The following is a 60,948-nucleotide window of genomic DNA, read 5'->3' as shown; positions in this document are numbered from 1 at the left end:
GTTTTTTTCGAGACAGACAGGGTTTTTCTGCGTATCCCTGGCTGTCCCGGGGACTCGCTTATGTAGATCAGGCTGGCCTTGAATTCAAGACATCCATAAAGACATGCGCCACCACCTTCCGGCTCTCGCTAATTCCTCCTACTATTGCCTATTAAACCGTAATAGAACGTAATAAACGTATTATACATTTATCTCAAGGATCACACGTGCTCGATCTGCGGCTTTCGAAGTAAAAGCAGCCATGTATGTGCACAGCAAACTGTGCTTGCAGGAAACCGAAGCCTGAAGCAGGAGCGTTAACCCTAAGGGAGGGCGGGGCGACGGGCGGGAGGGAGGCGGGGCGACGGGGGCGGGAGGCGGGGCGGAAGGCGGGGCCGATGGGCGGAAGTCGTAAGCGGGAGGCGGGAAGACGGGCGAGAGGCGGGGCGGAAGGCGGTGAGACAGGCGGGAGGGAGAGACGCTCTGCCGGTCGGCAAGGCGCTGGGTGGGAGGGCGGGGGGAACCTGCGAAAGGCGGGCTGATAGGTGGAGTGACGGGCTAGGGGGCGGGATGAAGGGCGGGACTCGAAATAACGCAAATAACGGCCAATGGGCCATTGGCTGCGCGGTGCGTTCTGCGCACGCGCAGCAGTTTTGAATCCTCCTTCGCCTCTGCTGTTTATTTAGCGCCGAGTCTGCGGTGCGGATCCGGCGGCTCCTGGGCCGCCTCCGGCCGCCGTTTGCCTCTCGGCCTGCGGGGTTTATTCTTTTTCCGACCCTCCTGGAACCTCGGCCTGCGGGGGCTTCCCTCTCAGGCCTCAGTCGGGCATCGTGGGCCGGAAACATGGCCTCCTTCCATCTGGTAAGTGCCGGTCTGGGCCCGGGCTGCGAGCTGAAGCGGCGGTCCTGGGGTGGAGCGGTGCGGACGCGGGGCCTGTGCTGTGAGCGGCTGGTCAGGGGTGGTCGGGATGGGTGCTGTGAGCTGCTTGTCAGGGATGGGTCAGGATGGGTGCTGTGAGCTGCTGGTCAGGGGTGGGTCAGGATGGGTGCTGTGAGCTGCTGCTCAGGGGTGGGTCAGGATGGGTGCTGTGAGCTGCTTGTCAGGGGTGGGTCAGGATGGGTGCTGTGAGCTGCTTGTCAGGGGTGGGTCAGGATGGGTGCTGTGAGCTGCTGCTCAGGGGTGGGTTGGGCTGAGTACTGTGAGCTGCTTGTCATGGGTGGGTTGGGATGGGTGCTGTGAGCTGCTTGTCAGGGATGGGTCGGGATGGGTGCTGTGAGCGGCTGGTCAGGGGTGGGTCGGGATGGGTGCTGTGTGCAGCTGGTCAGGGGTGGGTCGGGATGGGTGCTGTGAGCTGCTTGTCAGGGATGGGTCAGGATGGGTGCTGTGAGCTGCTTGTCATGGGTGGGTTGGGATGGGTGCTGTGAGCTGCTTGTCAGGGGTGGGTCAGGATGGGTGCTGTGAGCTGCTGGTCAGGGATGGGTCGGGATGGGTGCTGTGAGCTGCTGGTCAGGGATGGGTCAGGATGGGTGCTGTGAGCTGCTGGTCAGGGATGGGTCGGGATGGGTGCTGTGAGCTGCTGGTCAGGGATGGGTCAGGATGGGTGCTGTGAGCTGCTGGTCAGGGGTGGGTCAGGATGGGTGCTGTGAGCTGCTGGTCAGGGATGGGTCAGGATGGGTGCTGTGAGCTGCTGCTCAGGGGTGGGTTGGGCTGAGTACTGTGAGCTGCTTGTCATGGGTGGGTTGGGATGGGTGCTGTGACCTGCTGCTCAGGGGTGGGTTGGGCTGAGTACTGTGAGCTGCTTGTCATGGGTGGGTTGGGATGGGTGCTGTGAGCTGCTGCTCAGGGATGGGTCAGGATGGGTGCTGTGAGCGGCTGGTCAGGGGTGGGTTGAAAGCAACACAGGTAACAAACCAGGTGTGATTGTGTACCAGCAATCGGAGTAACTGGACTGTCTGTCAGTCTCAAGGTTTCACATCGTAGCTTCATCTATGCCTGCTTTTTTCTCTCAACAAACAAAAAACCCTGAAATTATACTTTTTGTCAAAGTACTATTTTGTGTGAAGTTTCTAATATTAACGGGACAATTGCTGTTGATAGAACTTTTAAAAGGTGCCAACTTTGAATGTCTGATGTGGACCAGAACTTGCCACTTTATGTTTCTTGACACATTGATATTCATTAGTCTTTCAAATTTCGTGTGATTACTATGCTCTCACCTAGCAGTTCTATTTATCTTTTTAAGAAAATCTTCATTGATGATCTCCTATTGTGCAGTTGTGTGTGTATGCCTGAACATATATGAAAAGACAGTATAGTGTGTATTCTGCAAAATCGTATGTAATTTACATTGCATTTGATCAGGGGGAAAATCATTAAAGCCACAAAAAACAACACTTAACAAATGCTTGCTGTACATTATCAAATACCTGTTATAACCCTACAACTATTTTGAGCTTATTAGTTCTGATGTCTATGTGTGGTCTGTTTAGAAGATAAGGGCAGAGAAGAGTTAGGGGTTATTCTCAGGTATTCTTATATACTCAGTGTTTTCAAGGGGATTTCCTACCTTAGACATATTTGGTTATAACCAAAGAAACTTTGGTTTTTCCCAGGGTAGGCTTGGGGTTGGGATGGGAAGGATGAGGGCATATCTAACAGGTAACCCTAACAGGGTACTTAGTGGGTAGAAGCCAAGGATTCTGCTAAGCATCCTATAACAAAAAGTCATTCACTCTAGTAGAGTTTGGCAAATCCAATTGTGTTGTACATTTTTTTTTTTTTTTTTTTTTTGAGAACTGTAGTCCTGGTGGAAGAAACTCAAGTTGAGATCAACTGAAGGATAAATTGAAGTTGACAGGTTATACTTTCAAATAAATATTTTCTAGATTTTATCTCAGAATTAAGGAACCTTATTTGTCTTGGTTACTACCTGCTTTTGAGTGTGCCTAAAACTCACTGACATTCTAGGAGATGCTCAGTATTCATGAGCAGGTGACCTAGCCTGTCATAAAAATGTTCCTACTTAGCAGAGGAAGAGGTAGCATTGTACAGGTGTTTATGTTTAAAAACATGTTTCAGTGTGCAGATCTGTGATCCTTCAGTTTACTGAAATGAGAAGAAATTTCATAAATTCAGGTCCAGAAGCTTGTGTAATTTCCATTCTCAGGATTGGCTTTTATTTCAGTGCCTCACAGTGCTGAATACTGGAAAGAGGCCGACATGTCTGCTTTAAACGTTTCCATCAGATGAGTAATAGTGGGGCTGTTTTAAAAATACCGCAGCTGCGGGTTTGAGGTTGTAACATAGTGGTATAGAGTGTTTTCCCTGCATTGATGGGTCTTGGGTTTAATCTTGACACTAAAAGAAAATTGATAGTAAAGCCAAATTGTTAGACATTTTTTCTTTAGTTTGCTGCCTATAAAATGGATTCTTTTTGCTTTTAAGATTATGGGTTCTCACCTTTTTTAAAAAAGATTTTTATTTAATTTTTTGTTTTTATTTATTTGGCATATCTTTTTTTGTTGTTGTTTGGTTTTGGGACAATGTCTCATGTAACCAAGGATGGCCTTGAACAGGAACTTACTATATAGGCAAGGATGACTTTGAACTCCTGTATACATCTCCTGAGTAATTTGGATTATAGGTCTACAATACCATCATGCCCAACTTTTGGCAAGCATTTTTGATTCTTTGAGACAGGGTCTCATGTTTCCCGGGTTGACCTCGAACTCTCCTACTCTTCATAAATGCTGGGATTACAGGTTAACTACTTCCTCATGTTTATAGGTTCTGGGGATTTGACTCAGAGATTCCTGAATGCTAAGAAAGCATTCTATCAACTGCACTCCATTCCTGGCACAGATTTTTTTTTTTTGTATGTTAATATGGCATATAGTTTAGTAGAAAAGTTTTAGTAGAAAAGTTCTGGAAAGAAGATAAATTATCTCAAGACAAAATCTTTACCCCAAGTTTCTTTATGTTTTTTGAAAAATATTTGATTGTGTGTGTGGGAGGGAGTGGGGGCGTGGATCTGTGTTTGTTGGTTGGAAGGTTTCCACCTTTACATGGATTCTGGGAATCCAACTCAGGTTGACAGGCTTCACAACAGTGTTTTTACTCATTGGCCCATCTCCATGGCCCTTTCATGTTTCTTTATATCTATTTTGTTTTTGCCTTTTCTTCCCTTCCTAAGCAACACAGTCTGAATAATATTAGGTAGAACTAAACGACGTGGCTATCCCTATGAATCGGAAACTGTAGTGACTCAAGAGCTAGTGTGTAGGAGCAAGCATGAATCGGGTTGACACAATAGCCCAGTTTACAATGCCAGGGCATTGGATGTCGAGAAGGTAGTATCCATGTGCTTATGGACACGGGGACAGCTTCTGTAGTCAGTGAGATCAAATATGGTCGTAGGAGTGATTCACTTAGGCTTTTTGGTAAGGGGTGAATCCCAGCTAGGGAGCAGCGAGTGTTTCAGTGAGAAGTAATCCGGTGTGGTATGAAGAGGACATCCATACTGGACTGTTTTTATAGTGAGTTAGAATCCTGGTGGTCTCATGGGACATCTTCACAGGACAGTGGCTTAGAACTAGGTGAGAGAGCCTGAGCAGAGGTAGGGAGATAACATGTGGAAGGTGTGGCTGAGACCCATATGGGAGAGCTTCCTTAGCAGATAGGCCTCTGGGAGGTTTGATCAGACAGAGTGAGGTCAGTAGAGTAATCGATTAATACAAGCTACGTTAATCAGCTTGAGGATGATCACATATATTCTTTCATACTTTGGAGAAGAAAAAACATAGAATGGGTCCTGTGATTTTAGATTGTAATTGTAGGGATCTGAACTCAGATACAGAGAAATAGAGGTGCACACATATTCTCTCCGTTGTCTTACAGGCTGGAGAACAGATAGCAGCTTCCCGAAAACAATGAGTATGCATGACATTCAGTTCATTCCTGCTTTCTAAACTAAAAGTAAAGGGAACTAAAGATCTCTTTAAAAATTGTGGCTTTCAGAGCTGGTGCAGCCAGCATAAAAGTTAGCCTAGAACAAGTAGAATATTTTGTATTTTTATATACCACTGGGTGTAATAAAAGTGGGGTGAAGTAAACAACTGGTGTTGATAGTGCTCTCATTTTTAAGAGTGTGCTGGTCATCATCTTACCATGGAATCCAACTTGAAGCTTGTCCTTTATCGTTCCGTAATTAACAGATATGGTCCGAAGGGCGCAACACCTTTGTACTCTGCTTTGTCTTTCCTTTGTTCCCCATTCCTGCCTTTCTGTGGTGGGGTACATTTTAAAAATTAGTTTCAATTTTAAAATTATCATAGTTTTAGGTAATTCTGCTCTTCATTGTTAAGAATTTTTGCTCTTTGCTTATTGTTGATAATATACAATCTTAGATTTTTATTTTTTGTTATTTATTTTAGAGAGGATTTTGTTATGTGGCCCAGGCGACCTCAAACTTAAAATCCTCTTGTACAGGCCACCACAGCAAGCTCCATTTTAGTTTTAAGAGTTCTGTATTTCAGATATCTTTTAAAATTATTAGTTTTCTTATTTTTAGGTTTTCTCCATTTTTGTCTTTGGCATTAACTTTCTCTTGGGACATTTTACATTTTAAAAATTCATCTCTTGATTTTCCTTTTCTGTTTTAGAGACTTAAATGTCCAGTAATCTACAGGTGTTGGTCATATTTGAGACTTGGACAACAGAATACTTGTGAGATACGCCACTTTAGGTTGGCTGTTCCATAAATATGCTTGTTAGGTCCAAAGGAAACTCCCAATTCCTCAAACTCCAAAAGCAGTTCACATTTCCAGAAATGTGATTTCTGGCATTTAGAGAAAAGCCAGCATTCCTCAGGAACTTGTGAAGCTGGTTCCCCTCTACTAAAAGTAGTCATTTCCCTTATTGCAGAAGGGCAAATGGATACCCATGGTACCTATCAGCATATCAAAGCTCATGCTGACCTCCAGGCTCCCTCAGTAACACAAGCACCTGTTACACATTTCAAAGTCCATGCTAGCATCCCAGCCCTTCTCACCTCCTTTTCTATCCTAAACTCCCTCCATCTCATAAGCTTCCCTCCCCACAGATACTCATTCTCCTTAGAACCCTGCTATTCTTTTTTTTTTTTTTTTTTTGTTTTTTTGTTTTTTTTTTTTTGTTTTTTCAAGACAGGGTTTCTCTGTGTAGCTTTGCGCCTTTCCTGGAACTCACTTGGTAGCGCAGGCTGGCCTCGAACTCACAGAGATCCGCCTGGCTCTGCCTCCCGAGTGCTGGGATTAAAGGCGTGCGCCACCATGCCCGGCAACCCTGCTATTCTTAATGTTTTTCTTTATCTCTGCTCTGCTCCTGCTTCTCTCACTATGTTTTCTCTATTATCTATCCCTTGCTGGTCTCACTGTCTTCCATATAGCTTTGGACAGGTCCAGTCTGTTGACCATGTGTAGTCTACTTCTTTCTTTCTCTGCTCTGTGCTCTTCCAGAGGCTTCTAGCTGTTCTAACTCATACCTATAATAGAAATTTTCCTCTTAACCATTTCATGTCATGCTGTCAGTTTATACAATGCTTTCTTTTAATCTCTCCTACCCACCTTTAGTAAGACATAGTCTCACTATTTAGCACAGCCCAGGTTGATATCAAAGTTGAAATCCTCCGGTTTTAGCCTCCTCAAGTTCTGGGACTACAGTTGAGCACCCGCTGTGCCTGGGAACTGCTGTATTGCTGTTTGCTTGTCTTATTCCTTCTGTTTTATCTCAAGTTCCTTTTCTGTGTCTCTGTGGCTTTCTCTATGGCAGATTAGTCTCCTTGAAGGAATTAATATATTAATATATCCAATGGAGGATATTATATATTATATATCATATATATATAATAAGGATATCATAAATAGCCAATGAAGAATATTAATATATAATATTTGTTCTTACTTTAGGTTGCTATGGTTTTTGTCATGTTTCATTATTTATCATGCTTCATCTCATTTCCATCTTTCAGAAAATTGGGTTTTTTTTTGCATATGGCTTTCTATTCCATTTCCATTGTTAATTTATTTCTTGCTATTTCATCTAGTGTGTGTGTATACTCATGTGACATGTGGATATCTGGGGATAATTTCATGGAGTCAGTTCTTTTTTTCTAACTTAACTTGGATTCTTGGGATCAAACATGTCATCTAGGTTGTATTGTGAGTAGAAAGCTCCTAACTAACCATCTTGCCTGTCTCTAGAATTCTTTATAGTACTATATTGGAAAATTAATAGATACTTGTTAAATGAATAAATGGAAAAATATGTTCTTTTGTTAATCCTGTATTGTACTGGAATTATTTTGAAGATAAGTTGTATTTGATTATAGTTTAAAAAAAATTAATAGTTAACTTTTCTTTCAGGATCATCTAAAAAATTACCACAGAAGATTTTGCCGGCCTTCCAGGTGACATGCTTATACTTAAGCTTTTAAGACGACTTATTTTCATCTTCAGAAAGTGGGTTTTTTAATTTAAGATAGAAAAATCTATTACTTTTGGCTGATTGATGTCTATCCACACTGATTGGTCTTTTAATTATTTTATATAAGAGAGAAATATTAACACAAATCATCTAATGACTTAGTGGAAGTAAGAAAAACATACTTATAGAATCGTGGACAAGATGAATTAAACAGTGAATTATTAGCACTCAATAGTAATATTAGTGAAATATACTTATTTCAATAAGTTTTTGGACCATAAAAAGCTTGCATTTTGTTTGAAAGATTTTTTTTCTGTACTATCAGTAAAATTATATAATTGACAAAAATATTACTTATAATAGGATAATAAAGTAACAGTTTATGTCATAAAAGGTTTTTATATAATTTAGCTATTAATTTGAAGTATACCCATCCATGTAAAAAAATTATATGGAATTTGTGTGAATTTAATGAAATATTAAAGGTTTAGTGTAATTTTAAGCAAAAGTTTATTAACTCTCTTTAGACCTACATATCTAAATTATGCTGACCAAAATCCAGATGTCATTCATTAGGTAAATGCTTAAACTCTATGATATATTCATAGCATAGAGCATTATTCAGCAATAATTGGAATGAATAGTTCATTCTTGCAATAACTTGGATTATTCTCTAAAGAATTATAGTGAGTAAAAAAAAGTCATTGCAAAATATTGCATACTATACAGTCTCATTTTTATGGATGATTATTTTTTAAATGACAGAAATTTAGAAATGGACAGGTAGTTAGTGGACAGGGATTAGGAATGATAGGATGAGGTGAGGACAGAAGGAAGTTAGAGGGAAATAGATCTATTACTGAAAGGGCGATACAGGGATCCTTATGGTAACCAAACCAGTATCTTGTCTCTGGTTGTGATATTGAACCTACAGAGGTAATACATTGGGTAGAATAATACACACACACACACACACACACACACACACACACACACACACTCACATACACACACACACACACCCATAGAAATTGAAATGATCTATGTGAGATAGTTAGTTACTGATAACCACACAGATTAAACCGGTTAAAAGTTTTGAGTCCTTTTAATGGCCAAAGAGCAGACTCGTGCCTCTGAAAAGACTCTTAGTGACCAAGCTCAGGGGTACAGTGTTTTTAAAAACAAAAACCACAGTTACATCAGTGCTGGCGGTTGGTGGAGGGGGGGCGTCATTCACATTAGTGAGGGATTTTTCCAGACACTACATGATAATTATTTTTGATTTATATTTCTCTTAGTTACTTTAGTTTTATTTTTAAACTTCCACAAAGATCAGTTATTTCAGTTAAAATATCTGGATCACAATCAGGGTCATGACAGTTCCCAAAGTGATGCCAAGATAGATGTGGCTATTGGAGGTTTGGAAGGCTGAGAAGAGTCTAGGCAGACAAAATAAAGTTGAGACAAAATTGTATTACATTAGTCATTTCATAACATAAAAACATGAGTGAGTACATATTGAACCAGAAAAAACTGAATGAATATATTATAACTATATGGCAATGTAAAATCAATACAATATTTAATTTAAACTATTTCTATCCATCCATAATTGCTGATTAATTAAAAATTAATGCTATTGAATCCAAAGTGCACTTGAAAGCTCGCAGAGAAGACAATGTTACTTGGAGATGTCGAGACTGGTGTCCATAAAGTCTTCATTAAAGAAGCATTTAGTGCTTGAAATAGAATTCAATGGTAGACAAGTTAGCCTGGAATGCCAAAAGCCCTGGGTTTAGTTCGCAAAACAAAAGCAAAACATTTCGGAACCAGTTTAGTTCTTCAAAAATTGGAATTGCTATTGAAATATAGCAGTTGTCTGAACCAATTTTAGATACAGATATTCAACTTTGAGTAGATATATGTAGATAATAAGATAACTTCTCTTAATATTATATACAAATAGAATGTTTGTTGGACTCAGACTACCAAGTTTTCAAATAGTAGAGATATTTTTTCCTCTTTACAGTTAACATTTTATATGGGATTTTCAAGCAGACAACAAGTAACAAAGTAACACATATCTTACAGAAATTACATATTTACTTTTTCTTTTTTATTAGAGCGCCCAACATTCAAGCAAAGCAAGGCCAGAATGTGCTGGATATCTTACAAGACTGTTTTGAAGAACAAAGTAAGGCTTCATTTCTAGACGGACTTTCAGAGTTGGTATAGATGAAAATAGAAATTTATCACTAATGTCAAATGTAGCAGATATGTTCTAGCATTTAAATATGTAGGGCAGTTTCTTCATAACTTTGAATATACATAATCAATCCTTCTTAAATCTTTTGGTATATTGAGAAGAATATAGAATACTGTAATGTGCCATCTTTAACTCACAGTAGATCCCTATAAACTGGAACTCCATAGATCACTACTTTCCACAAAAGAAAATATTTCTTTAATGTGAAAATCTAAAATCATATATGCTTGGAAATACAGAAGTTTGGATATGAATATCATGCCACAAATGGAATATTCTATGAAATTTTATTTTATGTACAAAATTATACTCAGTCTTTGTATATAAAGTGTATGTGAAATGTAAGTAAATTTTGTGTTTAGACTCAAGAAAAATCTTAAGATGCATATGTAAATATTCCAAAATCTGCATAAAACACGAGATTAGGTACTTATAGATCTAAGCATTTCTGTAAGGGAGAAAGCATAAGGGATCATTTGAATTTGAAGTAATTTTGGCAATTTACATTTGTTTATTTCAAAGTGATGAATTAACACAAAAAGCGTTCTGAGGCTGAGCATGAGTAGGCGAGTGGAGAGAAGAATGGTAGATGCTGCTCTTGAATGTCAGCTCCCCAAGCCTGGGCTGGAACATTGACTTCCAGTGCAACTGTTGAGAGATGAGACTTGAGGTGTGGTTAGATCATAAGGTTTCTTCTGTCCTCATGAATGAATTTGAGCCAACCATAAAGGCCTTGGGAGCTTTGTTGGTTCTGTATCTTGCTTGGGATAAAATAAAAACTCTTGCTAGATACAAAATCTCTGAAATCTCTGAGCCTTTTAAATCATTCAGTTTCCTGTATTTATTTTGCAGATCTCTGGGTATGAAGCCCAGGGCGTTGTGGTTGTTAGGCAAGCACTCTATCACCGAGCTACATCCCTAATTCAGTCTCAGGTATTCTGTTACACAAAAGTAAGACAGCAGAAAAAGTATCTTCATTACAGACAGAAAGAACTGAATTTTTTTTTTTTTTTTTTTTTTTTTTAGGAATTTTGTTTGTTTTTATATTTCTGATGTTCTGTAGGAACATTTGACATCTCTGTTTCTTTTGGTTGATTGTATTTTGGAGAGTCAACTGACAGTTCTTCACGGATCATATAGAGTAGTGGTTCTCAGTCTTCCTAAGACTGACACTTTATACAGTTCCTCACGTTGTGATCCCCCAGTCATAAAATTATTTTCATTGCTACTTCATAACTAATTTTTCTACTGTTATGAATCACAATGTAAATATCTGTGTTTTCCAATGATCTTAGGCAACCTCCATGAGAGGGTCATTTGACCCACAAGGTCTCATGACTCACAGGTTGAGAGCCATTGATATAGAGTCCCTTTAATTGTTCAATTAGAATTTTTCTTTCGAGACAGGGTTTCAGTATATAGATTAGGCTAGTCTTAAATTCACAGTGATCTGCCTGCCTCTTCTGCCTGAGTGCCGAGATTTAAAAGTTGTATTCCACCTTTTTCAGCTTTTTTTTTTTTTTTAAGTCTTGTCAATGGTTTTTATTACAGATTCTCCAGAGTCCTTGCGTTGTTCCACACCTAAAGTGAAAGATAATCATAATCAATCAGCAGGCAAAGAGGTAAGTCTAATAGAACTGATGTGGGTTTGGTACTTTAATGAATGATATTTAAACAGTGTTCTTACGTACATTTTAGTTGTCTTATTCTTTAAAGAGAATCCTATGGTTCCATTGCATTTCATAAAATTTGGAGATATTATAAAATTTTGGTTTGCTATTTCTAGTGTTTGAAATTGGGAAAAAAAATACAAAATTATAGCAATCCTTTTTGTTCTAAACTAATACTTAAGAGTTTTAGGGAAATGGGTAGCTTTAAAGTTCCTGATTAGACTGACAAGTGTGGTTGTTTTCTGAAGACTGATGGGACTGGTTGCTGTCCACAAAAACTGCTTTTGGTTGATTATGTGCCTTAAAGGGGTAGGTTGATTTAGTATCCAAAAGTAGTGCAGCTTTAGTTAGAATTTTTTTTTCAAGTGCCATGTTTGAACCCAGGGCCTTGCACATGCCAAACACAAGGCTGGATCACTGAGCCACACTCCTAGTGATAAAGTTTTTGAAGGTAGTAACCTAAGAGATTATTTGGAAGCATAGTACTAATTGGAAAGATCATAGAAGTAAAAACTGATAAACAGTTTACCACAAGCTGACCTGGAACTTAGCTATACTACCTAGGCTGGCCTTGAGTTCAAGATCCCGATTACTGTACCTGTATAGATTGCCTTTGGTTTAAGGAAAGTACACAACATATCTTCCAGAATTTGGGAGACCTTTTATAATATGAGAAATTACATTGATCTTTGAAAGTTAAAATCAACTTTAAATTTCTTGGCAACTTGACTTGATCATTAAATTCTTAAGAGGTAAGTCTGTACTTTGACAGTTTTATACATGTGTATAACAAATTGTCTTTTTTTTGCTTAAATTTAGTTTAATATTTGAAATGTTTGCATCCATATTCATGAATATTCTTCTCCTGTCTTTCCCCTTAAAATGTTTTTATAGGTCTTAACTTTTGAGGTTCCTTTTCTAGGTAGAATAAAGTATGTTATAGCAGTCCAGGAACACCCTATTGTGATAGCTAATTAAGTATAAAATGTAAACAAATTATAGTTTTAAAGCTCAGAGATAAGGTAGACAGGCTTAGCAGTATATAAGCTGTAGCCAATTTTCTTCATTTCTGAGGGGGAAAACGGTTCTTATGTATCTTTTGACTTAGGAAGGTTTTCCTTTCTAGCTGGTAGGTACAGGCATTAATCTAGCTTCTGTTTGGCTCAAATGTTTGTGTGTTTTGTTTTTTTTTCTGGCCTTGGTATATATGTATATATGTATTTATTTAATTATTAACTTACCCTGTCTCACTTGAGATTGAACTCATGAGCTTCTTGCACAGTTTCCTGAGTACCAGGACCACAGATGTATACCATCGTGCTGGCTTTAAAAAAATTTCCGAGACAAGGTCTCATGTAACTTAGTCTGACTTTGAACTTGCTGTGTATCCAAGGATGGTCTTGAACTTCTGATCCTTCTCTATCTCCTAAGTATTGTGATTATAGTTGTACACTAGCTTGCCTGATTTAAATGCATATTTGATGAATTTTTATAATCATGATCTAGATCAAGGTATACAATATGAAGGGCTGAGATTCTATTATAGGTAGTCATGGTAGACAATGGAGGTTTTCTTTTTTTTGTCATTTTCAAATTATTAACATAAATTTGGTAATAATTTTCTAAAACTTTGATGTTTTTAGGATCTATAATGATGTCCTCTTTTATATTCTTGACATTGGTATTTTTCTTTAGCATTTTTCTTCATTAGTGTGGCAGGGCTACTAGTTTTGGTCTTTTGGCAAAAGGAAGTTTAGTTTTGTTGATTCTTTTTTACATTTGTTATTAGTCTCGTTATTTTCTCCTTATATAGTTGCTTCTGTGTTATTTTTATTCATATATATGTTGCATAGTTTTTCTCCTGTAAAAGGTATTTCAAAACAGTAGAGATTTTGTATGTATTAAGTTCTTTTACCCAAATTGGGACTTTATAAGCTGCAAAGTTAGTGTGACCTTCACATAAGAAATGTAATTTGGGGGATTTGACAAATGGCTCAGTGGCTTAAGATCACTGTTGCTCTCCCCAGAGGATCTAAATTCAATCCCAGCACTCATGTTTTTGGCTCACAGCTGCCTAACTCAAGCTCCAGGGAGTCTCTTTGACTTCCATACTGTCAGCATGCATGTAGCATACACAGTCACACTGATAAACATGTAAATAAGATAAAAATCTTTAAAAAAATTTTTTGTTACTTTTAATTAAGTGTATGTATGTATGTGAGTACAGGTACCTGAAGAGTCCAGAGGTGTCGGTTCCTCCTGGAGCTAGAGTTACAGGTGGTTGTGAGTCACTTGATATAGATGCTGAGACTCAAAGTTGGGTCTTTGGAAAGCAGTATGTGCTCTTAACTGCTGAGCCATCTCTCCAGCCCAATAAAATAAACCTAAAAAAAAAAAAGTAATTGGTTCATTTGAACTGAAAATTGAGTTTTATTACTGTCATACAGGTAGGACAGGTAGCCAGGTTGATAAGGGGAGAGGACATCAAGTCTAGACATCCATGTGCAGGCTCCTGTGTTATCCTAGGAACCGTGAATATTAGATCTGAAGAGTAATAACACATACACACTCGGATACCCATCACTTAGTATACTATCAGTGAAAGGCAATCATGCATATGCTATTTCTCCCTGGGAAAGCTTTTTGACACCAAGTCCATTTTTATTGGGTTCTGGACCCCTGGACATTCCCTGTCTATCAAATATAATCCCAGAAGGAAACAAAACAAGTGTTCATCATAATCATATTTTGTAAAATAGTTAAGGCAGGTTGCCACAACAGGTTCAACCTTGCCACTTGTTAAAGAAGAAGCATTATGAAACCCAATCTGTAGATTCCTGGCAATGGCTTGTAGCTGAAGTTTTTCTGTTTTCTGAAGTTATATTCTTTATAACTGTATGACCATTAGCTCAGGCTTATTACTGACTAGCTCTTACACATTAATTAACCCATAATTCTTATTTATGTTTAGCCACGTGGCTTGGTACCTTTTCTTAGTTCTGTCTTCACATCTTGTTTCATCTATCTCTGGCTGGTTACTCCTGGTTCAGCCTTCCTCTTCCCAGAATTCTCCTTGTCTGTTTATCCCACATATACTTCCTGCCTGACTACTGGCCAATCAGTGTTTTATTAAATCAGTATACAAGAGCATTATCCCATGGCAATGGCTAGCCCATTAAGATTAATTAAGATTTAAATGATTCCTAAATATTGTCTTGTTTCATACTTCCTTTTATCTATTTTGCAATTTAATCTTAAAGACATCACTATGTATTTCATGAACTTGCCTTTTTTTGTTGTTAATATAATCGTTTGTGGTTTGTGTTAACTCTGGTGTTTGAACCGTTAGAGATATATAATGTTCCATAGTTTGCTTATGCCCTCTCTGTTCAGTAGTTCTTCAGTGTAGATGTAACCAACCATCTTATTGAATAAGAAACACAGAGCCAATGCAGAGATGAAAGCCCAAGAGGTCAGAGCTAAGAGCCTTACCCTTCACTGCTGCAGCTATCCTCTTCAGCCAAGAGAGCTACTTCCTGTGTGTTTGTCTTTATGTAGACTTTCTGTTCTGCCTGCTCATTGGTTGTAAACCCAACCACATGACCACCTCGTCACTACCTGTCTGTACAGACCTCCAGGTCTTCTGTGGTTGGTATTGAGATTAAAGGCGTGTGTCTCTATGCTGGCTATATCCTTGAACACACAGAGATCCGTCTAGCTCTGCCTCCCAAGAGCTGGGATTAAAGGCATGCACCACCACCACCACCACCACCACCACCACCACCACCACCACCCAGCTTCTGCAATGACTTGCTATTAGCTCTGACCCCCAAGCAACTTTATTTATTAACATACAAATAAAATCACATTTCAGTACAAATAAAATATCACCATATTTCCCCTTTTCTATTTTAATAAAAAGAAAAAAGGAAAAAGGTTATAACTAACATAAGGAAAACTATATACAAAAGTACAATAACTATATACCATATATACAAGTAATAAATACCTAAACAATGTCTAGTCCATTTGTAGTTGACAAATGCAGAGAAAATAATTCCATTATCTATTCTATTTTGGTAAGTCCAAAATGTACCTAATTCACTTTCCATCCTAAGTAATCTTCAACTGTAACTAACTAATCTTCAACTCCCTCAGAGACCCAAGAAGGAAATAATATTGCCTAACAAAAATAAAAACAGGAAGTGCATAATTCGATCAACATTAATCTTCTCATAGAGTTGTTCCATTGTCAGACTGCCTAAAATTTCAAACAAAGCCCAATTTTCTTCCAATGTACACATAAAACCCATTTTTTTTAATGTGGGAAAAAAATTTCTTTTAAATAGTTTCCTTTAAAATATCTGATATCTTAATTGACTTACCAAGTCTGCTTAGAACAGTAGAAATCCGAGGGAATTTCAAAACAGCCACCTAGTGTCCGAGGCATGAATCCAGAGAGAGAGGGGGGGGAGAGAGAGAGAGAGAGAGAGAGAGAGAGAGAGAGAGAGAGAGAGAGAGAGAGAGAGAGAGCGAGAGCGAGAGCGCGCGAGATCCGAGTCAAGCCTCGCCTCTGGCTTCCTTAAGATCCGACCACGTGTGTTGGCTTTACAGGGGCCCTGTTTGGCAGTGCAGTCCTGAGTTGTTTGTAGCACTGGCTTTAAGCAAGTAGCAACAGTTGCGTGTAACTGCTTGGGGCTACAGTCAGTCCGGCCTGAGACCAAGCCGACCTGGGCCCGAGCTAGGGAGTAGGGCTGCCCAGGCCAGAAACCAGACCTGCCGCCAAGCCAAGCGAAGCGATTTTTAATGGATTCTTGCCACGTTGGGCGCCAAATGTAGATGTAACCAACCGTCTTATTAAATAAGAAACACAGAGCCAATGCAGAGATGAAAGTCCAATAGGTCAGAGCTAAGAGCCTTACCCTTCACTGCTGCAGCTATCCTCTAGGGTTTGAATTTGAATTGAATTATCTTTTTTTTTTTTTTTTGAGAGACAGGGTTTCTCTGTGTAGCTTTGCGCCTTTCCTGGAACTCACTCTGTAGCCCAGGCTGGCCTGGAACTCACAGAGATCCGCCTGGCTCTGCCTCCCGAGTGCTGGGATTAAAGGCGTGTGCCAACACTGCCCAGCTTTTGCGATGGCTTGCTATTAGCTCTGACCTCCAGGCAACTTTATTTATTAACATACAAATAAAATCACATTTCAGTACAAATAAAATATCACCATACTTCAGTATATAGGACCAGCTGCTTTGTTGTTTAACTGACTCCCCCCATTTTAAAAGCATGCATCTAATCAGAATTGACAATTAATAAAAGCAGATCAATGTATTTCTTTGTGCTCAGTGCCAGGCATCATGTTCAAAATCAGTTCCGGGTTCTTCAAGGAGCAAAGAAGCTTTTCTGCAAGTTGCTGCAGAACTGAGTGAAGCTGCTCATGGATCAGGTTGGTAGCATACTCATGACAATTAAAAAGCTGCCGTGACAAAGGTCGTGACACCTTGTGTCAGGTGACAAGATCAGGGTCTGACAAGGTCTGGTTGATTGTGGTCAGGTTGATTTTCTTCCCCCTTTTCCTTTTGCTTTATTCTGTGATAGGTGCTGCTGGGTTTTTTTTGTTTGTTTGTTTTTGTTTTTTATTTTTACATTTTCTTTATCTTTGTTCCAAATTAGAAGACTACTATTCTGTTTGAGCTCATAGACTCAAAGATCGAAAAGAAAAATCTAATCACTGTTTCCATCATTTTGTTTCGGGAACTCTTGAATTCTTCCACAGCTCCATTGGTGCTCATAAATTTAAAAGAAATAAGCTTGTGTGTGACATGGTTGCCCTGTGTAGCATATATGCTTCTAACTGACTATGGGCTTAAAAGTATAAATATATACATTTAAAAATTGTTGTTATTATTTGCATGTGCACGTGTGCACTGTGATTGGCATGCCATGGCATGTGTGCACTCTGATTCACATGTCATGGCATGTGTGAGGAGGGCAGAGGATTACTTTGGAGCTGGTTCTCTCCTTCCATGTTCACACAGGTTCCTGTAATTGAACTCAGTTGTCAGGCTTGCTTAGTAAGCAGCTCTACTCACCGAAACATCAGGCTAGACCTGAAATAATAATAATAATAGTAATTATTATTATTATTTTTATTTTTTGAGACAGGATCTTACTATGTAGCTCTGGAACTTACTGTGGCTATCAGGCTGGCTTCTAACTCAGAGATCAGTCTGCTCTCTTCTTCCAGAGGATTGTACCACAATGACAGCTGAAATTATATTTTTAACTATGTAACTTAACACTCTTTATTTTAACTGTAGAATGTGTGACTTTTAGCTGTAAGCCTAGTTTCCTATTCTGATTAAACAACAGTCCTTTTCCCCCAGTAGTTCATATCCATAATAAGATATTAATTTTATTATGAGTGATATAATATTTTATGTTTGTTTTGTCAGATACATTCATTCATTAATCTATGCTCTTCTGAATTTATTACTTTTTTGTATTGAATTTCAATCTAATTTAACATACTTTTGAACTTGGACCTCATTTGTTTTTTACTGTGTCAATATAGTGTTATATTCCAGGTTTGGAGTATGTATGATTCAAAACTATTTTCATTTCTTCACCTACCATTCACAAAATGTTTCTCTGAACTTTCAGTTTTATTCGGTTCCTGATAACTTTGTTAAAACTCTAACTAGAATGGGCTTGATGTTGTAATTTTTGACAATTTTTATTTCTTTCTTCTTCAACAACATATATATGCCCTTCAAAATGCTAAAGCTTGAAGGGCACTATAAACTGTGTAAACGGATAACTAAGGTGTAATAGAAAGTGTACATACGAATTATCTGATAAGGACTTTTCCTCCATAATACTTACCCCTGTCCCATAGTACAACCTGGCGCTTTGCCTCTCTGCCACTACAGGCAGAAGAGAGCCCCATGGCCCATGTTCTAGAGCAAGGGTTGGAGTTTCCCTCTACTCTGTATGCTCTTACCTTATTGAGAGAATGTGGGCTGTTTCCTTTCCCTTTGCTTAGTGTCGGTTCTGGGTTGCAGACATCTCAGACGCCTAGTCGAGGGACAAGTGGGAAGTGACCAGGAAACCCAAAGACCACATTGTGAATTGTTCCTTATTCTTCCGTTTTCTACGTCGATACCCTAGTTCCTCTCACGGTTCAGAGCCCCGTTTTTTTGGTTGATGGGTGATTTCTAAGGAATTTAGTTTCATTAAGAGGTAGAAGTAGAGAAATAACATCTTACTACTGAACCACAAGCCCTTTTTTGTTGTATTTAATTTTTAAATCTGTGCATTTAAGAGCAATAAGTTAGTATGAATACTGTCTAGGCATTTTTCTTTGACTGAAGTGATTTTATGTAAGTATGTTTGTATATTCTCTGTATATATATGTAGATACATGTATGCATGTTATGTGTATGCCTGTTATATTTGTAGGTATGTTCATCTAGCCACATTAGCTTACTTGCTCTTAGCCTGTCCATAGCAGAATTTCATAATTTCTCTGTTCTGAATTTAGCTGTGTACAAACTGTACATCTCAAGACTTTGGGCATACATTTTGGAGTTTCTGTGTTTGAGGACTTCTGTGTTTTCATAACCTCAGATGGTGTAGACATGTATATGCTTCAGTTCATTAATTTGGTATCAGAACTCTTAAAATACTTAGGTATTTTAATTATAGGCCTTTGGTTCTAAACTTAATGAAATATGTGTCTTCTGAAAGCTTCTTATTCTAACTATGGTTAATTTTTTAAAGTACACTTGATTTAAGTACTGTTTTTAACTACTGAGAACTGTCATCATTTGACTTTCTTTTAGTTCAGGCTAATGAAGTTCATCCGAAAATTCCAGCTACTGATGTTTCTAAAAGTACAGCGGACTCAAACAACATGTCAAGTAAAAAAACAAATGGTCACCACAGTGCCACCAGTGATGACTTTGTCTTACCTGGTGGCTCCCCTGTGGTTCTTTTGGGTGCAAAAACGTCTGAATTGCAGAATGTTATTTCATCTCTTGGCCAAAATAGAGTGGCTTCCGTCTTAAGAAATTCAGGAGATACAAAATCTTCAAATACAGACATTTCTCTTAAAACCAGGAAAAGGTAATTTTTGAGTAACAATTCTTAATTTTTATCCTTATATCGCAAATGCTAACTTAGCCTCTTATGTAGGTTTGAAGAAAGGGGTTGAGGGGTAACATGAGAAGAAAACAAATGCTTTTGCTTAGCTCTAGTTTTTAATTAGTCGTAAGAAAGGCATTAAAGTATACTTCAGAGAAATTGGGAGGTCAACGTTTCTAGAGTCTGTGGGAAAATGTTTTCTTTGTGGGGCTGGTGAGATGGCTCAGCAAATTAAGCCTCCTGATGTGCAAGTCTGGTAACTAGAGTTCAATCTCTGGAAACCAAATAAATCTGGAAAGAGAAATCTGATTCCACAAAGTTGACCTCAGTGTCCATGTGTATGCTGTGGCATGTGCATCCTTATACATCATACAAAGTTGTCCTCAGTGTCCATGTGCTTGTGTAGCATGTGCATCCTTATACATCATACATGTAGATACACAATAAATAAGACAGTTTTCTTTGTGATAGTAAGTTTTCTGTAATGTCTTGTTTATTTAACATTTTTTAGTTATCTTACAAAATAATAATTTTCACTGACATTTTTATATACCATTGTACATTGCTTACATTCATTCTACCCCATTATCTTTAACTTCTTGAAAGAAACAGTTTATATTTCCTGCATATTATTTGTGATTGCAAGGTTGAGTATTAGGTTCTTTCTAGAACAACAGAGTACAGATGAGTTATAAACCTAGTTCCATTTCTTGGAGCTTTCCTTTTTGCTTTTAGGATACAAACGATAGGTTATTTAAGATACTTTGTTATTTGGAGACCTTTGTTATAAGTGTAATTTACCTTATGGAGAATTTGCTTACCTTTTCAACCTTTCAGGTTAAACTTTGAAGATAAAAGTATTTTGAACAAAGCAGAAATAGAGAACAATGTATTAGAAGAAGATAGCACATCAGAAGTACAAGAAGGAATAGCATCAGAAACGTCTCAGAGAAGACAAGATTTGAGCTATGAAATCCAACCACGATCTAAGAAGAGTTTTTCAGCATTGTATTTAGAAACTGTCAAGAGGAAAAGTGAATCTAGGTAAAGTTATTATAAAACTGTCCTTTTGGACATTTCTTCTGATTCATTCTCTGAACCATATCTGGGTGTTCTTTGTTATTTAATATAGAAATCTTATTTTCTTTTCTAGACTTATAACATTTTCATTAGAATTTTGTACAATGTGTTTTGATCATTCATACTCCTCCCCATTTATACAGTTCCCCAAACTCTTCCCAGATCTGGGCTCCTCCCTTCCCTACCCGCACAGCTTTGTGGCCTTTTCTTTTTTAACATGCTAAGTCCATTTTGTGCTGCGCATATATTCTGGAATGTGTGACCTTCCCACTGGAGCGTGGCTTACTTACTAGGGCTACATTCTTGAAGAAAACCAAGTATCTCTCTGCCAACAGCTCTCAGTTGCCAGTATCCTTGGTTAGGGGTGCGACTTTGTGCCCACCTTGACTGGCATGAGTTTGCACAGGTCGTATGTATACTGTTACCACCACGGTGAGTTCCTATGTTCAGCTGCCCTGTTATGTCTGGAAGATACTGTTCCTTTGAAGTCACCTGCTGTCTTTGGTGCTTATATTCTTCTCACTTCTCTCCCACAGATCATCCTTGATCATTTGATCCCTTGAGAGAAGGGAGTGTGATATAGATATCCCATTTAGGATAATCCACGGTCTCTAATTTTCTGTAGGTCTCTTTTTTTTTTCTACTATAAATAGTAGCTTCTTTGTGAGGGTTGAGAGATGCCTTTATGTATGGGCATAACAAAAAGCCAATAGCACTTAGTTTAATACTATGTCCATTTAGACAATAATAGTAGCAGGTTGTCCCTTAGGGCCTATGACCCATGTAGCCACAGGTGCTTGACCCCAATAGTGCTGCCTGGTATGGGTTTCATCTTGTGTAGTGGGAGCTAAATCCAGTCAGAAAGTGTTTGGTTACTTCTGGTATTCGTGCCATTATTGTACCAGTGAGTCTGTTAAGAGACCAGTCATTATTGTAATTCAGGAGTCATAGCTGGGTAAATAAGATTGGCCATGGAATATTGCTGCTAACTAGCTTGCTCCCTGGTGGCTTGCTCAGCCTGCTTCTTAGACCATCCAGAACCACCTGCCTACGGGTGGTACTGCTCACAAGGGGCTGGGCCCTCCCACATCAATCACTTGGTAAAGGGATGCTCCATAGGCTTGCCAATATTATGGAGACATTTTTCTATTGTGTTTCCCTATTAGAGAACAGTAGCTTGTGTCAAGTTGATAAAAACCAAACCAAACAACAACAAAACCCATAAAACAAACAAACACAACCAGGGCAATTACTAAATGTGTGAATTGCCTAAGATGTACAAATGTGTTCTTTTATGAATATTTTAGTAAATTTATAAGTCTTTTATAACTGAGTATATGCAAGTATGATAATGCTTCCTTAGTAAAATAAATTCAGGGTTAGCTATGTGGGGATAGAGGACTATAGCAGAAGACAATGATTTGTCCTCACGACAACAGATTATGTGGCATTGTCTACTTTATAATAAGAGTCATCTTTCCCTGTTTTTGCAGCACTAGATTTCTCGTGCCTGTGTACCCTAGTCAATTTCATTCTGAACCACTACTATTGTATAGAGATATCTGTGAGAATAATCATGAAATATTATAACTTAAGCTGAAATTTCGTATTATAGTTCATTTATATGAATGATGATTACATTTCTTTCGCTTACATCTGTCAGATATAAAAAGGATAAGAAGGCATTCAAGATCAGTTGTATTATTTTTCTTTTAAAATATTAGATATGATGGCTTATTATATTTAAAATTGTTAATGTTTTAGATGTAAAGAAATGCAGATATCTGTACAAATAGTTTAATCAAACATGGATAAGGCATGCACTCTTTTTTTTGTAAGTAAATATGTTTGGGTTATAATTATACAATTGTAAATTTCAAGGTTTTAGCATGTGTATTGATTGAGGGGCATCAAAGTGGGTGCCCAACTTTAAATTTCTATGATCTTAGTATTATAAAATGAAGAAGATTAAGAGAAAATTGAGGAGACTTGTGATTTTATTTCTGGTAAAGAATATTCAGTAAACAAAGATAAAACTTCAGTTACTTTAACTGTTAAAATAATGTTTGGTTTCAGTTCCATTGTTAGGCATACAACAGTAGTTCGACCTCTTTCATCTCCTCCAAATAACATGAAATTATTAGAAGATGAATTTATTATTGATGAGTCAGATAGAAGTTTTGCAAGTCAACCTTGGGTGACAATACCAAGAAAAGGCAGACCTCTGAGACAGCACTTGCCATCTCCTGAAAACATTGGAACTCCTAAAGATAAGAAGTCAAGAGAAAAACCTCAGAGTGTGTCAGCTAAGACTTCGATAAGTGGCTCCCAGTCTCATAAGGCTCCCCCAAAAGAGAAATCTCAGCCTTCTGTTGAAAACCTCCTGGGGATTAGTTGTACAGATGAATTGGAAAATGACTGTAGATTTACAGAAAATAAAATGCATTCTGAGAATGCTAAAGAGCCATCTGGAATCAAAAGGACTGTAAGACAGCAGCAGAGAAGAGCATCAAAGCCTACAATAGTTGAAGAGCAGGTTAACGTGCAACAGGGTAGAAAGGGGAAGAGGAAAATGCCAAACATTGGCCGGGACAAGTCACATGTAAATTCAGAAAGAAAAATGGAAGACTGTGAAGAGGTGAGAAATGAGCCTGTTCCCAAGAAACAGATGCTGCCTGTTGGTAAGTGTTTATATTAATTCAGAGTGTGAGTATTTATAGTTGTTATATTCGTCCTTAGCTTTCAGAGTTAGGCAAAGGAAAGCTGCCTGCAGATTCACAAGTCTTTGGGGTTCTTTTTGAGAATCTCTCTAGTTTTAGTTTAGTGCACAGTCAGGTTTTATTTATTTATTTATTTATTTAAATAGATCCTAAGGCAGAAACGCCCATGGAGAAGTGAAAGACTATCAACAAACTAATGAAAGGTTTTCACCTGCTAACATTTGTGTGTGTGTGTGTGTGTGTGTGTGTGTGTGTGTGTGATGGGTATGTAGATTGACAGATACACATGTATATAGGATGAAAGTAGAAGAACAGAAAATAAGTCCCTACCCAATATTACCATAGATCTTTATATCTTCACAAAGATTTTTGAGTAAAGAATCAATATAATGTTCTGATATGTTGCTATACTGATTCTGATATTCCATTTTTGTTACAAATTTAGTAGCTTAAACATAACACTTAAAACTTTTTTCCTATCTTATATAATTTTTAGGTCAGAAGTTTCACAAGATGGAAACAAAGATCTTTGTTTAGCTCTGTTTCTGGTGTGTCTGTAAGAGGTCTGCTCCTCACTTTTTCCATTGTGTTTAGGTACCCATAATCCTAGATGGTTCTTCTCCATCATCAAAGCTTAACAGTTTCTTCTGTGGCTCATTTCTCACTTTTCCTGCATCATCCCAAGTTCTGTTTGATCACAAATTTTAAGGCTACATGATTGAGCTAGTAGGGTTAATCCAAAGTAATCTCATTTTAAGGTTTATAATTTAGTTATACTTAATTTCTTCCAAAATTAGATTTCAAAACAATGAAAATGAAAGGCAGTAATTACCTGTTTTATTTTTGTGAAGTGGTAAGTACAAAGAAACGATGTTTTGTTTTTCAAAAGATACTCACACTAGCCCAGTGCCTGTCTTTTAAGCAGAATGACCCGGCTTTGATCCCCCAAACCCAAGCTAGAAAAATACAGCTGTTGTGGTTTCCCACATTTGTAATACCGGGACTAGGGAGGCAAAGATAGGCCAATCCTTGGGGCTTGAGAGCCAGGCAGCACAGCCTAACTGGTGAGTTCTAGGCAGTAGCCCTCTCAATAAAACAAAATAGAAAAAAATAAATAAAGAGAAGAAATGACATGTAAGGTTGTCCTCTGGTTTCCATACATGTGCTCCTGTATGCATGTACCTGCATGCACATACACACATATTTCTCTTTTAGTTTATGACAGGCAGTGTGAAGCATTTACATTTAATTGACAGAAAACCAGAGATTGAAAACACATGGCTTTTTAAAGAAACTGATGTGAAAGTAGCCCATGAGATAAACATGTTTCTGTAATTGAATTTTATTTATATAAAATCTGTTGTGAACTTTTGAAAACTGATATTTTGAATAGTTTTTGTGGTTTTTCTTTACATTAGAAAACAAGAAAAAAAAGCATAGCACCCAAAAAGATAAGGAAAAATCAAAATCCAGAGAGAAATGTGTTTCTGGTGGGTCTAAGGACAAATGTGTGCCTGACGAAGTGTCTCTGAGTGTCAGGAGAAGTTGTAGAATTTCTCACCATCCATCTGAGTGGTGGCTGGTAAAACCAGAGGAAGGTAAGTATTTTTATTTAAACTGTCTTCGTTGGAAGCCCCCTCCAATCATTCTCTACAGGGTTATGTGTGACTTATTCCCATTATATAGAAATCTTTTATAAAGACAAAGTTAAATTGGTTCACCAACAGAAATATTGTCAGTTATAAAGTATAAATTTATACAGTGTTCTGTGTGGAGGCATGGTCTGTTGATAAACATAGCCAAAGTTAGAAGTCCTTGTACTTAAGAAGGTTACATTCTGTGAGGGAAAATAGTATAGATAAAATAATTCATGTAATGATAGATGTTTAAAAATCAGAAGAAAAATAAAGATAAGAAAGAGATGGCAGGGAATCCTAGATAGAATTGAGTACGATTTTAGTACAAGATGCCATGGCTGGCTAGGTTGCTACAAAGAAAGATGACAAACTGAGAAATCTGGAATTACAGGAAACACTCAGATCTTAAGGATGCTATCTTAGCCACTTTTCTGTTAGTGTGATAATACTCTGACAAAAGCAGCTTATGAGAGGAAGGATTTATTTGGCTCACAGTTCTAGAGGGGTCAGATACGGCGGCATCCGGAGGCTAGCTGCTTGTATTGCATCCGCATCCACATATACAGTAGAAAGCAATGGAGCAAGACACCAGATGCCAACCTCTGACCTGACTTGCACTGAATACACAGCTGAGGGCCAGGAAGTACCTTTCTCCACCTGGATCATCCAGGATCCAATATGGCAGCCAAGGAATGGTGCCACTCCTCATGGGTGTGGGTGGGTCTTCTCACCTTAGTTAATACAATCCACATGACCTCCTTATAGGCATACGTAGAGGCCCATCTCCTAGGAGATTTAGATTCTGTTAGGTTGACAACACTTACCATTACAGATGGTCAGGGCAGAGCCAGAGAAAAAATTAAGGAAGTTTGTGATAGATTTAAAAAATCTAGCATGTTGTGTAAATACAATTGAAAAATGTAATAATTTTTTTTTATGTGAAAACAGATTTAGCTTATGAAATTGTTATGTGTATTTATATGTAAATATAATGATGTTGGTATTTCAGTGAGCCAGATCACTTGAACAAACATGCTAATTTCAAATTGTCATTGAATCTTCCAGGTTCTGTTAATAGGAGTTCTTCAAGAGAAAATGAATCGTCAGGGGTGGATCACAATAGAAGAAAACGGGCTAAGAAAAATCAGTTACCTGCGAATCCTGGGAAAAAACCTTTTCCATCAAAAAGACAGAAGACAGAGAGCAGCTCGAGAGTACAGAAGTCTTCCAATGTTAAGGGTTCTAGAGGAAGTGTTAGTCATGATGAAATCTCTGGTTCCCAGAGTGAGCCATTGGAAAACAATGAGGCAGACCCAACTCAGATGAAAAGTCTGGATATTTCTGGGTAATTTCTGTTGTATTTACAATATAGCTGTTGTTTTTCCCTCCCCTGTTGAAACTTAGTTGTTTGTCTGTTACTCAGTCTTCAGAGTGAGAATAAGCACTTGGTCAAAGTTGATATTAAATCCAGGCTCTGCAATCAGCTAGATGACACCTAGGTACATTACCACTCTGAACTTGTTTCCTTGCTGTCAAATTGGGAATGATGGGTATCTGGTTGTGTGGTGCATGTGGTAGACTGTCAATGTCACTCAGCATCACTCTTATTATTCTCAGGCCAGGTTTGTACCATTTCTTTCTTTTCTTTTTCTTTTTTTTTTTTTAACTGGGAGTCATGGTAGACTTCAGATACCTTGTGGACCTAGTTGTAAACCTTAAGGTCTGAACATGATGAATTGATACTCGTTATAGCTAAGTATATATTTCATGTATAAACATTTGTATATTGTTTCTAGAAGAAGAAAGAACTTTTGAAAAATAATTTTAACCTTTTTTTTCCCCTCATAGACCTACACGAGGCTCTAAGTATCAAAACAGTATTATGACTTCACAAAATGTTCGTTTAAAGTCTCATACTGGGAAATATACAAGTAAGACACCAAAAGAGTCTATTTCGGATTCAAGCGAGCCTAAAAATTCGATTTGGGAAGAAAGGTGTGTATATAGTGTAGTGAAAATAGAAGTTACTCACTGTACTGTTTATCCATTTCTATGTTACTCCAAACAGAATTTTATTTTTGCTGTTGGCTTGCAGATGTGTGTTGCTTTATCCTTTCTGTGGGGTCAGAAATCTGGGCAAGGCTTAGCCAGCTGTTTGGGTTTGGAGGTGTCTCTCTGTATCTCTTTAATGACTTGACTACAACTGGAAGGCTCCATTCATGGCTCATGGCTGTTGGTTGAAGGTTGCAGTTCTCCGCTGTCTTTGGTAGTCAGCCTTCACTTCTTGTCATGTGGCAGCTGACTTCCTACAAAGCAAATAATCTGAGAGAAGACAAGGGAAATCAGATCCCTCTTAATTACTTAATCTCAGAGTTCTCTCTCTTTTTTTTTTAAATTAAGGAATTTTTTATTTATTTTACATACCAACCACAGATCCTCCTCTCTTCCCTCCTCCCACCCCTCCAGCCTTCTCCCCCCATAACCCACCCCCTATTTCTTCCAACAAGGTAAGGCCTCCCATGGGGAGTCAGCAGAGCCTGGTACATTTAGTAGAGGCAGGTCCAAGTCTCTCCGCCTGCATCAAGGCTGTGCAAGGTCTACACTCACTTTTATGGTTTCTGTTTATCAGAAACAAGTCATCACAAGTCCACACCACACTCAGGAAAAGGGAAATAAGGCTTTATCTTTTTTGTTTTTTTTTGTTGTTGTTGTTGTTTTTTTTTTTAATTTATTTTACAACACCATTCAGTTCAACATAATAGCCACAGATTCCCCTGTTCTCCCCCTCTCGCCCCCCCTCCCTCTCCCCCCAGCCCACCCCCCATGAGTTGGCTGTTTGAATCCTGGGGCTTATGCAGGGACGCTTGGCTCGGTCTGGGAGGGGGGGACTGGACCTGCCTGGACTGAGTCTACCAGGTCGACCCCGGTCCTCAGGGGAGACCTTGATCTGAAGGCTTTATCTTTTGAAAAGAAGATTGTTTCAGAATTTGTGGATGTATTGTTAAAATATACATACTAACACTGAACAAGTGAGATTAACCTGCTTGTTTTAGCTATGAACTGTTAAAACCTTTAAAAATGCAAGACTAGTAAATTAAGCAAACCTCGGCTTTTGAAGGGAGGATGGGTTCTTTATTGTGATTATAGAACTTGGAGGAGGAAAGGAACCTGGGACTACCATAGCTTGAGTCAACTATGATGATTTTGGGACTGTATGTTTAATTTCATTTTTTTGTAGATAGTTTCTTTTAAAATTAGGATATGCTTGCTGGTTTCTGTTATTTTTGTGAAAGAAGCTTGCTATTGGACTTGACTAAATTCATAACTGATCCATGAATTAATTTAAAATGTTCTAGATGAGCTTAGTAGTGCATGCCTAGAATCCTAATGCTCAGGAGGCTGAGGCAGGAGGATTGCAAATTCTAGACCAGTTTAGGCTACAATAAGGGGGCCCAGTGCCTGAGCTATCTGAGCTCAATCTCTCATTTATATAAATTTGTATTTATCAAATTTGACTCAATTATGGGATCAGATCATAGTCCTTGCTTGATGCTGCATGGAAATACATTCTTGATGTATTCCATCACTTTTAGTTTCATAAGAAAGAAACTGATGGCAATTTTAAGACATGATCATGAAATTTAGGTACAAAGGGTTTTATATTATAAAAGCACAAATTTTATGGTTTATTTTGTTTTTAAGTGGACCTTCCAGGTTCAAGGATCATTTAATGTCTGGAAGCAATAACTCTGACGTGGGTGGTAAAAAGGAGAGTTTGGGTAAGTTATTATTTTTACTGTCTTGGTTTCTATGGCACTGTGAATATAAAGTAAGGTATTCTGTGTTTATTTAAATTTTCAGTAATAGTAAATGTGGATCTACTCCTAAGATTACTGCTTTATAGTTGGAAATTGTTGAAATGATCCAGATGAGTAAAGGCACTTGCTAACAAGCCTGACAACCTGAGTTCAGTTCCCTAGAACCTACCACATAGTAGACAGAGAGAGAACTGATTTCTATAATTGTTCTCTGCTCTTCACACATATGCCCCTCTGCAACAGAATAAATAAACAAATCTGTTAAACTGTAAGGAAATAGTTAAAGAAACAGTAAGTACATGTTGATGGTTACTGAAGGTAGATGGTTGATATATTGGATTCATTATGGTGTTTTCCTTTTTTTTAAATAATTTTGAAACTTTTCATGTCTCAGTAAAGTTTTACACATTTTTTTTTGTGCTTGAATATAAAGTTTTTTGTTCCTAATTCACTAATTCTTTTCCCCCTATCTTTAGAATTGTTTTATATATTTCTTTTTAAATTTACATCTTTCTATATTCTTTTCTTTACTTTTTATTTGGTAAAGAAGCAGTGAATTTGCCTGAGTACAATATTGATGTGATTTATTAGGTTTCCCTAAAATAGTACTGTAATAGATTCTTTTAGAGATACACTTTTTTCAAATATGAAGATTGCTTTAGCTTTATTTATTTTATGTTCATGAGTGTTTTGCTTGCATGTTTGTCTATGCACCACATATATGACTGCTGTCTTTTGAGATCAGTAGAGGGTATCGGATCCCCTGGAAGTGGAGTTGTAGATGGTGTGACCCATGATATGGGTGCTGGGTACCAAGTCCTGGTCCTCTGCAGGAGCAATAAGTGGTCTTAATGCCTGATTTATCACTCCAGCTCCTTGTAATATAGTCTGAATTATAATGATTTTTCTGTTACCCAGGAGTTACTGAAGGAGCACCTAGAGATCTTGCTGTCTAGACCTGGGGGTAAATCTGTCTCTGCTCCTTACTAGCTCTTGAAATTCAATGTTTGTAACTTCAGTTCACTTACATATAAAATTCTGGTATTGATTCCAATTAGTATTAGCTGCTAGTCTAAGAAGTTATGGGTTTTTTTTGTTGTTTGTTTCTTTTACTGATAGTAAATTTTTGAAGGCAGGGTCAAGAGGAGTTCCTGACGACTGGGTTGGATATAAGAAATAAAAGGTGCTGGAAATAACTTTTAAGGTTGTTGGCCTACGCATCTGAGACAATAGCATTGTTATTACTTAAATTGGAGACAAAAGGAGGAGCAGATATTTGGGGGGAGGCAGAGGAAAGAGAATGGTAGATTTGAACATGGTAAGCTTGATATTGTGTTGACCATTTGCATCCTTTCTGACTAGAGACTGTTAATTACTGGTGGAGGTGGAGTGAGTGTTCACTGCAGCTGGATGTGTGTTGGCTTCCCCTGTATTCTGTATAGCCCAGGTTTCATACCTGTCAGTGCTGTTAGCCAGTGTGTAAACCCTGGATGCACTGTAGCCTGCTTTGGCTAAAACTTTCTTGATATAATGAAATGCATTTTATTTACTTATTTTAATTTAACAATGTTATGGATTTTGGTTTGATCCCCTCCCTCCCTCCCTTTCTTTTTTAATGGTACTAAGAAATGAACTCTAAGCCCTGTGCATGCTGGGCAAGCACTTTACCATGGAGCTATATCTTTTACATTCCTCTTCCTTTTTGTTTTGAAACAGGATCCTGCTAAGTTGCCCAGGCAGGCCTTGAGCTAACTCCTTAGTAGTCACCAGCCAAGTTGCCAGACTTGACCTTATTGACCTTGCAGCCTACCTCTGGCTCTGGAGTAGGTGAAATTGCAGGCCTACATCGCTAGAACTGGCAGGCTGTTGTTTCTTTCTTTTTTTTTTTTTTAAATTTTTATTTATTTATGTGTTTTATGTATGTGAGTGTTTTGTGTGTATATACATCTGCACACCAGGTGAGGGCATTAGATTCTATGAGAATTACCTGAGATCACAGTTACAGCTGCCTGTGATCTGCCACATGGGTGCTAGGAATTGAATTCAGTGTCTCAGGAAGAGCAGCCAATGCTTTTAAACACTGAGCATCTCTCCAGCCCCATTTCCTATATTATTAATGTTTTTGTTGTATTTTTATTTCCAAGGGAGTCCTGGGGACTGAATGTAGGATCACGCATCCTAGGCAAAACCTCTTGTCCTCTCCACCTCCTCCTCCCCAACTCTCCTCTTCCCTCCTCTCCTTTCCTCCTTTCCTCCCTTTCTCTCACCCCCTCCATTCTCTTGTGTGTGTGCACTTCTGTATGTGTGATCTCTGCAGCTGTGAATGCACGTGTGCAGATCAGGTTGATGTTAGAGTATCTTCCTCTATTTCTCTCTACCTGTTTTTGAGACAGACTCTTTTTATTAAATTGGAAGCTTGCTGTTTTGGCTACACTGGTTGACTAGCAAGGTCTGGGGATGTGCCTATGCACCATGCCCCACAATGCCTTTGGCCAGCTTTTAGGAGGGTGATGAGAATCCAAACTCATGTCGGTACCAGGAATCTTAAAGAGTCTTATTAATAAAATCAAACCTGAGGCCAGTTATTGGGGTGAATGCTGGAAGATCAGAGAAGCAGAACAAGCCACAGCTACCTCACCTCGACAGTTCCTCAGCTGATCCTGTTTCCTTAGACTGGAAGCCTCTGAGTCCTTATCCAAATGAATCTCAGCTGAACTGCTTCTTGAAAGCCTGAAAGCTTAACCAGCCAAAAGCTTCTAGTTTCTGGTCTTCATGCCTTATATACCTTTCTGCTTTCTGCAATCACTCCCTGGGATTAAAGGCGTGAGTCATCATGCTTGGCTGTATCCTTGAACACAAGACATCCTTGAATCTCTGCCTCTGGAATGCTAGGATTAAAGGCGTGTGCTACCACTGTCTATCCTCTATGTTTAATATTGTGGCTGTTCTTTTCTCTGACCCCAGATAAGTTTATTAGCATGCACAATATTTCGGGAACACAATGCCACCACATATGTCCTTACACTTAAGCAGCTGGTACTTCATCCACAGAGCCATCTTCTCAGCCCCTTACTTAAACTTTGTTAGAGAAGTGAAAAATGTCTTACAAACAGCAGACTGAATTGTTACTTTTTAAACTTAATGGATCATCTTTTAAAAAAAACTTAGTTTTTGCTCTGTGGTATTATAGTAATTAACTATCATTTATTCTTATACTCAAATAGTGATAGATCTCATCATTTGCTGTTATTTTAGCAGGTGCCTTCTTTTGTCATGAATCTATCATTTTTTTAATACTACCTTTTAGGGAATTAGGGGACATAAGTTGCTCCATAAGATGTACTTTTAACTTGAATCGATTATTTCTCTGAAAACACCTGATTCATTTTGGTGGACTATGGCTTTTAGAATCCAAGATCAGTGTTCTTATTACTGACATACCTTTGACTCTAGTTTTTTTCTGGCTAGGATAGGAACACACACACACACACACACACACACACACACACACACACACACACACACGGTGGGAGGCAGAGAGACTGAGACTCTGAGACTGACTGTGTATTTAACAGTTGCCATCTATCTTACTGCTGTGATAAAACACCATGACCAGTAGCAGCTTAGGGAGGAAAAAGTATATTTCAGTTTGTAGTTCCACATCATAGTTCATCCCAGAGGTAAGGTAGGACAGGAACTCAAACAGGACAGAAATCTGGAGGCAGGAGCTGATGCAGAGGCCCTCCTATATTAGTCAAGAAAATGCTCTGCAGACTTGCCTACAAGCCAATCCTCGGCAGGCATTTTCTTGATTCAGATTCCTTCTGCCCAGATGACCTTGACCTGTGTCAAGTTGTCAAAAACTATCGAGCCCAACCGCTATTTATATTTATTTATATCTAGAAACCACAGATTTACATCCACACCTCCAATTCCAACACAGTACGAACTTTCTCTTTTCTGTTTGTATAAGCCCTTTCTCAAATAGTAAGAACCTCATTCCCATTATTCTCAATGCATTCAGTCATCCATTTACTAGATAGTGGGAAATTTTTCGATAAAGACAAGGCATCTACTTATGTGCAGATTACATGGGAAATTGGATTGGAGTGGAGGTGATAACACCTTAATTTTTAAGATAAACTTCACACGTCATAATTAGCTTACAAGTCAATGGTATGTAGTCATCATTGCATTCTCTTCCTCTCAGGCCTGGGCAAACAATCATCTGCTTTTGATCTTCACAGATTTATTTAACAGGGCAGTTCAGTTTTATAGACACAAAAGTTTCTTCCAAATCAACAGTTCTATTTTTGATTTAGTAGTCTCGAAAAACCAAAAAAAAAAAAATATTTTCTGAAAGCTTGGACCAACTTTTCTGTAAGATTCATATATTGCAGTCAACATACGTAATTTATGAACGAGAAGTATTCCAAAACTTACTGCTTCATTGCTACCTCAAAACTTAGTGGCTTACTACAGCCATTGATTTACTTTATGTGGTTCTGGTAGTAGACTTGATTTGTCTAGACAGTTCTTAGGGGGGTACATTTATGATTTGATAGTTAGATATGAGCTATTTAACTGCAATTTCTGTAAGTTTAATTGAACTAGATATTTGAAATGAGTTCCTCACTTCTGTGTTTGGCACCCATCTTGGATAGACAGAACACTGTGAGCTGTCTCAGAATCTTTCCCTCTGTATGACCTTTTCGTGTGGCTGTCTTGGCTTTCCTGAAAGCATGGCAATCTTGAGTAGTTGAAAGCACTATTGTCTTCCCCCAAAGGGGGAAGTTTGACTCCCTAATGAAATTTGCATATCTTAGGATTTTGGATGTAACCACATTAGTCCCAGAAAGTAATTTTTGTGTGTTCAATTAGTATACCAAGTCACTCTGGCTGGCAGAAATTCAAAAAGGAAATAAAAATGTTGCTGAGGCTTTTCTTTTTGTTGCCACTTAAAAAATTTGAAATATAATTACATAATTCCCCCCCTTGTAATTTCAGTAAATCTAGAAATTTTCCATTTCTTTTAGATTTTTCCAACTTAATGGAGTACTTTTTTTTAAAAAACATTCACTTATAATATTGATTTCTTTGGTGTCTATTATAATGTTTCCCTGTTCATTTCTGATTCTGTTAATTCAGGTCCTCTTTCTTTTGGCTAGTTGAGTCAGGGGTCTGCTAATCTTGTTTATCTCCTCAGATCCACCTCCTAGATTTGTTAACTTTTTTTTTAATTAAAAAATTTTTTTTATTCATTTTACATACCACCACAGATCCCCCTCTCATCCCTCCTCCAGTTCCCCCTCCAGATTCCCCCCCCATCCCCCATCCCCTCCTCCAAAAGGATAAGGCCTCCCATGGGGAGTCAGCAAAGCCTGGTACACTCAGTTGAGGCACGTCCAAGCCCCTCCCTCCGGCATGGGCTGGGGAGGCTTCTGATCATAGGTAATGGGATCCAGAAAGCCAGCTCGTGCACCAGGGATGGATCCTAATCACACTGCCAGGGCCCCCTCAAACAGACCAAGCTACACAACTGTCTCCTGTATGCAGAGGGCCTATTCTGGTCCCATGCAGGCTTCACAGCTGTTGTTCTAAAGTTCCTGAGTTCCTATGAGCTTGGTTCAGTTGTCTCTGTAGATTTCCCCATCATGATTTTGACCTCCCTTGCTCATATAATCCCTTTTCCCTATCTTTAGCTAGACTTCCGGAGCTCAGCCTGGTGCTTGGTTATGGATCTCTGCATCTGCTTCCATCAGTTATTGGATGAAGGTTCTATGATAAAAATCTCCCAACTTAAAAAAAAAAAAAGCCCAGGGCCAGATAGTTTCAGTGCAGAATTCTACTAGAATTTCAAAGAAGAGCTAATACCAATACTCACATTGTTCCACACAATAGAAACAAAAGGAACATTGCCAAACTCTTTTTATGAGGCTGCAGTTACCCTGATACCCAAACCACACAAAGATGAAACAAAGAAAGAAAATTACAGACCAATCTCTCTCATGAACATTGATGCAAAAATACTCAATAAAATACTGGTAAACCGAATCCAGGAACTCATCAAAAAAATCATCCATTATGGTCAAGTAGGCTTCATCCCAGAGATGCAGGGATGGTTCAACATACAAAAATCTGTCAATGTAATCCATCATATAAACAAACTGAAAGAAAAAAACCACCTGATCATCTTATTAGACGCTGAAAAAGCCTTTGACAAAATCCAATACCCCTTCATGATAAAGGTGATGGAGAGATCAGGAATACTAGGAACATACCTAAACATAATAAAGGCAATTTACAGTCAACCAGCCTGCCTTCCTTCCTTCCTTCCTTCCTTCCTTCCTTCCTTCCTTCCTTCCTTCCTTCCTTCCTTCCTTCCTTCCTTCCTTCCTTCCTTCCTTCCTTCCTTCCTCCCTTCCTCCCTTCCTCCCTTCCTCCCTTCCTCCCTTCCTCCCTTCCTCCCTTCCTCCCTTCCTCCCTTCCTCTCTTCCTCCCTTCCTCCCTTCCTCCCTTCCTTCCTTCCTCCCTTCCTTCCTTCCTCCCTCTCTTCCTCCCTCCCTCCCTTCCTTTCCTCTTCCTCCTCCTCCTCCTTCTTTTCTTCTTCGTGTTCCTAGTTGTACTTTGTATTTCAGTAATTATAGTTCTTAGTTCTTTTGTTTTCTTTTTTTCCTAAGGTCTCTTAATTATACATATTTCTCTGTTTAGAAATAGAAGTATTCTTTCCAGTATTCTCTTTAGAGCTGGTTTGGTGAACATGAATTCTTTTAGCCTTTTTATATTATGGAACATTTTTTGACTGTGATTGATAGTTTTGTTGGGTTCTGTCATCTAGGTAGTCACCCATGATCTCTTAGAACTTCAAGTGCATTGCTCTAGGATCTTCTGCTGTTCAGTTTCCATTGAGAAATCAGCAGTTACTCTGATGTGTTTTCTATATGTCAAATGTGGTTTGTTTTCCATGTAGCTTTAAATATTCTTTCTTTGTTCTGAATACTTAGTGTTCTAACTATGTATCTGTATGGGTATGTTTTTCCGTAGTTTGGGGATATTTTTTTTTATTATCTTGTTAAAGATCTGGTGTATCCCATTGAATTGGGATTTTATTCCTCATTTATGCCTATAATTTGTCTTTTCATGGTGTCTCACAGTTCTTGCATGTTTCTTTCCTGTGGATTTTTTTTAATTTCTCATATTCTTTGCTTTCTCATACTTCTTCTACTTTGTCTTTGAGTCCTCATATTGTCTTCTTTTTGATTCATTCTACTTATAAAGATTTCTCCTAAATTTTCTTGTTTTTTTTTTTTTTTAATTCACCTTCATTTCATCTTGAGTTCTCGTCAATATACACCCTTTATTGAATTTAGTGTTTGAATCCTGGGATGCCTGGGATGTCTTCATCATTTTCATCAGCTTCATGTCTGTGTAGTTTTTTTTGTTTGTTTGTTTGGGTTTTTTTTTTTTTTTTTTGGTGTCACTTAGGCATTTATATTCTTCAAGTTCATTCAGCTGTTTCTTCTTTAAACTCCTTGAATTCTTTGAAGTTTATAGTAGTTCTTTTACACTAGGTGTCCTAAAGTTCATCTAAATAATTTTACTTTTAGAACTCCTCTGTAGGGCTTGTGGATTTAGAGGGAACATACTGTTTTGATTTTTCATATTTTTATTTTGTGATAAACTGTGGGCATGTAGACTTCTTTCATTGGTTCTATGTTTGATGTGGACACAGTAGGCTGGGACAGAGCGTAGCACGTGGAAGCTGGATATGGTGTGGGTGGGTTAAGTATTAGGGACACAGAGAATGCTGGGGTAGTACATGGGATGTGTGCCCTGGCCCAAGCCTGGTGCTTGAGGAGAGCATGGGGCTGGGGCTGGGCACTGAATGTAGGATTATGGCTGGATCTGAGATTGGGGGTGTGGGTACAGGTTAGACTAAGTGGACTCAACATTTTGGGCACCTGTACAATATTGGGACTCTGCTTCTTAATAAAGATCACTTGTGTATATGATGGGGGGAAAAATCAATGACAAAATCTTTTGATGTTTTAGCACATTGCTAAGTTGAGAACCTGGGAGTGATTTTACTATTAGAACTTTAAGAAGAAAGATGTAGATAGATTATAGGTAACATTATTGCATATTATTCCTAACCATTATGCCATGCATTTTTATTTGCTAGTGGATTAATTACCATTCATGAATAATAGAGGTTTTTTGTTAATTTTAATGGGTGTGCTCTTTAAATATGTTTATTGTATCAAAGTGTAAAGAGATGTTATATTGTTTTTTCCTTAGTTTGTATTGTTTCTCAATGAAAAATGAAAGTATAAATTATATTTTCAGGTTTAAATTTTATTTATAGTACTTAGTGAAAGTTGATCAGATAGTAATTTAAGTCAATATGGTATTAGCAGGCATTGTGGTATTACTATCTTTTGTATTTTGCAGATTTAAGAATAAGAAGTTCTAATGTGCCACCAGACGGGAATATACATCACAAATTCGGTAAAATAATTTATTCTTACAATATTTCCATTGAAGAAAATATTATTATTGAATCTCTCTATAAATATAGCTTAATTTTTTTAAGCCGGGAAAATATATCCCAATTAGTATTACATATTTAGTTCTCAGCATTTCATAGTGTATTATGAAATCTCAAAGTAGTTTTTTTTTTAATAATTTATTTACTTTTATTTTATATGCATTGGTGTGAAGGTGTTAGATCTCCTGGAACTGTAGTTACAGACAATTGTGAGCTGCCATGTGGGTGCTGGGAATTGAACCTGGTTCCCCTGGAAGAGCAGCCAGTATGCTTAACTACTGAGCCATCTCTCCAGCCCCCTCAAAGTAGTTTTAATTTATATTTCCTTGATTGTTAAGGCTGCTAACCTTTTTAAAAGTATTTCTCAGCTATTTGTGTTTCATCTTTTGAGAACTCTGTTTAGTTGTATACCCCATTTTAAAAATTGGGTTAATTTCTTGTTCAGTTTTTTATTTCTTAATATATTCTAAATATGAACCCTATGTCAGATGCATAATTGGTAAAGATTTTCCCCCATTCTATTGACTACTGTTGTGTTCAAATTATGATGTCCTGTACTGTCCAGAAGCTTTTCAGTTTCATGAGAACTCATTTATTATTGGTTTTTGGCTTAGTTATTGTTGTGTTGCTGTGATGAAATACCATGAACAAAGCAACTTATAAAAGGAAGCATTTATTTGGGGGCTTGCTTACAGTGTCAAAGTAATAGTCCATTTCCACTGTGGGGAGCATGGTGGCAGGCAGGCAAGAATGGTGCTGGAGCAGTAGCTGAGAGCTTACATCCTGATCCATGCTCTGTAGGCAGAGAGAGAGCAAGATGACCTGGCATGGGCTTTTGAAACCTAAAGCTCACCCCCAGTGGCATAATTCCTCCAACAAGGTCACATCTCCTAATCCTTTATAAACAGTTCACCGAGAATGAAGCATTCAAATATATGAGCCTTTGAGGGCCATTCTCATTTAAACCACCATAGTCTTAGTCTCTAAGTGTCTTGTTCAGAAAGTCTTTTTGCTGCAAACAAGTTCAAGCTTATTTCCCATGTTCTCTGTTAGATTCAGGGTATCTGGTTTTATACTGAGGTCTTTTTACATTTGGAGTCGAATTTTTGTGCAGGATGAGAGATATAGATCTATTTTCATTGTACGTGTAGCTATCCAATTTGATCAGCACGATTTGCTGAAGATGCTGTCTTTTCTCCATTGCGTTTTTGGCTTGTCAAAATCAGGTGTTCATAGGTGAGTGGCCTTATGGCTGGGTCTTCAGTTTGATTCCATTGATCAATGTGTCTATTTTTATGCCAGTACAATGCTGTATTTATTACTGTAGTTTTGTATAGTACAACTTGAAGTCTGGAATTGTGATAACTCCAGAACTTCTTTTATTATTCAGGATTCTTTTAGCTATCCTGTTTTTTTTTTTTTTTTTTTTTTTTTTTTGTTAGTTTTTGTTTTGTTTTGTTTGTTTTTGTTTTGTTTTGTTTGTTTCCATAGGAAGTTGAAGGGTATTTAATTCTGTCAAGAATTGTGTTGGAATATTGAGGGCGACTGTATTGCTTTTGGTAGGATGGCCCCTTTCACAACATTAATCCTACAGATCCATTAGCTTGGGAGATCTTTCCATCTTCTTGTGTCTTGTTTCTTTCTTCAATGTCTTAAAATTTGCATTGTCTTTGACTGTTAGTTATCCCAATTTTGTTGTTGTTGTTTTGAGGATACTATGGAAAGTACTGTTTTCCTGATTTCTTAGTCTTCTTGTCATTTGTATACAGAAAAGCTACTGATTTTTGTGTGTTACTTTTGCATCCTGCTACTTTGCTGAAGATTGTCAACGGTAGGAATTTCCTGGTGGAATCCTTAGGGTCTCTTATGTATAACATCTTAGCATCTACAAATAAAGATACTTTGACTTCTTCCTGTCCTATTTGTATCCCCTTTGTCTCCTTCAGTTATCTTACTGATATTTCTAAAATTTCAAGTTCTATACTGAATAGGTTTGGGGAGAGTGGACATCCTTGTCTTGTTCCTGATTTTAGTGGAGATGCTTTGAACTTCTCTCCATTTAGTTGATGTTAGCTGTGGGCTTGCTTTTAATTGGCTCTATTATGTTGAGTTATGTCCCTTGGATCTTTAGTGTCTCCCTGATTTTTATCACACACACACACACACACACACACACACACACACACACATACACACACACACATATACATATATACACACATATATACCATGCACATATACACATTTATACACACATACAAACACACACTTATACATACACATATACACATACACACACATACATATACATACACATATATGTTAGATGTTTGTTAAAAGTCTTTTCATGTAATGAGATGATCTTGTGATTTTTGTCTTCCAGTCTGTTTGTGTGGTAGATTACATTTATTGATTTACGTATGTCGAACCATCCCAGCATCTCTGGGCTGAATACCACTTGATCATGGTGGATAATCTTTTTAATGTGTTTTTGAATTTGATTTGCAAGTATTTTGTTGAGAATTTTTGCAACTGTGTTCATAAAAGAGATTGGTCTTTAATTTTCTTTGTTTGTTAAATCTTTGTATAATTTTGGTATCAGGGTAATATATTGACTTTGTATGATGAATTAGGAAATATTCCTTCAGTTTCTATTTTGTGGAATAATTTGAGGAATTTTGGTGGTCATTCTTACAATTTGTGGTAGAATTCTGCATCCATTTGTCCATGGGCTTGTTATTGTTGGTATTTGAATATGAGCCTCTTAATTATTCTTTCTGTTTCACTTGGTGATATGTATCTGTTTAAATTGTTTCATCTCAATTTTACTTTGGTAAGTTGTATATATCAAGAACTTGTTATTTAGGTTTTCTGGTTTGAATTTTTTTTCTGGTCCCACATATTTGGTATTCTGTGTGCTTTGTGTACCTTGATAGGTATTTCTCTCTAGATTGGGGACATTTTCTTCTATGGTTTCATTAAAAATATTTTCTTTGCCTTTGACCTGGGTTTCATCTCTTTCCTTTACACCTATTATTTGTATGTTTGGTCTTTTTGTAGTGTCCCATGTTTCCTGGGTGTTTTGTGCCTGGCTTTTTAAAATTTATCATTTTCTTTAACTGAACTTTTTTTCTTTGTCACCTGAGACTCTCTCTTCCATGTCTTTTTTTGGTGAGGTTTACTTCTGAGGATTCTGTTTGACATCCTAAGCTTTTTATTTACAGTTTCATTTTTGTTTGGGTTTTCTTTAGTGGTTCTTTTTTTTTTTTTTTTTTTTTTTTTTTTTGTTAAATTCTACCTTCATATCTTGAATTGTTTTCATTATTTCATTCAACTGTTTATGTTTTCATGGTCCTAATTAACACATTTATTCATATCCTCTTTAACATCTTTGAACATATTTGTTTGTTGCCATTTTGAAGTCCTTTTCTTGTGCTTCAGCTAAAATGCTTTTCTTGGGGCCTATTACAATAATAGGATTACTGGCTTCTGAAGGAGGCATATACTGTCCTGTATTGTCTTGGTTATTCATATTCTTTTTTTTTTTTTCTTTTGTCCTGGGATCTAACCTCTGAAGTTAATGACTTTTGAAGTGATTCTTGGCATAGCTAACTCTTTTTGTCTTTGTTATGTGGTGGATGTTCTGTTTTGGTTGCTATTGTCCATTCTGGGTCCAAGCCAACCAACCATGGTTTCTTTGGAGTCCCTGATTCCCAGCTAAGTGTGGTGACTGGGGTCCCTGGTAGTTCTGTGGTTCAGTGAGAAGACATAATGCAATGGAGATGGGATAGAAGGAAAGGCTGAGAGATGTGGTAAAGAACTCTGCACCAAGGGGCTTAGTCTGAAGGGCTTGGAAATGGGCTTGGGAGGTGTTACCGAGGTAGGCAAGCTGCAGCAGGCCTAAAAGTTGGCCTAAAGAAACTGGAATGGAGAGCAGGAAGGAAGATAAAGTTTATCCACTTGGGAGCTAGCCATATATTGTGACTGGGGGGTTTGTAGCTGAAGTTTTCCTGTGTCCCAGCCTGCCAGTGGTCAGGAAAAATCTCTCACCCACCAGTCCCACAGCCACTCTGACCCAAGTAAACACACAGAGGCATATATTATTTATGAACTGTATGGCCATTAGCTCAAGCTTATTACTGACTAGCTCTTACACATAAATTAACCCATAATTTTTATTTATGTTTAGCCACATGGCTTGGTACCTTTTCCTAGTTCTTCCTTCACGTCTTGCTTCCTCTGTGTCTGGCTGGTGACTGGCAGCGTCTCCTCATTCAGCCTTCCACTCCCAGCCTTCTCTCTCTTTATCCCACCTATATTTCCTGCCTGGCTACTGGCCAATCAGCATTTTACGAGCAACACATTCAGAGCATACAGAACATCCCATAGCAGGGGTCCCTGGTAGAAGTGGTTCTGTAGGTTAGCGGGAGTCATAAACTAATGGAATCTCAAATTATAAGAACCAATTCTGTTTAATATATGGAGTGTAGCGTTGCTCAGTTAATACCATTAACATTCTCACACGTGGGTATTATCAAACATTTATTTCTTGGGCAATCTAGAGGCTTCATTTTTCATGGACTTTTATTTATTCCCACAAACATCTAAAAATTTGTGGATTTTGTTTCATCATAGAAACATTATGTTCTAAGGATTGGCATGCATCTTTCCTATGTTTACCCAGCCTTTGAATTTTTGTTAACTTTTGGCAGTACTGCCCTCCAGATCACCAAATGTTCGTAGAACAAAGAGAATACGTTTGAAACCTCTGGAATATTGGCGAGGGGAACGGATAGATTACCAAGAAAGGGCATCGGGTAAGACCTAATTTAGATGATAATGTCTTATAAAGGAAGGAATTATTGCTCTAATTAACTTTATTATGTGACAGGCCCTAACCTACACATTATTATACATTACCTCATTTAATCATCACCTCCCACATACAGACATCTGAAAATTGGGTTTTCATTTAGATTTGTCTCATTATTTTAGATGTGTTGACTTTTTTCTTTTTTTGTTACTATCTATTTGACTCTGTGACTTTGTAGATATTGTCACTTAAATATCTGAGGTTTCTGATTGCATAAAGTGAATCATTTTAACTTTAATTATATGTATGTGGGTGGGTGTGAGGATATGTACAGAGGCGAAGAATCATTGGGTCCCCCTGGAGCTGGATTGACGAGGTGGTTGTGAGGCACCCATCATGGGTGCTGGGAACTGAACTCTGGTCCTTTTTAAGAGCAGTATAAACAATCTCTTTACTGGTAAACTGTCTTTCCAGCCTAAAATGAAACATATTAGAGTATATCTGATAAAAATGGTGTCTTTCTCATTCTTAGCATCTATTCTCTTTATAGAGAGTTAACAAGGAACTAAGTGATAAAGTTGTATTAGTATTTAGATGGATGTAGCTATGTTAAAGGACACTTACATGTGGCTTACTCCTTCAAGTTCATTACTTGAACTTTTGTCTTTAACCCTCCATTGACAACTGTTGATTTAGTGTGAGTAAACAGCTCATTGAGTCTTGTCTCATCGGTGCTTCTAGATTTAGTGTTAGAGGCACAAATGAAATTGGTTAATATTTGTGTCACCTTAACAGCTGTAACATGTAGTAATAGTATTTCCCTTGGTACTTTGAAAAGAAATTTATTTAATGTTTTTCTTTTAGCTTTTGACGTCCCCAGGAATGTTATTTTTACCTTTTTTATTAAATTTTAGGAAGATTTGTCATTGGAATAGTATCCCCACCTCCAGTATCACCCAGAAGAAAGTCAAAAAGAAACCTGGCCAAAGTCACCAAAAAAGCTAACAGGAAATGGATCCATCGTGATAACTATGAAAGTATGAACCTGTTCTAATGTAACTTAGATTTTATACCTTTTAAAAACTTGAGACATAGTATTCTCTTCAGTAAAAGTCACTTTATAATGTTGCCCCCCCCTCCAATTTAGAATGTAGAACAATTTTATTCTTATAAAAACAGCCATATAGTATAGTATAAAATATTTCCTTATGAGTGCATTACCGAAGGCTCATATGACCCTTCCCTTTTCCATGCTCAAAATATGGTTACAGTAGACATTTAATGAACTTTTTCAGAACTTGGCCATGATTGCAGCTCTGAGGGAATATGCAAATCATCATTTAGTTTTTTGTTGAAATGAAAGTTTACATAATGGCTCACAGAGGTATTAGTTTTACATTCAATATGTCTTAGAATTTGAAATTTTGTTTCTTAGAGTGCTAACACATGATCAGGAGGAGATTGCTAAATCTTTGTCAGCTTTCTTTACAACTTGTTTCTCATTATATTTTGTACTGATTTTTTTAATAATGGAGATGAATTAATTTTTATTTTAATGGTGTTTGTTTTACAGAGGATAAGTTAGTAGTGAATCTGGATATAACTCTAGGCGATCCCTTTCAGGCAACGTTGGCAAAGGACCCAGAAACAAGAGAGATTGTCCCTATGGGTAAGCTTGGGAATGATACCGAAAATAATTTAACAGAAACTATTGAATGGTTGGTTTGTGTGTGTGTTCTCTCCCTCCCTCCCACCCCCCTCTCTCCCTTTACCTCTTCCCTCCCTTTTTCCCCTCTTCCTCTCTCAGCACTAAAGTCTATTCCAATAAACAGCCTCTGTGAGAATAATCAGGGATGAGCATTTATGTCAAGTACAGTATTATGTGTTTGTGTTCTGAATTCTGGAGTTCAAGTGGAACTATTACTTACCAGGTGTGTTATCTCCTCCAGTAGACCTAGGCTTTCTATATAACTGGGAAGAAATGTGAGGAACTTCCTATGGGAAATTATGGAAAGTTAACTGGTATGTCCCAGGATGTAGTCCATGTGACTAAGCAGAATTTGGGCCAGGGCACACACTATCTTCTGAATCTTTGGACACCAATAATCGTATCTGGGACATGAAACCTTTGAGAAGATGACTGTATAATAGCATCAATCGGCCATACAAACATTAGCATTAATGTTAAGAACCTAGAAGCCTCATGCTGTGTTACATAGATGTTAAACATTTAGTTTCTGTGAGGCCATACACAATTCTAAGGAATAAACTCTAGTGGTATAGGGGTTTAGGGAATACTTGGTTGTTTACCAACTGTCTTAGTTAAGTTTCTATTGTTGTGAAGAGATACTGTGACCATAGCAACTCTTATGAAGGAAAACATTTAGTTGAAGTGGTAGCTCACAGTTTCAGAGGTTTAGTCCATTATCATCATGGTGGGGAGTATGACAACATGCATGCAGACATGGTGCTGGAGAAGGAACTGCTACTTGTTGATATGCAGGCAACTGTCTCACTGGGCGTGGCTTGAGCAAATATGAGACCACAAAGCCTGCTTCCATAGTGACACACATCTTCCAACAAGATCACACCTACTCCAATAAGACCACACCTACTCCAATAAGACCACACGTCCTAATAGTGCCACTCCCTTTGGGGGCCATTTTCTTTCAAACCACCATACCACCCAAGCAGTATTTATATATAGGAAATACTTATATCTTAATAACTATAAGGACTGTGTCTTAGTCACTGTCCTATTACTGTGAAGAGAAACCATTAACCAAGGCAACTCTTATAAAAGAAAGCACTTAGTTGGGGGCTTGCTCACACTTTCATTTATCATTATGGGTTAGTCCATTATCATGGCAGCGAGCATGGCCGAAAGCATGGCAGGCATGGTGCTGGAGAGGTAGTTGAGCTACATCTTGATCTGCAGGCAGAGACACTGGACTTGGCGTTAGCTTTTGAGAGCTAACCTCAGAGCCCACCCCTAGTGACTTACTTCTCCAACAAGGCCACACCTCCTAATCTTTTCAAACCATCCCACTCCCTGGTGACTGCTTAGTCAAATATATGAGCCTATGGGGGCCATTCTTATTCAAACCACCACAGACTGTATCAGAAATAATAACAACTATTCCTCAAGTCAAACAGATTGGTCAAACTAGAAGTCACTAGTGGTATTCCCACTTAAATTTTGTATATGAACAAGTTTACATTTATCATCTTTAGAGTCATTCTGTATTTCAGAGGTTGAAATACAGAAGGCATTGTTTAGTGTGAAAACATAACTTGAGCCCTTCCAAGCTAGAAAAGTTTTTTCAACTTTTATGTTTCAGAAGTCTATGCATTTTCTTTATTGCATTGTATATATTGACCCTTAACATTCTCAAATATCTAGTGATACAGAGCCAGAAGCTATGATTAATGAATGCATTAAGAGGCTTGGAAAGGTTCATAAATGCAAAGGAAACCTGAAATGAGAGAGTGATTATTGAGCTAAGGCTTATATTCTGCTTTCTTGTAGTTTTTGCTTAATTAAATAAAAATGTTTCTGATTAATCATCAAATGAACAAAAACCAATTTATTGTTACTGTGATGACACTTTATTTTGGACTTTGTTCAGCTTTGTAAAGACACGAAGCTCTTTATTGTGTCTCCCCTAATATTATTGTCCTTCTTAGCCTCTATAGAAGTAAAAACAGTTCCAGTATTGTTAAGCTAAGATAAATAACATAGTGCTTAGTTTGAGCCAGTCATTTCTTTTTGTTCTATATTAACTCTTTGTTGTTCATAGAAGCTGTTTAAACATAGGCTGCTGCTCATTTTTACAGAAAGGAAATTGAGGCTTAGAGAGAGAACTTAAGTAGTCCAAAGTCATGTAGTTTATGAGCCAGGCAGAATGTGACCTTTGGCATTCCAGCTCCAGATTCAGTCATCTTCACCCTGTGTAATAGTACTTCCTCTTTGTATGCATAGTCTAAATGACGTGTCTATGAATGTTTCACTGAACATGTATCATTGAACACTACTGTTACAGTAGGGTTTCCCATGCATAGCCCAGATGGACTTCCAATTTGTAACCCTCCTTAGTTCCCTAAGTGCCGAGATGACAGTTACAGGCTCTTACAGCTCGTGATGGCTTCATATTTGTATTATTCCTTTCCTCTTAGATCTTATAAGACCACGAGATACATACCAATTTTTTGTGGAGCAACATGGTTTGAAAGTTTTTAAAACACTGGATACAGCAGTTTTTTCTACTGGAAAATTGGTTTTAGGACCCCATGAAGAAAAAGGAAAGCAACATGTTGGCCAAGATATATTGGTGAGTATATTTTTCCACGTATTTCTGTTTTTCTAGAAGTATGACTGATTTTTTTTCTCTGACGATGCATTAAAATTCTATTTAGTTAGTAGTGAAATTCCATTGTTATGCTGCACAAAGAAATCTTTTCTTTTATTAAATCTATTGTGGTTAGCCAGTCAGTAATTATTTAAAAATACCTGTACTGTGTATAGCACAACCTTGAGCTTCAGTGATTTAAGGTGTGATTGTTTTTTAAGCGAATCTTTGGATACAGATTTGCAAATAAATAGAATTTTAGAGCTGGAGGGGATTATAGAGATTAAGTCTTGTGAATTTCTGTAATCATCTGGTTGAGAATCAAAAGAGTTTAAAAATGACTTAACTGGTTAAGAGTTCCCTGGAGACAAAGGGCTAGCTGCATCAGTCAGTACCATGGCTGTTGTACTTAATAGGGTCTGAGATTTATGATGAGTTATTTAATCTCACTCTCTTCCTCTCTCCCTTCTTCCCTCCTTCCTCTCCCTGTCTCAGTATCTGCTATGCATATGTTCATGAGTTCTGATTTCATTCTAAACATGATAAGTATAGAACCTATGAAGTATATTTTAAAGATATTTAATATTATGCCACCATTTTAGCAACATTATAAAAAAAGGACATTGCAAGAATAATTTATTGTTGCATCATGGTAACTAGAATCAATTAAAATAATTTCAATCTTAATATTCTGTAGCTTTCCAGGTATGAATGGTTGTGTGTGCATGTGTATGCGTGGTGTATGCACACATGGCAGGTGCGGAGACCAGATAGTGGCCTGCTAAATTACTCTCTCCACTCTATTCCCGTGAGACAGGACCTCACTGAACAGGAAGTTAGGTTGACAAACTGCAAGCCCAGCACTTCCCCTGACTGTCCCTCCACCTCCTTCCCTGTATACCTAGGGTACTAGGTACACATCCCACAGCTGGCTTTTGACGTAGGTGCTGCTGTTCATGCTTATATAGCAAGTGTCTTTCCCATTGAGGCATTTCTCTAGCTCCTGTTCCGTGATTCTTAATGACTTATTTAATGCAGTGGATACAACAGTAACTGATGATGAAGACATTTTATGTCATCACAGGCCTAATAGTAGTCACCCGTTCAATTGTAATGCCTTTACATAAAAGGAAATTTAAATAATAAATATTTGAAATATTTAACCTGGTTAGTATTCAAAGGGATCCATGTTTTAAAACAAGTGACAACTATAATTAATTAATAGAATTTATTATATTAGAATACAAAATGATTATTTACACTTACTTGTAATATTGCTTATGATTGGAAAATTTGGAAAAGAAGAACATACTACAGAGAGAAAATGGCTATATTTTTATTTTGGCTTAATAACATAAGTCACTATGTGGCAAAATAAAGTTATATAACTTCAAATGTAATCTAAGAAGTGTCTGTACATTTAAAAACTATCTCAAACATATCTTTAATACTAGCCACATGAGAAATTCTTTGGGCTAAAGTTCTAAAGCAAATTTTTAAGACAAAAATTTATGTATATATTTTAACTTTCTTTCTGTTTGCTTTACTGTGTGTTAGGAATGGAACTTTGGGGTTTGGTATGTGCTAGACAAGTTTCTTCCACTGGGCTGCATTTTTAGCCCCTGATTAGAGTTTGAAAGTGTAAATGGCAAGCAAATATGGAAAAACGTGTTACTATGTGATCGATTATTTGCCTTGAGTATTAATTTTTTGTTTTTGTTTTGTTTTTTTTGAGGCAGGGTTTCTCTGTGTAGCTTTGGGCCTTTCCTGGAACTCGCTTTGGAGACCAGGCTGGCCTCAAATTGAGTACTAATTTTTAACTGAAAATCAGCATTAAGTATTTTCTTAATAATAGGAACATTTTTCTTAATTTTTTAGGTTAGCATATGAAGTATTTTTTGCATATTTTTAAAATTTGAAGCACACGATATGATTTTGAAAAACAAACAGAGACAAGAATAGAGCCCCAGCCTTTGCCTTTAATGCCTTCCTGATACAATGTTAGAGACCCTGTCTGAAGAGGAGGAGGAGACCAAACCCAAAAAAGATTAACAGTGTACTACTAGAGTTGATGATCAATCTTTCCTAATAAACAAAAGAGCACTTAGAAATAGTAAGTGGGGAAGGTAAGGAGGGCCATTAATTGTCGTGCTAGAAACCCCATCGAATGACTGAGGGAACCGGATGCAGAGATCCATGGCCAGGCCCCAGGTGGAACTCCAGGAGTCTAATTAGCGAGAAAGAGGAGGGTTTATATGAGCGAGAATTGTTGAAGCCAAGGTTGGATAAAGCACAGGGACAAATAGCCAAACGAATGAAGACACATGAACTATGAACCAATGGCTGAGGAGCCCCCAACTGGATCAGGCCCTCTGAATAGGTGAGACAGTTGATTAGCTTGATCTGTTTGGGAGGCATCCAGGCAGGGGGACCAGGTCCTGTACTCAGTGCATGTTCTGGCTGTTTGAAACCTGGGGCACTTTGCTCAGCCTGGGAGGAGGGGACTGGACCTGCCTGCCCTGAGTCAACCAGGTTGAACTCAATCCTCAGGAGGAGATGGGAATGGAGGGTGGGTTGGGGGGGAGTAGAAGGGGCGGGAGGGGGGAGAACATGGGGATCCGTGGCTGATATGTAAAATTAAATTAAATTATTAAAAAAAAAAAAAAAGATGATTCACTGAGTGAAGGTGCCTGCCGCCAAGCTTGACACCTTCGGAAAAGAGAGAACTGGTGTCTATAACTCCTAATTGTGGCCTGTGGCTTGTGCCCCCGTCCCCCAAATAAATAAAATAAAATAAATGTTAAATAAAAAATGGTATGAATAACAGAACAAAACATGACAATGTACTCAAATAGTAGGAATGTTAAAGACAGAATTTCTTTTTTTTTAAAAAAAGGGCCTGAAAGTACAGTTTTAAAATTAAATGAAAAATCCAGAACTAAAGCCAAAAAACTTCTCAACACCCTCACATTAACCATTTCTCTATTTCTTGGGGGGAAATGCCTGATTTGGGGCCTTGGGCTCAGCTTTGACTATTTTTATCATGCCATACCTGATGGAAGACTACCACAGATGAGTAGGATTAGGTAATAACATCTCAGCAGCCAGCTTGAAGATGCTCTTCCACTGGCCAAAGATAAAATCTGCACTGCAGCATCAGTAAGAACACCTTAGTGGGCTGATGTACTTCAGTTAAGTCTGAGTCCGTCACTGTTAGCCAGCCTCTGAAAGAAAAATTAATGGGTTAATTCTGAAGGCTTTTTGGAAGCTTCTTATCATGTTCCCAGCTGATAGTTAAGCTGAGGGGAAATCAGTCTTTTATTCTCCCTTTCCCATACAAAGTCTGCAGCTAGGTAGTCAGACAATAGGTGAGAATTTTCTTGTTAGGAATACTTAGGTACTGAATGAACATGGAATGTTACAGTTGAAATATCACCATTTTGCATCTCCTCAATAAACTATTTAATGTGGGCACTGAGCATCAGTGGCTGCTGACATCTGTAAGGAGCATAGTTAGACATGTATTTCCTGATAGAAAAATAGAGTTCTGAGTAATCTTAGTGTCTCTATCTCTTTAAAATACATAGAAACTGCAAGAAGACAACATGGAAGGTCTCTAGATCGAACTACTAGTTTACAGGGAATGAAAGAAAGCTGAAACTGAATATAATGAACAAAGTCCTGCTGTGTGTGTAGGAGAGCAGTAGGAACTGAAAAGAGAGAGAGGACCAGGTAAAACCTCTATGTCAGGGCTTCCCAACATAGCACTGCTGACATTTTGCCCTGGGTGATAGTTTTTATTGAAGCAGGGAGCTATCCTATATATAGAAGGGTATTTAGAAGCTTCCCTAGAGTCTCCCTACTGGTATCACACGAGACAGTGGCAGTTATGTTTTCAGAAACTGTTGTATCCTGAGGAGAACAATCAATCAGCCTTTATTGAAACCACTGCTATTGGCTGAAAGGACTGACCAGTCACTGTGTTCACCTCTAATGTGTATCCTAGTCCAAAAAAAATCTTGCAAATATGTGGTTGACACAATTAGAACTTTGAACATTAATTTTAGCGATGACAATATTGTGGTTATATTTTTATAAAGGACTTAATCTTTTAGTACACAATGAATGCTTATGAACTATTTATGCTAGGCTTTCTTCTCAAATACTAACTAATGAAGGAAATAGACTGTATATTGGACAGGTAGTTTGTTATAGGTATTCATACATGTTTGCCATTTAGTTCTGTTTTTGTCTGTATCAAATTCTTGTGTGTGTGTGTGTGTGTGTGTGTGTGTGTGAATGTGCTTGTGTGTTGGTGGGGCTGCATGTGTATGGGTAGGGTATACATATGCACATGGAAATCGGGTTGATTGCAGTTGCTTTTCTATCTTATTCTTTGAGATAGTCTTTCCTAAACTTGGAGCTCTCCAATTGGCTAGACTGGCTGGGCGATGATACCCTAGGATCTTCCTGTCTTCACCACCCATGCACTGGTATTATAGGCATGTGCTATGTTACCTGTTTGTTTTTTTAACTGCAGTACTGGGATCTGAACTCAGGTCTTCATGCTTGCGTTATTACCTGAACCATCTCCAGCCCCTCATAAAAACGTGTTTTCTAATACATTTGAATCATGCTTTGTTTAGTTAAATCTTATTATTTTTCAGCTGAGTTAAAAAACAATATATAGAGAGTAATGTGATGTTTTGATGCATGTGTGATACACTATATATATATTTAAATCAGGTTAAACATACTATATTTCACAGTTTTATCATTTCTTCATGGTAAAAATGGACAGGGGAAAGTCCACAAGGCCTCAACCCTATACAAAGAACAGCAAGCAACTAAGGAATTCTGAGAGCAAGAGAAAGAGTCCTCTTCAGGGAGGAACACAGCAACTGGTGATCCAGTACCAAGTGGTCAGCCCTGAAGACATATACACACAGTGACCTACAGACTGAGCAGGCTGTACTTAGGAATATATATGTATGTAGATGTCCATATATACATATAGTAACAATTAAAGAAAAGGAGGCCATGAGTTTGACAGAGAGCAAGGAGGGGTACATGGAGGGTTTGAAGTGAGGAAAGGGAAGGGGAAATGATGTAATTATAACCTCACCAATAAAAGAAATTAAAAAATGTTTCTTACTGCTTTAAAAATGTAGAGTATTCTTTTCTGTTGTAGCCATTTTGTCAGAGCTTTTTGCTTCTGTCTGTCTACCTGTAACTTAGTACCTATCGGGATTAGCTTTTTTATATTCCAGGAGTGTTTTTTTTGTTGGTGGCTTATTCAACCTAAAGATCTCTAGTTTTATTTGTTGTTACAAATGATAAGATTTTTTTTATGATATAATATTCCATGCTGTATGTGTATCACATTTTATATTTACCCATTGGGCATTGAGCATTTAGGTTATTTCTAGTGCTTGGTTGTTGTAGACATGAGAGCTTCAGGTACCTCTTCAACATATTCATTTATTTCCTGTGTATTTATATCCATTAGAGGAATTGCTGGGTCATGTTATAGCTGTGGTTTTAATTTTTGAGGTATCTAAGTGGTGTTTTCCATAAGGCATACACTAAATTACATTCCACCAATAGAATAGAAACATTTGCTTCTCTCCATATCCTTACCAGCAGTTTTTAATTTTTTTTTTTTTTTTTTTTTTTTTCGAGACAGGGTTCTTCTGTGTAGCTTTGTGCTTTTCCTGGATCTCGCTCCATAGACCAGGCTGGCCTCAAACTCACAAAGATCTACCTGCCTCTGCCTCCTGAGCACTGGGTGCACCACCACCGCCCGGCTTATTGTTAATTGTTTTGAAAATAATCATTCTTAGTGGGGTAAAGTGATAGCTTGTAACTTTTCTTTTCTTATTGATAAGTTTGTTATTCTGATATTCAAATATTAGCTATTTGTATGTTCTCATTTGATGTCTATATAGAACTGTTTCTCATTTAAATAAAGATTATCTTAATTAAATATTGGCAAAAATGAGAAGAGATCCAACCTGACCAGATAAGGAAAATGATCTGGAAATATATGCATGCCTTTAAATTCACCTTTTCTACTTGAGGCAGATCTTTAGATGACATAAGAATTTTTAAAATTTTTCTAGTTTCTCAAAAAAAAAATTGAGGACCATTTCTCCATTTAGAGAGCTATCCTTTTTTAGAAGTTGGGAATGTCAGTTGTGGAGTCAGAGTGCACACTTCTAATCCCAGTTCTGTACTTTCATTGACTTTTGAAAGTTATCTAACTTCTATGCCCCCACTTTTAAAACATAGGCATTTTATTGGCAGCAAAATATTCTTGATGGGTACCTTAGTTTAATCATAGTGCTATAGATTTAGTGTTTCCAAAAATGAACATTTATTTCTCAGTTTTAGAGACTGAGATGTCTTTGGTGAAAGCATACTTCCTGGTTTACATGTAGGAGAGAAGTGGGGAAGGGATGGAGGGAGAAGGAGAGAGAGAGAAGGGGTAGAAGGGAGGAAGAAGAGAGACAGAAAAGGAGAGAACATTCTAGTGTAGCTTTAAGGACATTATATCATCCTTTCAGAATGGCTCCATCCTAATACCATCAAATTGGGAATTAAGACATTAAAGTATGGAATTTGATGGTAAACCTAGTAGTAGGCACATCTTTATATTTATTTTTGTTGTCTCCAAAACAGATAGTTAACAGTATGTTTACATCTGAATAAATTTGGAAGTTAGCCATCTTTGAATTAGAAGGCAACACAGCTGAAAAGTAAATGTATCCTATTTCTTTTTTAGTCTGATGCTTAAATATGTGAGATGGGCTTTCTGTTTTGTCTTGTATTGTTTTGTCGTCCCCCACACCTACAAGATGGCTCTGACTTCCTATCTGGGCTTCATCATTCTTGTTGAGAAGTGTGGTATCCAGAAAACGTCTTGGAAGAAGCATGTATAACATTTTTCTTTTCTTTTTTTTTTTTTTTTTTTTTTTGTTTTTCGAGACAGGGTTTCTCTGCGTAGTTTTGTGCCTTTCCTGGAGCTCACTTGGTAGCCCAGGCTGGCCTCGAACTCACAGCGATCCGCCTGGCTCTGCCTCCCGAGTGCTGGGATTAAAGGCATGCGCCACCACCGCCCGGCACATTTTTCTTTTTTTATTAAGGTTTACTAGCAAGGTAGTACTGCCTTTTCATGACATTGAATGAGCAAAATTAGAACAAAAATGAATTTATCTTAGTTTTCTATTATTGACCTAACAAAGTACCACATAATAGTAGCTTAAAGCAGTGACCTTTAATTATCTTATTTTGCCTAGTTAGACATCTTGCAGGCTCGGCTGTGTAGTTTATTCTGAGTAGCACGGGTCTGGAATTAAGATGTTGTAGCATGGGTCTGGAATTAAGATGTTAACAGGTTTGCTTCCTTTTTGAAGGGTCAGTATGTCCATTTCCTTCCAGTTTTATTGATATTGTTGGGAGAATTCAGTTCCCATGTGGCTACAGAACTGATGTTCTCATTGTTTCTCTGGAAGTTGGCAGCTTTTACAAATAGCCTGTCCCTTGGCTTGTGGCCCCTTCTTCTTACCACCATCAAGAGTACAAAAAAACTTATGTTTAAAATTGCTCTTTCTGCCTCATTTTTCTACTACCTACTACTTCTCTCTCCTTCTCCTTCTCCTTCTCCTTCTTCTTCTCCTTTCCTTCTCTCTCTCTCTCTCTCTCTCTCTCTCTCTCTCTCTCTCTCTCTCTCTCTCTCTCTCTGTGTGTGTGTGTGTGTGTGTGTGTGTGTGTTGGGATGTGTTTGTATGGGGCTCAGTCGCCAGTATGGGAGAGTTCATCTTTAAGGGTTTGTATGTTTAGATTGGGTTCAGTTGAAATTAAGGATTAGTCTCTGTCTCTAGGTTCTTTTGCCACATAGGATGTATTTGCAGATTCTACAGATAAGATATCCATGAGGAGTCTTTATTTTGCCTGCTGCATTTCATTTAAGGATTTCTGAGTACAGTCATTGTGGTTCAATTTCAAATGAGATTTTATTTTTTAATTTTGTAGGTTTTTTATGTTAACTTTGGTGACCTTTTATGTACCTTACATGAAACACCGTATATGATAACTACTGGTGATTCATTCTATGTTCCTTCAGGTAAGAACAACTAAAGCATTTTGATTCATATTGTTACAATGTCCATATAGTTGCTAGTGTATAGTTCCATGAATGTGGAAGCTACAGTGGTTAAAATGAACTACCATGTTATTAATGCCAAAGCAGTTTGGTACATATTTTCCTTTCATTTTATCACTAAGTAGGTATATATTAGTGTTTTGATGTATGAAATTCAAACAGATGTCTACTGCTAAAGAATAAAAATATTAAGTAGCAGTTATGTTGCCTTTCAAGCTATAAGGGAAGTTATTTCTGCAATGTTATTTCCTGTGACAGTATATGGTCCTTTGTAGCTAATTGTTTTAACTATACAGACGAGTTTATTTTTAAAAAATTACAAGTCGTTAGTAGTAGGTATTTTGATGTATCTGCTTGCTTATACCTTCATTCAGTAAATATGAGTAACAGTGTACTGTGGTGCCAAGTATTGCTCTTTAAGTTTGGGATAAATAAAAGGAAAAGAGAGAAAACTTCCATTTACAAAGCTCACATTGTGATGAAGGCAATAGTAGCTATATTTATATACTTTTGTCTTGTGGTGCTGGGAATTGAACTGAGATCTTTTTCTTATTGCTGGGCAAGTGCTCAGTGAGTGCATCCCCATCCCTAGCCCTGTGCTTACTGTGTGCTAGCACTGTCAGAGAAATGTTCTAATTCTATTAGTTTTAATGAATGCCGATTTCTACTATAGAGACAGTCACAGTAATAACATTTAATAATAATGCAAGTACACCCGCCATATGTGACACTATCCATCTGACACCGTTATATTACCTAATTAATTAAGAGCAGCATTTTCTTTTAAAATTACTTTATATAACATTGCACCTTTCATTCTTACCTATGTGTGCATGTATGTGTCTGGTTTATAGGAACCTCAGCATTTCTAAAGATCATTTAAAGAGGTTTCAGAATGGTTTCTTGCACACATCTCTAATTTAACTTTGCCTTTGTTAGAGAATGACGGGAAATTTGTGTTCTTTCAGATCCTCTCTGAATCAGTAGGTGGTGATTAACTTTTGTATCTTTGGGTTCATGCAATTAAAATTAAATAAGTTAAGTTAGATAAATTGTTTCTATTTCATATTATATGCTGTATATGTTAAGTGGTGAAGAAATGATTCTGTGGAAATACAAATCTTTTTGTTACTTGAAATAATTCTGTTTTCTTGTTACTTTACTTTTAGGTAATCATTACAACATTAAAAACCTCTTGAATGTGGAAAGTTGTCTTCTTTTTACTCAAATAAAGAGATGAAATATGTGTATATGTATAAAATAGGTTGTGTATTGTAAATTTTTGTAACTATGATTATTTTAAAATAAAACATTTATTTAGTTTGAGTAAACTTGAATTAGATAATCATTTCGTACTCCTGGTTAAACATTTCATCATCTTGCCTGAATTGCATACTACCTTTAATGATTGCCATTTTGCTGGTATTGTTTTAATAATAATGAAAAAAACAAAGTCACTGTTCCCACAGTATAAAACACATCTGCTATAAAAGAAATAATATGTCTACTCATTTACAATAGTTGGTTCCATATACAAATATTAAATCATTGGTCATTAAATAATCTAATAGAAAGCTGTTGTAAATGTGATGAATTAATTTCCCTGGGCTGCTGTAACAAAGTGATTTAAAATAATGGAAATTGGGTTTATATATTTTTTTGCCTCAATTTTTTGAGGCTTGAAGTGTGAATTCAAGGTGTCATCAGGGCAATGCTCACTTCTGTAGAAGGGATTCATTTCTTCTTTCTACTATCTGATTTGGTTCCTGTCTTTGGCTTTCCTAGTCTTGTACTTCAAACACTTCAGTCTTTACCTCTTATCATATGTCTTAGTTACTTTAATATTGCTGTGATAAGACACCATGACAAATACAACTTATATAAGAAGGTGTTTATTTGGAGCTTACAGTTTCATAGGGTTAGAGTCCACAACTATCTTACAAGATGAGCTTACATCTAGATCCATAAGCGTAAGGGAGCGTTAGCTGAAAATACCATGTGCTTTTAAAACCTCTGGGCCAGCTCCCAATAACACACCTTCTCCAACAAGGCCATGCTTCCTAATCCATCCTAAACAGCCACCAGCTATTCAGATTATTTCTGTACTTAGCCTGAGGCTCAGTAAATACTGACTAATTTCTTGGGGCAATGGGTAATGGCCCAATGCGCCTGCATGGTGGTAAACACACATCTCCCCAACATGAGCTCGGGAATTGTCTGGGCCCAGATTGTTTCTTTTAATACTCTGATTGAGTCAGGTTATTTGCCTACAAGTTTGGCTTTTTCCTTTTGCAATACTGGAGTAGCTTTTGCTTATGTATCCATCTTGTGGAAATAGGAGATGAGAAGTGGAAGTATGAGAAATAAGTGCTTTGAAGGTAAGGACCTGTTGCTGAGGACTTCACACATTTCAGACACAAGACTTAGAGGAATGAAGCTGGACCTGACGTAGAAGCCTTGCCTGAAGACTAGTTCTCATAATACCAAGAGAAGCTATGCAAGCTGCCAAGGGAGAAATGTGTTCAGTAGTCCTACCTAGCTGTAAAGCCTACAAATCACAACCATAACTAGGATGGCATGGTACTTCTTCAGTTGTGGCACTTGTATCCTGAGGATTCCCAACAGCCAATTCATTGGACTTAAGGCCTGCCCACTCAGTAGGAGTAATTCATGACTGAAACAGTAAACCTAGCCCATTATCTATGTTTGGTGAGGTCAAGGACCCTAGAGGTGAAACTACTACAGCCACCTTTCCTAGACCAGGATAATTTCTGTATTCTAAATACTTATAGTCACAGATATAGTGTAGCTTTCATCTCTCGTCAAAGAAATTTCTTTTTGTAGCCAATAAAGACTATTATAGAAATCAACTAACTTCAAAATGCAGAAAACAACTGACTGATGCTTGACCCAAATTAATAAGTCTACAGCACAAGTCCTACTTCATGGAACATTAAAGAAGAGCAAGAGCATATACTGTAGGAGCCAGAGGCTCATGATGGATGCCTGCTTCAAGATAGTGCCTTCCATATATGGGGGCTTCCATATACAGGGAAGCTGCAGCCATGAAGTTTTGACGTTATGGTTGCTAATAAAGGCATGTGCCACCCTACCTGCTTTTATGTAGTGCTAGGGAATTGTTCTGGATAAAATCATCTGAGAGGAGGTGTGGTTTGAAAAAGGTATGGTCCCCATAGACTCATATGTTTGAAGGCTTGGCCCATAGGGCGTGGCACTATTAGGTGTGGTCTTTGTGGAGTAGGTGTGGCCTTGTTGAAGGAAGTTCATCATTGTGAAGTTGGGCTTTGAGGTCTCATATATGCTCAAGTCATGCCCAGTGTCTCAGACCACTTCCTGTTGCCTGTGGGTCAAGGTGTAAGAACTCCCAGCTCCTTCTCCAGCATCATACCTGCCTGCATGCTCCCTTGCTTCCCACCATGACAACAGTGAACTAAACCTCTGAATTGTAAGCCAGCTACCCCAATTAAACATTTTCTTTTATAAGAGTTTTCATGGTCATGGTGTCTTTTTACAGCAATAGAAACCCTAACTAAGACAGGAGGGGACCTCAGCGAAGAAAACGCCTCCGTAAGATGGGGCTGTAGTCAAGTCTGTAGGTATTTTCTTAATTAGTGATTGATAGGTGAGGGCACAACCCATTGTGGATGGTATTATCCCTGGGCTGGTGGTCCTAGGTTCTTTAAGAATGGAACACACTGGTAAGTGGTATACATCCATGGCTTCTGTATCAGCTCCTGCCTTCCCAGGTTCCTGTCCTCACTGCTTTTGATGATGAACTGTTACATGGAACTGTGAGCAAAATAAAGCCTTTCCTCCTCAAGTTGCTTTTGGTCATGGCATTTCATCACAGCAATAGCAACCCTAACCCTAAGACAAGCTGATACCAGTTGGGTATTTCTGTGACAGACCTGACCATGTATTGGGGAGGATTGTGGAAGGACCTTGGAACTTTGGGTAGTTGACTGGAGCCAGCTGGAGCCTAGAAGACAAGCTGTATGTGCTGCAGAGGGCAGAACTGGAGAACTGACCCAAGGTCCTTGGAGAAGCCCAGAAGATTGGTAGTGAATCCCAGATAATTGAACATTGAGTTATTTAGACTGTTGGAGTGGGTCTTGCTTGGTTAAAATTGTGACTGTGCCCTGGTTCTTCCCTCTTGAAGAAAGTAGCTTAATTTTGATTTTCTACAGGAACCCACAACTGAAAGATTTTGAACTTTTAAAACAGATTTTGGAATTTCAAAGAGACTGAATTTTTAATGTGTTTGAATTTGTACAGACTATGAAACTTTTAAAGTTATTTATATATTTAATGTGAGTTCTTGGGGACGAATGAAAAAGGAAAGGTTGTGTGTTTATAGTGATGTGTTTATGTGTCAAATTGACAAATGCTGGATAGTTTTATGTCAGCTTGACATAAGCAAAAGTCATCTGAGAAGAGGGAACCTCAATGTAGAAAATGCCTCCATAAGATGGAGCTGCAGGCAAGCCTGTAGGGCATTTACTTAATTAGTGATTGGCGGGGAAGGGCCCAGCCCACTGTGGGTGGGGCCGTCCCTGGGCAGGTAGTCCTGGGTTATATAAGAAAGCCGACTGAGCAAGCCAGTAGGCAGCACTCCTCTTATGGCCTCTGCATCAACTCCTGTCTCCAGCTTACTGCCCTGCATGAGTTCCCACCCTCGCTGCTTTTGATGATGAACTGTTATATGGAACTGTGAGCAAAATAAAGCCTTTCCTTTCCAAGTTGCTTTTGGTCATGGTATTTCATCACAGCAATAGTCACCCTAACGAAGACAGGATGGAACTCGGTTTCATGCATACTAGTTAAGCCCTATACTAATTGAGGTACATCTCAGCTGATTTTTGTTTAAAGAGAAGTCTTCTTTTCCAGTTTTTAAAGTTATACTTAATGGTTTATAATAATACTTAACTGTATATACAATAACCAATAAAACTAGTGGAAATATTAGAGTATAGTAATGAAGCACTAGTTGTGAGTTAAGGCTAAGGAGGATAATATTTTACAGAAAATAAGATTCTTAGGTTTCAAACCCCCCTTCTTTGGTTCAGTTTAGAAGACATGAGAGCTAACATTATGCTTTTTTTCTTTTTCTTTTTTTTTTTTTTAAAGATAACTGATGCCTTAGGATTAGCTATCACTTGTGTGATGTGCATGCTCACAAGCTGTCTGCTTTGTGACTATTAAACTTAACTGGACCCTGTAAATGATCAAATTGGAAATGGGACCTCATGAAGAAATGTTTTAATGAAATGTTTTAAAGTGTGTCTTCTGTAAGCTTTTTGTTAAGAACTGCTTAGAAAACATCCATCCATCTAGTTTGTCACTGTAGAAGAAAGAGTGAGAGTCAACTAGCTTGTCTGTCTGGAGGAATCATTACTTTCTCCGAGAGGCAGTTGGTCATACAGCACAGGCTATGCCAATTGAGACTTTCTAGATCCCCTGCCTCCACTTAATTTAAGAAAGTAGATGAAAATGTCAAGAACATCTTGAGTGTTTTTAAAAATGCAAGGTCCCCACGTGTAAAATTCATATTGCAGTTAAGTATTTTGTGTTTCCTGTGCATAAAATTAAAAAATTTCCATATATAAATATATTCTGTGTATATATATATATATATGTATGTATATAGTGATTATGTATTTATATATACACACAGCATATGTATGGGATACCTATCACTGATATTTAGAATTATACGTAAGATTTTGTTGTTGTTGTGGCTGTTGAAAAGAAATTGTTATCGGAAGGGAAATAGATAGTGAAGAGGTAGTGTTTAGATAGAGCTGGTGAACTAGGCTCAATAAAGGTTTGTATGTGCTGGTGGGATAGCTCATCTGCTAGGGTACTAGCCTGGCCTGGAAAAAGTCCTGAGTTTAATTCTTAGCACCACATAAAACCATACTTAGTGGCACACATTTGTAATTCCAGCAATCCAGAGGTGGAGGCAGGAGAATTAGAAGTTTGATCATCCTTGGCTACATAGTGAGTTCTAGAGCACACCTACCTTTCTGTGATACTCTAAAAAGTTTCATATCCTAAAAGTGTCTTTCTATATGCCCTAAAATCAGGCCTTTTCTTTCTGCCCCCGCTAACTCCATTTAAGCCACACTGGCTTCTTTTCATGTCCTTAACTCTGAGGCACACTGCTCAGCTTCCAGCATCTCTTCTCAGTAGGCACTTGTGTAATCTCTTCCCTCTAAGAAGGCAAGTTAGCTTGAGGGAACCTAGTTCTCCACCCTCTTTCTTACACTTGTCAGAATA

The 60,948-nt window shown here is 37.8% G+C and overlaps 1 protein-coding gene across 4 annotated transcripts; it reads left to right on the top strand.

Annotated features, from left to right (window-relative positions):
- Window positions 1-608: 608 nt before the first annotated feature.
- Window positions 609-55,974, top strand: Cenpc (centromere protein C). Of its 4 annotated transcripts, none has more exons than XM_028892432.2 (19): window positions 610-840; window positions 7,380-7,423; window positions 9,564-9,634; window positions 11,258-11,328; window positions 16,721-16,820; window positions 19,219-19,501; window positions 20,357-20,563; window positions 22,676-23,280; window positions 24,738-24,917; window positions 26,022-26,301; window positions 26,805-26,951; window positions 28,659-28,735; window positions 37,226-37,282; window positions 42,035-42,139; window positions 43,050-43,172; window positions 43,709-43,804; window positions 46,312-46,466; window positions 54,519-54,609; window positions 55,818-55,974. In XM_028892432.2, exons 1-19 carry the CDS (start codon window positions 823-825, stop codon window positions 55,886-55,888), a joined length of 2,781 nt encoding a protein of 926 aa, XP_028748265.1. In that variant the 5' UTR covers window positions 610-822; the 3' UTR covers window positions 55,889-55,974. The 4 variants fall into 4 exon arrangements, with proteins under 4 accessions (XP_037065019.1, XP_037065017.1, XP_028748265.1 ...); XM_028892362.2 differs by having other exon boundaries at window positions 16,697-16,820; XM_037209124.1 differs by lacking the exons at window positions 54,519-54,609; window positions 55,818-55,974 and adding an exon at window positions 51,254-51,458 and having other exon boundaries at window positions 609-840.
- The last annotated feature ends 4,974 nt before the right edge of the window (window positions 55,975-60,948 follow it).

This window comes from Peromyscus leucopus, chromosome 10, assembly GCF_004664715.2.
Source record: "Peromyscus leucopus breed LL Stock chromosome 10, UCI_PerLeu_2.1, whole genome shotgun sequence".
NCBI lineage: Eukaryota > Metazoa > Chordata > Mammalia > Rodentia > Cricetidae > Peromyscus > Peromyscus leucopus.
This window is presented reverse-complemented; position numbering and strand designations above follow the sequence as displayed.

What these genes read in the sequence shown, in the direction of transcription:
- Cenpc (XM_037209122.1), top strand. An exon ending in GCTGGTAAAACCAGAGGAAG is followed by an intron (nt 24,918 to 26,021) that starts GTAAGTATTTTT and finishes TGAATCTTCCAG; the next exon opens with GTTCTGTTAATAGGAGTTCT. An exon ending in AAAAGTCTGGATATTTCTGG is followed by an intron (nt 26,302 to 26,804) that starts GTAATTTCTGTT and finishes TTCCCCTCATAG; the next exon opens with ACCTACACGAGGCTCTAAGT.